The sequence below is a fragment of the Oryza brachyantha genome, chromosome 9, assembly GCF_000231095.2.
Source record: "Oryza brachyantha chromosome 9, ObraRS2, whole genome shotgun sequence".
Taxonomy (NCBI): domain Eukaryota; kingdom Viridiplantae; phylum Streptophyta; class Magnoliopsida; order Poales; family Poaceae; genus Oryza; species Oryza brachyantha.
Window position 1 is genome coordinate 4806932 of NC_023171.2, and position 65766 is coordinate 4872697.

The following is a 65766-nucleotide window of genomic DNA, read 5'->3' on the forward strand; positions in this document are numbered from 1 at the left end:
CATGATCTATTTTGTATTGATTTTTGGGCTTGGTTAGGTGGGTGTTAGCCTTGCTTGTCTGAGTGAGGTGTTCATGGCTTGCCCAAGTGAGGTGCATGAACAATTCGCCACTGTTGGGTGAGCTCACTTTACATGATTTAATTTAACCAGTGTGTTTTGTTGTATGTGTGCCGTCCTTCGTTTGACATGTTATTGGTCGACTGTACAAGGCGCCAGGCATAGCACTGCCATAGAAATTTTACATGCGCTCGATCCTTGTGGGCTGCGCTTGTTGGGTGGGGTCGCACGGCTCAATTGGTAGACCCACCATGCACCCTTCCTCCCTCATAATAGCTTCTTCTGCTTTCTATCGTAGCACACAAGGAGAAAACAAACAGTTGTATAAGTTGTATAAGGAGAACAAACAACCCTCATCTTGCACTGATTTTTCTCATTCTTAGTAGATCCAGCTACAACCCACATCGTTTCACACCTCAAGATCCCTACTGCTATCAATAATTTAAAAACTTGTGATGATCTTAGTAGTTTGACCTTAAAAATAATTAAAACATACGCATATTTTTCCATACACATTCTTATAAAATTAGCCATGCTTCTATCGTTAACAATGATATATGTTAAAAGAGACTTCTCAGCTAAGACATAATAAAAATCGATTTGTGCAGTAGGATGAACAATGAATGACTCGATTTCATATTGTCCTAAATCAAGAAAAGATTTTTAAGGACTCGATTTTGACGAAGATAAGAAGAGGTTTCATGCCATGTGCTCAAAGAATAAATTTGCTCAGACCAACATCCTTCTTCTATATAATTTGGACATGCTTAGTGATTTATGTCTTCTCATATACTAATCTAAATTGTTAAAGATCGTGATTAGTTAACTATTACTCATGTTTCGTAAGTTAACTATTTTTTTAAATCTATAGGTTTACTATTATGTTTTTATGTCTAAAGAATTACATCTTGTGCAAAAATTGTTGCTTCATTTCCAAATGAGATTTATCATCGCGGATATATTTTTTTGACTCTATATATATAGTTGTGTTGTATTTAGTTGTATTCATATGATATCTTCGCCTTATCTTTATTTTAAAGCTGGGTCCGGCAGGCGGGCGGTTGGCAGTGGCGGGCGGCGATGCGTTGGGGGCAGGCGACGGGCGGGCCACATGCGGGGGCGAAGGAGCGACAGGCTGGGGGCGCAGCGACCAAGCGCGGTGGGGCGGTGGACACAGGCGGGAGCACGGCGAGCCGGTGGACGCAGGCGGGGGCGCGACGAGCTGGCCATGGTGCGGTGGCGAGCCGGCCATGGTGCGACGGCGAAGGAGCGGCTGGTAGTGGGCGCGGCGAGCAGGGATAGCGGGTTGACGGCCGCAAGCTGCCTGGCTCGAAGCGGGTCCCTGGTGGGGTCGGGGCTGAAGCAGGATTTAACCCCCGGAAGAGCTATCGGGGCTGGGTTCAGGTTTTGGAATCAGGGTCAGGGCCATTCTAGGCAAACCCGTACCCGCCCCGCCCTGTTGCCACCCCTAGCAGCCTTGCAGGTACCACACTCATACACTCCCTCTCTAAAGAAAACTTACGCTCACCCAAGTTTAATAATTTTTATTGTTTTGGATAGGATAGAATCCAACTTATATTAATAATTTCTAAATACTTAATTTAAAACATTAGGGTAGTATAGATGAGTTATAAGAAATATTATAATAAAAAATTATTCTCTATATATTTAAATAAAAATTATAATTATGATAGATTTAAGAAAACAATAGGGATTACTCCCCCGATTCATTTTATAAATTGTTTTGACTTTGGTCTAAATCAAACTACTCCAAGTTTGACCAAATTTATAAAAAAAAAATAGTAATATTTAGAACTCAAGACATTGTTAACGCCAGATTTTGGCAAATTACCGTTATGGATTCAAACACAGCTAAAGACTGAATCGAACAAGAAAGGAAGAATCGTCTGGAGACGAAAGATTGAAAACGGTACAAATGCAGTCGATAGAGTCCAAATCGGACAGAGAGGGGAGTCTGATTAGGCCAAAGTTTAGAGATAGATTTGGTTTTAGTCATGAGTCTGTGTAATTTAATTAGGCTTTATCTTAGAGTTTGTTTAGGATTTTCGTATTTAATTAAAGTCTAGGTACAACAAGTTAGTTAGTAACGGATTCTTATCCGGTTAGGTTAGTTAGATCTGGGGTATAAATATATGTGCCCGAGGTCATTATAAATCATCTTCAGATCAATCAACTTTCGTGCATCGCTAAAAACCTTCGACTTGCTTGGGCTTTTGGCGCGGGGTTTGTCAGCTTCGCAATGTAAGTTCATGTTTGTTAAAACCCGTTGGTCAACTAGAACAGGACTGTCTCGGTTAAGTCCGATCTCCTGCTTGGTTGATCGGCGGGCTGAGTTCTACTATCGCTTTAATCTATTTTGGTTTGAAGCAGTAGTTCTCGATCAAATCTTCTGCAGGTTCCTCTATTTGATCTGCTAGCATGATTCCAGTCAACTTGTCCATCAATCTGGTTGATCAGGTTCATGTTATCAGATTAGATTGAATGCTCGTGAGTGTTTATTGCTGGAGTCTTAGCCAGCATTATCCTAAGTAATGTGTTGATTCAATTGTTAGATCCATCGATCTTCATATTTCTATGATTATATCGTACTAGATCGCATACTGTCTTGATTAGGTCCGATCTATATGGGTTTAGTGTGATCTGCTTGTAGAGATCTGTTCGTTCGGCTAGGTTTAATGAATAAGTTGATATATTACGCTGGTTTGCTATCCTGCTATTTGTATGTTGTGATGCTTTCCTGATTTCATACATGGTTATATCTAGATCTGTATTGTCTCGATTAGGTTCGATCTTCTAGGCCTGGTATGAGTATGTATGTGGTTGCTTATCATTGTTTGATGCTAGTAATTGGTATAGCGTTCTAGTTTATATTAAATTCCATATTTAGTTTTCTATCGGCTGTCGATTTTACGTGCGATAAGTGCTAAATCTGTCCGATCGACTGATTAATCTTAAGACTGTCTCGGTTGAGTCCGATCTTTTAAGATTAATCGGTTGGTTCGTCTGTTTGGCATTATTTTGCTTCTGACTCAGCTGATTGAGCATATTTACTGTTTGGTCGATAACGATTTCGAGGTTAACTGTTTTCCATATCATATCTTGTCAGTTACAAGATCAAACTGACTGACATTCTAAGCAACTTTAAGAATTAGGTCCTACACTAGAGTGTTCTAAGATTAACTCATAGGCCTACGTGTGTGACCGTTGTTACTATTTTTAGCGTCAACAGACATATATATTATAAAAATATATTTAATTATAGATTTAACAAAACTAATTTTGTTTGCATATGTTACTATATTTATCTATAAATTGGTGAAACTTAGAATAATTTAATTTTGACCAAAATCAAAATAAATTATAAGAAACGGAACTAAAAGGAGTACGGAGTAAATCACTGTCATATGACTTTATCAAATTTAGTAACTTGTAATATCTACTCGTTTACGTCTAACCCTGTGAGTCGAAGTTTGTTAGCGTCTCTCCTGCACACGCACACCCACATGAGCACAGAACATTCATCTCGCACACACTTACTCCGTCACCTCCGCGAGCCGCCGCTCCGTTGCCCCAAGTCGCTGCGCCTACCCGCCGCGCGCCGTCGCTTTGTCGGCGTGCGCTAGCGCTCCTTGCCGGGCACCGTCGACCGGCGCCGCCTCGCCGAGCTGGAAGCTGTTCACAACGAGCTGCATTGTCTTTTCTAAGTAAAATATCCTAAATTATTAAAATTGAGTAGAATTTTGTTGGCCAAGACTGGACAAAACATAAGATTTGAGAAATAAAAATTACAAAACTCTTATAGATGCTCCGTGGATGCTTCTCGACTCATACGACGATGTACGGAATATATGCCAACGCCGACACTTTCTCCCTATCGACACACGTGCCTCTCGTCGCGTGACGCCACGTGCCCTGCCTGGGACACGTGCGTATCCACGTAGGCAAACCACGCGATCTCTCGCGCCCAAAGCACTTCACTCTCTGGCCGGGTGCTAATTAATTAACCGCCATAAATACTAGAGCTGCAGTGCAAATCGCTCTGCAAAGAAAAAAAAATCACTTTTACTCCAGCACACAGCACACGACCAAATCAATCGATCGATCGAAGATGCAGGGCGGGAGGAGCGCGAGCGCGGTGGAGGCGGCGAAGGAGGCGGCGGCGAACGTCGGCGCGTCGGCGTGGGCGGGCAAGGAGAAAGCCAAGGCCGTCGTGGAGGGTGCGGTGGACAAGGCCAGGGCGCCCGGCCCGGCGGCGAAGGAGGCCGCCGAGGCGCGCAAGCTGGGGCGGATCCGCGAGGTGGAGGCCACCAAGCGCGACGCCATGCGCGCCAACGCCGCCGCCAAGGAGCGCGCCACCGCCGCCACCTACCACGCCTCCCCGCCGGCCCAGCCCGACGGCTTCGGTGGACGCGCCGTGGGGGCTAACAACAGCATGGGCGTCGCGCCCGGCGGCGCACACGCCGGAGCGGGACTCGGCGCCTCGGACCGCCCGGTGGCAGCCAGCGACAGTGCCGTCGCGCCGCCGCCCGCCGCCCTAAACCGCCCGGCGGCCATGGGCAACGTGCCGGCCGCCACTAGCGATGACGCCGGCTATGCGGCGACGGCCGAGCCGACTGCCGTCGGGCACGGCGGGCCGCCCGCCGCTGGGGCCCAGGGCTTCCCGCCGGTGCGTGCCTGAGCGGAAAAGATGGAGCTTGTCCTGCCGGCGGCGCCATGGTCGATCGAGTGTGTTGTCCATGCATGCATGAAACCGACATCAATTTTGCGTCTGTGGTTTGGTGTGAAATTTTCAAATTAACATGGTTTTCATATGTACATGACGCACACATGCATAAAATTTGTGATATGTATGAATATGATATCGGTTTGTGAGTTTGAGCTATGAGGATTGAGGAGGTTGATGCTGTAAAGAAAATGCATGCTTGGTTTATAAACGGTTTCTTCTTTCTTTTTTCTTTTTTTGGTCTGACTGGGATGGTAAGAAATTAACTAGACGTTTGGCTTCAGTTTTCTACATGATTTTACCAAGATTACTTTATATTTAGGGTGTCGTATACTCGTATCTCTCACTTAAAAATATTTAAATTCGGTAAAATTTTCGTATTTTTAATTTTTTGAGAGGAGAAATTTTTTTATGCATCCAAATGGATGTATGTTTTACCGTCTCGTATGTATTTTTTTCTAATGGTAACCTACTCTCTGAAATTCGTTTATACGGAGATATGGAAATTTGAAGCACCGTCCAGCGGTGAATCCGTGATAAAATTAAATTATAGGCTAAAAATTATAGGGTAGGCTCAATGTACAAAGTTAATTAAATTGGATTGATACATTCTTACGTAAGTTATTTAACCCATCACAAGAAATGAGAAATAAAAATAAGACGCACCTTGCCACTACAAACTGCATTATATTAGATTATTAGATAATAGTTAAAACTAAAAATCATTATATTAGTCTTTGTCCCTTTGGTATCACTAAGCGAGCGAGCGACCACCTGTACATAAAAAAAAATACCAAATTTAGTGATGGATGAAATGATGAATGGTAAAAAAAAAAAGAAACAGTAGAGCACTAAATACCTGCATTTTTATCCTGAGACAAGGATATCCTATTGCGTAAATCCGTATTGATAATGTTCATGCCTGAAAAATAGTTTAACAATGTGATTTTTTTCTTGATTGGAAATCTATAAATAAATAAAAACTATGAAACATGAGGCTCAATTTCTGATAAATCCTATCTCAGTAGAGATTACAGTTGAAGAATAGCAAGATAACGAGATTGCAAGACTCACATTCACAACTTAGAGCTCGGCACTTTGGCTGGCTCGGCTCATCGAGCTATCGCTGCCATCATATGTACTGCTCCTGGCCTTTGTTGCCTTTGCAGATATCTAGTTAAATTATTTTTGCATAAATTGGAGGGTAGGCTAAACCTGATGGAGCCTACCTGCTAGATTCGTCGCTGCCCCCATCACTACGTGTCCTTTGTATTAAATATTTAATTTGGTTGAATTTGTCCTCTCCCATCAGATTTTACGATGTACGGTAAGGACGTGTTTAGTTTAAGGACATGAGTGGATGAGATATGACCATCGGATTTTTAGTGTTTGGTTCATGAATAAGGATGGTTCATGGATAAGGACTGAATATGGTGGCCACCTAAGAAATATTTCTTAAATATGCTGGTTGGATAAATTCGGTCAATTTGGTTGGAGGGACTATCCACCGTTACTAACCAGAATCATTTGTAAATAATTACTGATAATTAGTCTATTTGTTGTTAATTACTTATTATCATTGTAGGATTAGTGTTAATTATGGATAGTTAATACATTTTGTTGTTAATTAGTATTAATTATTGATCATAACTATATTTTGTTTTGGATTAATAATTTATTAATTTTATTCCATCCATTCTTATACATCCAACCAAACAAAAAACTGGCTCATCTCATCCATTCAACCAAACAGTCAACTTGGATTATCATATCCAACAAAATATGGATGGTCATATCCTATCTAACTTTACCCATGAACCAAAGGCAAACACACCCTAAGTTTTCCACGTGTTTCACTGGTATTTAAGCCCACTTTTGTGTAGCTTATATTTATAAGCTAAATTTTATTCTAAACTAAAGTTGATTTTACTTTTTTTAAGTATTTACTTTTGGATCTTTAGAAATTGGTCCATAAAATGTTTATTTTTAATTATTTTTGTTGTTAATAAAATGTTCGTTTGTATAAAAGAAAACGTCATAAGACGAATCGGAAGGAAAAGAATATATATAGATTGAACCTTTCAGCATGTATTTACAATGTTTCACCTTAAATATATAGATTGAACTTTTCAGCATGTATTTACAGTGTTTCACCTTAATTTTTTAATGAACAAATTTACTGGATAGGTAATAAGGGGTATCAAAATTTATATAGAAAAATATGGTACCTCGCGATAAAATTGCTCTTTTTTTAATACCCTCTAAATCGGACGGTGCTTTTTCCTGCCAACTTGTAACATTATACGTGTATTCTATTTAACTTCATCATATATATAGGAGCACATTTTCCACTTCTAAATTTTTGTCTTTACTTTACTCTCTATGCAACCGCGTCTCTTCTTCCAAACAAGCTCGAGTGAGGTGGAACAAGAAAAAAAAATCCGAGTCCGAAGAGTAATGCTAAAATGCTAAATTAATGGAGTCTTAATTAACTATTTTTAAAATTTATACGATAATTTTAGTCCTAACTATTTATAAATTTATATTTATAATTTATACGGTAATATATATAATTTTAAAGAGACCGGATTTAACAACCCTAAGCCAAGGTGTTAACGCCAGAATTTGGATAATTGTCGTTACAGAGTAAACTGCGGTTAAAGACCAAATCAAACAGGAGGAAACAGAGCAATTGGATATAAGGGCAGGAGGAATATGACTCGGATTTAGTCGATAGAGTCCCGATCAGATAAAAGATAGAGTCCGATTAGACCTCGAATGTTACAGATAGATTTAAGAATAATAAGAGTCCATGTAATTTAATTTTAAGATTTTTTTCTTTATCTCTAAGGTTGTTAGAGTCCGATCGGGACTTGTGTGTTAGAGATAGAATCTAAATAGGAGTTTGTTATTTCTTCTACTAGGAGTTGTATGTCGTGTCTAACACGGCCTAGCGTCTACCCGAGAGTATAAATATGTATGTCCAGGGTTATTGTAAATCTACACATAATTTAGATCAACTTCTTTTGGTGCATCGCCACCCTCCTAACCGAGGTTTCAACTCCGGCGGAACTTGGCACCTGACGCGGGGCTGCATCACTTCGATCTCCAGCGGAGGGGTAAATCCATCGTCCGCCGGGCCACGGTAATCGTTCGGCTAGATTAGAACTGTCTCGGTTCGGTCTGATCTTCTAATCTAGTTGTTGATCTTCTAATCTAGCTGTGCGATTGCTAGTTATCGTATTAGTTTCAATTTAGATTACTTTCGTGTTTTGAGTTGATCTGGTCGACCACTTTGTGTGATCTATGTGGGTTTGATATTTGTTGTTCGACATATTCAATCTAGTACTATCTCGGTTAGGTCAGATCTAGTAGATTGCGTTTATCAGATGATTTATATCAGATCGATGTATTTTGTTTATTGTTTTATCGGAGTACCAGCCGATAAGTTATCAGTCATCGATTCATTGGCTTGATGGCAATCTTGATTTCTTTAGTATCTATCCTGACATTGCTAGGCGTAATCTTGAACTGTCTCGGTTGGTCCGATCTTCTATGATTATTTTTAGCAATCTGGGCTAGATATTTTATAGATCTTGGTCGTTTGTTAGTCGTTTATAGCCGATGATCTTTGCCGATCTACATGTTCATTTTATTTACATCAATAGAGTAGCCGATTGCTTTACTGCATTATTTCTATACCAATCGGCTTGATTTAGTTAGATCGGCAGTTATTTATGTTGCATCGGTTTATGAATTACAAGCAAATTGGTTTTTGCCGATCGGAACACATGATTCATTTTTTATTCCAAGTAATTTGTCGGTTTATTTATTAGTCTTATCGATCTTCATGTTTCCTATAATCATATCGTCCTCGACTGCATATTGTCTTGGTTAAGTCCAATCTCTGCACGTTTCATTTGATCTGGTTATAGGGGATCGTCCGATAAACTAAGATTAATAAGTAACTTAACGTATTACGTTGGTCTAGTATTGAATTTAACTCTATTTCGATCAAGTTTCTAGCCGATCTAACCATTGCAGCATCAGCATTCGATCGGCTGGACTCTTAGTTACCTATCGGCTCAATAGCCGATCAGCTTGTTTTTATTGCTTATCTTGTCAGTTGCAGGATCAAACTGACTGGCACGCCCGCGCATCTTTTCTAAGATTTATGTCCTGCACTGGAGATTGACTCCCAAGCCTTCATGTGTGACGCGCCAACGTTCACATTTTGACATCAACACTAGGGCAGTCAAGCCCTAAGCCTAGTGACGAACCTACATGGAGTTAGCCAGGGTCCTCGGACTCCGGGTAAATTATCCAATTCTTACTAAATTATATCATATTAATTAGAGTACAAGTACATAAATTAATTATTAATTATTAGTACGTATTGGATTTCCGATAATTTCTGTTCTGGGTTCGCCACTGTCTAACCTAGGGCAATCCTGGGCAATCCTTGACTGCCCTGGGCCGGGTTCCGCCACTTTGATCAGTCAAAATCCAGATGCATGCAAACAGAACAACAGAAATGAAAGTGAAAAACAGACATTAGATTGACTACGGAAATTCTCCCAGTTGACTGGACTTGCCGTGTTCTCTGTTTTTCGCATTGCTCCGTCTTCGCCTGTTCCTTTCTTCTGATATACGGTAATGTGAAAATCCTGAGAAGTTGAAGGCGAATCTCGGCATAGCAATTTGCTCTATGTTCATAGCTGCTTTTCTCCAAAGCCAGGGTCTTGTTTAGTTTCCAAAAAGTTTTCTCAAAAATATCAGAATTTTTGAATATTTAATAGAGCATTAAATATAAATGAAACAAAAAACTAATTGCATAGTTATGAGAGAAATCTTGAGACGAATCTTTTAAGTCTAATTAGTCCATAATTAGCCATATGTGCTACGGTAACCAACATGTGCTGATGATGGCTTAATTAGACTTAAAAAAATTCGTCTCGTAGTTTCCAACCGAGCTGTGAAATTCTTTTTCTTATTCGTGTCCGAAAACTCTTTCCAAGTCAAATGTTCGATATGACCCTCCCTGATTTTTTCATCTGAACATGGCCTAGGTGTTCGTCTACTGGGTTCGTGTGTAAACCAAGTGTTAAAACCTCCATAGTAATCGTGAGTGTGCTAACAATTGCCATCAAAGCAAGTGACATCGTCTCGGCTTCGATTGGCTCTAACCTTATCTTTTCTCGTATGCTTATAAGTGAAAATTTATTTTTTTAACCTTAAATTTTAAGGTTTTAATTATAGTTTATTTTTTATGTGGATTTAAGCAAAACTAGAAAACCTTATGATACGAAACAGAGAGTTGGGGTAACATATTTTTAGTGAAATTTTGATATCTGTAGAGTATCAAGTTTTTACGTTAACAATATGTTACCTTAGGAAAACCTTGAGGACGGTGAGAAAACTCCTTTTATATATATCTTTTTTTTTGCTTTTGCTCTTATAAACAAAAATTAAAATTTTTAACCTTAAATTTGAAGTTGATTTTAGGTTTTCTTCATCAAAGTTTATTTTTCAGTCTCGACTTTTAAATCGCTAAGAATACATATATAAAATTTTAATTTATAAATTATTTTTCATTTACAAATATGTTGTTTGACAATCACCTGATGCCATATATTTACCAGCTTGCAGAAGCCCCAGTCTCCAAGTGGACCATTTTTTTAAAAAAAATTTTCTATCTCTTCTGTTACATAAAACATTAGTGCTTTTAAAGTCAACAAATAAAACAAATTGTGTCCATATTCGTTTGGGACAATTTCGGATTCTAATACTGATTTTATCCCTTCTTTTTAAGGTTTTCGTTTTTGCCCTTAGTTTTTTGAATTGAACGAAATGTTTGCCCTCCGAAGGACTAACGGTATTAAATAAAAGGTTAAAGGACTATTTTACCTTTTCACGACAATATTATTTTTATCCTTGTTTTTTTAGTCATTTGTGTTGTTGCCCTCCATAGCAATACAGAAAAGCAATATATTGTTAATTCCAATCACATGTTTAAAAACTTCCGAAGCAATGTGTAGCTCTAGTTTATCACACCATCAAACATCCACGTATGTTTGATCAGAAAAGATCACAAGAAATCTATCAAGTACACGAGCAAGCAGAACGGCAGAAATCAACATGAAAGTTTCCATAAAGAAGTTTGATGGCACGAACCATTTGCAGCTATCTGGTTTGCAAGCTTGCATTTTGCATGGATCTACACTGAAAAGTATTAACCAATAATTCTTACAAGCACACTGAAATTTAACCAGTTGGATCCCACGTACTTCGCCGGCGGTTGCTGCATGGCGCCACCGTATTCCACGGCGCCACCTCCTGAGACGTTGAAACTTGAACTGAACCTGAACTCCGGTGGCACCGCGGCGACGTCGCCTCCGAACGACGCGTCGTCGCGGATGAGGAAATTAGCCTGCTGCTGCTGTTGCATCGCGTTGATGGCAGGGGTCGCAGAGGTCGGTCCAGCCGCCGTCGAGGAGGAACCAGAAGCCATCGAGGCATCGACGGCAAGGAGGTAGCACAGGGGCTCCTCACCGTATGCCGCACTCAACGGAGTGACCTGCACCGACGTCCCCATCCGAACCCCTTCGCCACCGGCGGTGGCGGTGGCAGGTGGAGTTCCGCTCGAGCGGAAGCGCACTGGTCGAGTTGAAGTATGCAGTTGGGCCGCCGCTCCTCGCCGCACACGCACACGCCGAAGCCGCGCCGCCCCTCCCCGTCGCCGTCGCGCGCCCTCCTCCCCACCGCCGACGCCGCGCCCACCTCCCAGCCGACAGTGCCGACGCCGCACCCCCTTCCCGCCACCGACGCCGCGCCCACCTCCCAGCTGACGGCGCCGACGCTGTGCCCCTCCTCCCCGCCGCCGCAAGCCCCGCCACCGATGCCCAACAGCCGCCCGATCCGCCGCCTCTCTCAGCTCTCTATCTCTGATTCAGTATTTGCCACTCCCAGCTCTATCTCCTCTCTATTCAGCTCTCGCGGGTAACTTGGCCATTTTTTATTTCGGGAATGAAACCTTTTATTTTTGAAACTTAATATATTTGACAACTAACACTCAACATAACTTTCATCTAAAATAGGGACATTCAGTTCATTCGGTTAAAAAAACACGAGAAAAACAAAAACCCTAAAAAGAAGGGATAAAATCAACATTAGGCTTCAAAACCAGGGCAAGAACAAGAAATAATTGTCCCTATTCATTTATATGATATTTCTAGTAAAGTTGGCATATTCCTTCCGTTGGCGTTGTGAGAACTCGTTCCATTATGTTTCTTGCTAAACTACGACAACGATTTAACGGCAGATGTCTATCAACAAAACTCGACGATCCCGAAGGAAATATTTTTGGTATCCTATCTAGTATCCACCATGAATAATATGTATGAAGGCTTATGATCCGCCGATAATTGTATATGACACAGTATCTGCCAAATATGCCGGTAAATTATCTGCCAGCAAATGTCTCAACCTGTTTCTTCCACGGCCAAGATTTATTTACTGCATAGTACGTCACGTGTTGTAGTGTCAAATTCTTTAAATGTGCAACAAATGACAAATAATTAAGAGGTCGATTCCGATGCATTTTACTGGTAGTAGAATTTAATTATGCCGTTAATCTATTTTATACGACTGGGATTAAATTATACTATTAATAATATTAGGTGTAGTAGAAATTTGAAGGGGTAATATCGTTCTTTTTATTGTGATTTTTATTAAAAACAAAATTACAAAATACTGTTAACCAAGTAATTAACAAAGTAAAAAATATTTTTTTACTGATAATATAATACTTCAAATAAAATGCACCGGAGAGCTGTCTCACAACTAAATGCAATGCCTCGTACATGAAAGCAAAGCACACGGAGAAGAAAAAAGGAGGGAAGAATGGAGGCGAGAATTGAAGCAAAGTAAGGTTTCAAAACCAGCCAAGGATGCAAAGCAAACATTGACAGGAAGCAATTCAAGAGGTGCTTTTTTGGAAGGCAAGGGAGATACCAAACCAAACCAAAAGGGCCAAGCTACTTGGCTCTGCGCAGAAGCTAGCTGATGATATGATCCATGTACACTATTAGCTGTTTGTGTACATGGATCATGATATGATCCAAGTACGTTAGCTGCTGCTTCGACCGGCCAGAGAGGCTGATCGAGCTGCTTTTGCTGTGTTTAGCTAAAATTGTTTGGAGTTTTTCTTCTGTTCGGCCAGAGCGTGACGCAATTCACTCACTTTCACCTGCCTCTAAAATTGTTTGGAGTTTTTCTTCTGTTCGGCCAGAGCGTGACGCAATTCACTCACTTTCACCTGCCTCTGCTGTATACACTGGTACGTACTGTAATTAATACTCCCTCCATCACTAAATGTTTAAATGTTTAACGCCGTTGACTTTTTTATATTCGTTTAACCATTGGTCTTATTCAAAAAATTACTTAATTATTGATTATTTTATATCATTTTATGTATTGTTAAATATATTTTTATGTATATATATAACTTTACATATTTGATCAATTTTTAAATAAGATGAATAGTCAAACGCGTATAAAAAAATCAACGGCGTCAAATATTTAGGGACGAAGATAGTAATAACTAATTGCTGCTGGTAATAATTCAGGCTTACTTTACTTGTGTTCATCGACCCTTGAGAAATTGATTACATATGACATCAATTGTGAAGTAAAGTCGCATAATTTAGCAAGTTTTTATATGGTTGACGTTGTTGTGTATATTTATGTGTTGTAGGTGGCGAGTGGACTTGATCGATCGGGTTAATTATATATGATGGGTTTGATTAATTATTTTGCTGGCGATTTTCCTACCTTGGTCACCATGAGAACAAAGGTAAATACGCCTCCTACTTGCGCGTCCACATTCTCGAGGTAATATAAGCACTAGTTTTTTTTTCATGGATTTTACTTTTTGATTTTATTCGAGACTTTGATGGCTATACAGAGGTACGTAGCATCAATATTACTCGTCCATATCACTGTACAAGAATATAATTTTTAATTTTTTTTAAAAATTAAAATTAAAACTAAACCCTCCTAAAACTCCTAAATCTTTTGACCACGTTACTTCTCGCGTGATAAGGTTATTTAGCCATGACAGCGAGAGTGACTTGGTACCATTATTTGGTCATGCTAACAAGAATATTGTCATGCTAATAACTCCTTATGGCTTGACAGTGTTATTTGATGATGCTAGTGGAAGTGGTGTGATCGAAAGATCTAATCTAGAAATAACTTTTGGGAGGTTTTTTTTCAAACTTAAAAGAATAAAAATGCATATGTAAAGTTTGAGGAGGATTTAGTTTTAAACTTAAAAATTAAAAAGGTTCAAAAGAATTAAAAATCGTATAAGTATATATATATATATATATATATATATATATATATATGTACAATGTAGTTTTGATTTGACAAGAAACTTTCGCTTGCTCACGGAATTTTCTGGTGCTAAATTCTTGGTGTCTGATCACATCATCGAGCAAATAGAATTAGATGAAAATAGCATCAATGACGAAAATAGTATCAATATTACTCAGTCCATATATATGATATAGGTATATATATGTCCTGCAATATACTCTCTCCATCCCAAAATATTTAACGCCATTAACCTTTTTTATATAAATTTAACCATTCGTCTTATTAAAAAAATTTAAAATAGGTAAAGCTATATATATGCATCAAAGTATACTTAATAATAAATGAAACGATATAAAAATAATTAATAGTTATGTAAATTTTTTGATAAGATAAATGATCAAACGTGAAAAAAAGTCAATTAGGAAGAACGGAGGTAGTATAAATTATGTGGGGATTAGATAATTAAGGCGCGAAATGGTTTCGCTAGCATAAAGGAATATTTATATGTCTAAATTTTTTTTCGGTGGCCCAGAGTAAAGGAACTGGTTATGCATCGATGTTTACCATTTTTTATCTCTAGTAAAAAAGGCAAAGTAGCGCACTTCTTACACAGCCTTTTGCATCAATATCTTCAATGCTCTAAATATGACAACTCAAAAAGAGCCACCATATTTACTTTGGAGGCTAGAAATTACTCGTTCACTTTGGATGTCCATCTCCATCTTCCGACGGTGAGTAGTGACTAGTGCTGGAACAGTCCTACGTTGAAAATTAAAAGGAAGTTACACCAACTTAGAAGTGGAGGAAGTCCATGAATTTTTTTAATTTTTTAAATATTTTTAATAAATAATTTTATTACTAAACTTTGGGTGAAAATATTTCCACCGTATGAACATTTTGTCCACACCACCAATATTGGTGTGAAAGAAAAACGTTGCCACGTAGAGTTTTTAGTGTGATAGGCTTACCACGCCTAGGCTTGGGTGTTCAGTCTTCGGTTCGCTCTCGGTCTCGGTTTTCGGTCTCCAGAGAAAATTCGGTCTTTTAAAACTTGGGTCCGATCGGTCTCGAAAAAAACGCAAGACCGAGAAATTTGGTCTCGGTCCTGACCGAAGTGCCCAAAATTTCAGTGAAGTTAAAAAATCACAGGAAATTTTCACAGTGAAAATGACACATTTCATAAAATAAATGACACATTTCATAAAATAAAGAGATATCATACACTACAAATAAGAGGAGCATAGTTTCACATTCCATAACACAATTCATAGTTCGGTCTCGGTCTCGTGGGGGCACGCACTATTAGTTCTAGGCCTGGGCGTTCGGTCTCGGTCTTCGGTCTCTAGAGAAAATTCGGTCAATCAAAACTCGGGCCCGATTGGTCTTGAAAAAAAATGCAAGACCGAGAAATTTGGTCTCGGTCTTGATCGAAGTGCCCAAAATTTCAGTGAAGTTCAAAAATCACAGAAAATTTGGGCAGTACCTCCCAAGTTTTGGAGACATATTTTCACAGTGAAAATGACACATTTCATAAGATAAAGAAATATCATGCACTACAAATAAGAGGAACTAAGCATAGACTGCATAAGTGCATAGTTCCACATTCCACAACATAATTCATAGTTCGGTCTTGGTCTTGCGGGGGCACGCACCATTAGTTCGGTCTGTTTGGGCATTTCGGTTACCTGAGCCCTGTACTCGAAGACCGGACGGAATTTTCGGTCTTTCACATCCTCCACCCGAGACCGGGACCGAATTTCTCGGTCTGGGTGTCTCGGTCTATTCGGTTCGGTCTCTTGGTCTCAGTCTTTTTTGCCCAGGCCTAGCTACGCTATTGTCGGTGGCGTAGCAGCATTGTCTTACCACGCCATTGACACTGACATGACAAGACTGTCATGCTAACCAGGTTGCGTGGCAGCTTTGTGTTGCCACGCCACCCACACTAGCGTGGCCAAAAGGTATATACAGTGAAAATATTTTTCTCCAAGGTTTACTAATAAAATTATTTATTAAAAATATTTAAAAAATAAAAAAATTCTCCCTGAATTTTTTTATTTAAGTTAACTTGTCGGGTGTAATAAGTACTTCTTCTGTCTCGATTGTTCCCGCCTTGGGCCAACAACTAGAGAATATATCAAGCTTAGTGGTGAGCTACGGGCAGTAGTACGGCGGAACAAGTCCCACCAACGATAACCCCTAATAAGTCATCAACATTTCTATTTTTTCTCTCTTTTTTATTCCTTTTTCAAGATTCACTGATTTGTGATTATGATATAAAAATATGGTGTATATGTCTTAGTATTTTATTAACCTATTATTTTTACCTTTTTAATGATATACTGGTTATGCATATGATGAATTTTAGTATTAAAATATAGTGTCCATTTGGTAGGACTTCTGAAGCAGAGCTACGTAGACTTTGTACCGTTTGACACAACTCCGACTCTAGATAAGTTAGAGTTGAGAGCTGAAGCCATGTCAAACGGGCCCTTAGATACTCAGCTCCACCTCTCTGGTTCAATATTCCAAATCATTTTGACCTACTCCACTCTCTTTTTACGCGGAGCTACAAATCGTTTTAGTTAAAGTTAGAGTTAGAGTCGTACCAATCATGCACTTATTAGACTAAATCTCACTCTTGAAGTTTATGTCTACTAAGAAAAGTGTTCTTGTACTATTATAAACTATAATTTTTTAAAGTTATGTATAACTGTACAAAGGGAAACACATCCTAAAGACAAAAATAAGTATATAGTTTGTTCTTTGAACACTGAAAGAAGTAGCTGGATACATGTACCAACACAGCTAAGCTCTTATTTGAACTGGCTCTTTACCGCTGATAGAGTTGGCAGACAAAATTAGGCTGGCATAATTCAGAGGTGGCATTACCGTTGAAACAAAACATCTAGATACAGTTCCAACACAGCTAAGCAATTATCCAAACTAGCTTGTTACCACATATATCCAGATGGCTAGGGAAAATTAGATGCCATAAAACAGGGGCGAAACCAGAGTTCTGTAGACCTAGGGCTCAAATAATAAAATATAAATTGTTTGGATAAATCTTAGTTAAAATTTAGTGCACTGATAATGTAATTTTTAGCCAGGCTTAAAGCCTAAACCGCCCCATGCATATCATTTCTACAGTGGCACCGAAATTACACAACGAATGAGCCAAATATATATACGCTGGACTGCTGATGCCCATCATGCTTACCTTACCTATAGCATCAATTAGTGCAAAACATCAGTATAAACATAGCATCACTAAGTAATGCAATGATATTGTATAGTGCTTGATATACATTCAAATAACATAACTTTGTTTTCTTTTGAAAAATTAGTCAAAAATCAATCTTTAACGCTAAACGATTCCTGCTCCTAATTTTAATTTGCTACTAATATTAATAAAAAATAAGTCCAATTTACAATTTTTTTGATGTTCTTCCTCGTTCCAATCGGTTAAAATGTTGAGACTTATCCCCTCCGTAGCTTCGTCTATATTTATATAAATACTAATAAGTTTATATATATATAAATTATATATATTTATTAATTGATAAATTTAGACGAGAATAAAAAAATCTTATTTTTTCCTCTATATCTTGTACTCCCTCCGTCAAAAAAATAAATTCTCCGGTTTCCGTGTCCAACGTTTGACCATTCGTTTTATTTGAAAATTTTTTAGTAAATTAGAAAAAAATTAGTCACACGTAAAGTACTATTTATAATTTATCATTTAATAAAAACAAAAATATCAATCATAAATTTTTTTTTAATAAGACGAAGAGTTAAAAATTAAAGATAAAAAGTAAAAAATTGGTTTATTTCATTTCCGGTTTCAGACAATACGCGTCATGCTGAGCCCACCACGCGACGAAAACATTGGTCTCGCTCTCGCGCCCACCTGCCTCCTGCCACGTCATCAGACCACTTACATCGAACACGCCGCGGATACAGCTCATCCACCATCCTCATTTCCTCCGCGATTTCTCCATCTGATTCAAAAATAAAAAAAAAATTGTCTCCTCCAGATTGATCGATCCAACCTCCCCCAAAATCCACGAGATTTGGGAGATTTTGCGCCGCGTTGCGCGGTCGGTTCATCTCATCCCTCCCGTCGTCGTCAGCGGCGGCGGCAGCGGCAGCGGCGGCCTCCCTCTCTCTCTCTCTCGCCGCCATCTGGGAGGAGGAGGAGGACGCGTGGTTCCGAGGTCGTCGGGTTGACGGATTCCTGCGGTGGTTTTGAATTTTTGTTTTTGGAACGTTGGCTTCTCCAACTCCGCAAGTAAGCTTCGATGCTTTGCCCTCTCGCGAATCACTCGGCTGATTCGTTTTTTTTAAAACAAAATTTCGTGGTGCTCGGTTTGATGGCGACCTGAAGAGTTTCGTCGAGGTTGAGAGGAGCCACGCCGGCGAGGGCGAGGCGATTGCGAGCGAGCCATTTGGGTTGTTTGGTTTCCGCCGCCGCCGTGCCTTGCTGCCGCTGCCGCATTCGATTTCGTCCCCGGGTGCGCCGCCGCTGCGTTGTTGTGGGCGTGCCTTGCTGCAGCTGCAGCTGCTTGCGTAGTTCTGTGTCGTCGTGCGGCTTGCCACTGCGCTTCGCGTGCCCTCCGGCTGGAATTGAGTTGCCAGAACACATTGCGCCGGCGTGGGCGCCTCTCCATTCCCACGCCACCGCCGCGCGACGCCTGCGACTCTCCCTCAGCCCACGCCTACGCCCCACCGCCACCATCCGTCCACGACTTCTCCGCTGAGAGGCACCATCGATCTGCTCCGCGACCTTTTCAGGCATCCTCGATCTGAGCCAGCACCACCAGTGGTGTCCTCGATCTGCACGAGGGAGGGACATGCTCAACAAGAACAATTCATTATTCTTGTTATCCTATCCTCTAACTTTGCAACAAATGTACTGCTTTGACAAATATTTAATAATTGCAAGTAGGTTGTTAAGTGTTGGGTTTAGCAGAGATGATAATTTGAGAGTATTTGTTTGCAGGTGGTCAAATGTGTGACTCAATAATCTAGAAAATTTGTATTATGAATAAAATGTGTCATGCACATGAATCAGAAGACGCAACAATGGATGGGGTAGATGACAACTTTATCTGTAGTACTTCTTGTTATAAGATGTGTGGCAATGGTGAAAAATCATCAATTATTGATGGTGACATGGGTTGGCTGAGCATGGAAATAAGCCCTTGTAGCACTCCTTATGGCACCCCTCCTTTTAGCCGAGAAAGTTCTTGTTCGAGTTTTGCCAGTTGCTTTTCAAGCCTCGGTGAGTGTTGTTACACTATTCTCTTGTAGGTGAAATGCTTTCATTTGCAACTTTTTTACTAGCATAAACTAATTTTATGTTATTTATCAATCCCAGATGAATACCTAGTTGAAACTGACTATGACGAGGAAATTGAGCTCCTAGATACTGGCCAACTTCATCCTGGTATCCTATTCTTTGATGAATCGATAGAGCAGAGAAAGGGCGGTCCCATACAAGTGGAAGAATGTCAACCCAGCCATGCTGCGAGTGTTGATGATGGTTCTAGTTTTTCCATTCCAACAAACCAAAACATTTCATCTGGTGAACTGCAGTTGGAGATACATATAGAATCCACCGATGACAATTCTGCTCCATCCAATGTTATTTTGGATGCAAATCTATCTACTGATCCTCATCAAGCTATCATGTCCATTGATGAACTTACAGAAACATTTTGCGGTGTACCATTGGAAGATATTAATCTCAAACAATCTAATATTGTAAATGTTGAAGAGGGAACTAGCCTTCCTATGGCAAATGATGAAATTAATGAACAAGTTATGGACCAAATTGACAATGCGAAGGAAAATAGTATAGTTTACAACAATATAACAAGTGCTGAGCAGAACATGAATTTGGGCTTGGAGTCAAGTGATTACCTTTACCCTCAAGTAACTCCCAGTTTTGATACAGATCCTCACATTTGGTTACCACCAGAACCAGTGAATAAGGAAGATGACACTTATATTGTTGCTAACAATGATGATGATAGTGACAATAATGACAGTTGGGTTCGGTCAAATTTCAATATTAGCTTTGATGCGCATCAAAATAAGAATAGTCGTGAAAACCAATTGCAGAGAGCAATGTCAGAAGTTATGAATGGGCAATTCAAGATTCTTGTTAGTCGTTTTTTAGCTGCTGAAGGGCTATCTTCTTCTGATCGAGAAGGTGAGAAGAACTGGCTTGATATCGTTGCTTCATTATCATGGCAAGCTGCATTACATGTCAAGCCTGATGCCAATATTGGAAATGAAATGGATCCTTGTATGTATGTTAAGGTGAAATGCATAGCTTCAGGATCTTGGGAGCAGAGGTAACATGACAACATTATTCCTCATACTACTCTTTTCTTTGCTTAGTAATGTATCCATGCCTAAATTAGGTCCCTGTTCTTTCTTTGACAGTGAAGTCATCAAGGGTCTTGTTTTTAAGAAGTGTGCTGCTCAAAAGCAGATGCGTGCCGACATAAAGCATCCTAAACTGTTACTTCTGCAGGGCATCCTTGGCCATTCTTCTGCAGGGTTATTGTCAATGGATTCAATGAAACAGGTGTGCATGCATGCTCTTAGTAGTCAAGCATATTTACATTATGTAGAGATTTGTAGTGTTATACCATATGACAAACGATATAAAATTTCTTTTCACTGTTTGATCAGGAAAATGAGCACTTGGAGAAAACTCTCGATGACGTGATTAGCAAATGCCGACCTGATCTTATATTGGTGGAGAAAGCAGTCTCACGAAATGTAAATGAATTTATTCACAAAAAAGGAGTTACTGTAGTTAGTGACATGAATATCCATCGGCTGGAACGAATTGCTCGTTGCACTAGCTCTCCAATTCTCTTGTTGCAGAATGTTCTCGCAAAACCCGATCTTATGAAACAGTGTGAGTCTGCGCATTTTGAAAAGTTTATTGAGGAGCATAATATAACTGGAGAAGGTGGAAAGAGATCAGCCAAAACTTTGTTATTTCTAGAAGGCTTTCCAAAGCCTTTGGGGTGCACGGTATTTGTTTTCCCATCTTCCTTTTAGTTTTTAGGTTATCTGTCTTTCTTTAGGATTATGATATAAACTTATCTCACGAATGGGCTAGACCTATTCTTTATCAGTTACCTTGAGCTGATCTAGTATATTTTTAGTTTTCTTACATTACATTGGTTAAACTTCTTTTTAAAATGTTGTTTTCTGCCTTTTCTTTAACAAACTGGTATGTATATCTGTTTAATAACATCATTCCCATTTGGAATCAACAAAAATAGTTCAACTACTTTTGAATGTAATGAATTTACTTATTGCAGTCTTCCCATCATGATTTAGGCTGAAATGAATTGAACCAGGTAATGTATTCTACATTGTTGGGGTTCTGAATCAGATTCACGTTAGATTTGTAGATAATACAATCTGGGGATTCTGTATCTTATTCTCAAACTGTATTTGTTAGTGTTAGTCAAATTACATGGACTGAACAAACAGTTTGCTGTCTGTATATACCTTCCTCCCGTGGCACACAGGAGTTTCACACCTTGTTTGCTACTTAACATTGAGTTATATCCTCAAGATGTATTGAGATTTGAGAAGTTGGGACAACGTTTCACAGTTAGGATTGAGTTGACGTGCTGCTATTGATTATATTCTTTTTTTTCTTAAGAAACAACTCAGTATTGACTTGGGCGACTAATTTAGCCATACCAAACATTCTACAAATTGCTTTTATTGAGCTTTGTATGTTATGCAAGATATACGTCATATTAATTGTTGCAACTTGGATGCACTATGCTGTTTTTGATATGGATTATAATATTTAGCATGCATTTGAGCACTATTCCTAAGTCCTGAATCCTGATTAGCTTGAAATTATTTTTGTAGATTTTGCTTAAAGGATCAACGAGTGAAGAACTGAAGAAAGTTAAGCGTGTCCTGCATTTCACTGTTTTTGCAGCTTATCATTTGATCCTCGAAACTTCATTCTTTGCTGATCAAAGATTATTCGCAATGGGAAAGAATGCCACGGAGAACGACAATTGTGTGAAAACTGATCCCCAGCTGCTTGTTCCTTGTACTGTTGCTCCGCAGTCCAAATTCTGTTCTGATATTGCACAAAATGATGACACCAAAAAACATGCTTTGAACATTCTTGCTTCTGATGGAGAGTATGTTAATCAGGATAAATTTGTTAATTCAGAAAAGTCCATGTGCATACATGATTCCAGAATGGAAACATCTAGAGGTCATGCGGATACAAGACTTAATGACAACGACAACATTCTGTCATATTCCTCATTGCCAGTTCAGGGTCTCTCAAGAAATCTTATCGGCGAGATATCACCTGATTTTCCCAAGTTAACATCATGTAATGACTTTGTTTGTTCCACCTCTGGTGCTACTTCGAACGATGTCATTTTGCAGAAGAATGGAGTCGACGGCAAAAATTGTCTAGAAACTGTTAGTGACGGAACGTCTCCAAAGACTAAGACTTCTTTAGATTCTCAGAGCATACTGATTTCGATGTCTAGCCAACATATCAGAAACAAAGCAATCTGTGAACAGAATCATCTTTCCCGCATTACTTATTACGGGTATTTTGATACATCACTTGGTCGTTATTTGCAAGATAGTTTATTTAATGAGGTCATACATCTTAACTGGTTGTTGATTGGCAGATTCTTTATTTTGTCTTATGATGTTTGAATTGACAAGTACATTATTTACAGAAACACTGCTGCTTATCTTGTGGTGAACCTCCAGAAGCTCACATGTACTCTTACACCCACCACAATGGCACTCTAACTGTTCTTGTGAAAAGCCTCCCCTTGGACGGAACTCTTTCTGGTGAGCATCAAGGAAGAATTTGGATGTGGACTAGGTGTTTGAGATGCAATGGTAAACCCTCTCAGAGATTTATTATCTCTTCCTCTGCCCGCAATCTGTCATTTGGGAAATTCTTGGAACTCAGTTTCTCAACACATTCTGCTGCTAAGAAGCTATCAACATGTGGGCATTTGCTGCATAGGGACTGCCTACGCTTCTTTGGGTAAATGCTTTCCAGGATGCTCATTGTTAAAGGATAAGTTCATTTCTAAAATGAGTTCACTAAATTACTTGTTACATGACTTGCAGAATGGGAACCAAAGTTGCTATGTTCAGATACTTCTCTGTTGAAATATATTCTGCGTTCAAGCCACCGTTAACTTTGGAGTTCTATAATCCAAACAGAAAAGAGTGCCTTGGAGTTGAATTTAATAATGTAAGTCTCTCAGAAATATTTTGCTGAAGCTGCACATCATCCTTTGGCTGATTACATAGTTTAATTCTAATGTGCTTCATAATTCAAGGTCCTTCTAAAATGGAGGCTACTCATTTCTGAAGCCGAAAATAAAGTACAAATCTTGAAATCAGGAGACAGTCAAGCCGCAGGAGAAAGAACCAAAATTTCAGTACATGAGGAATTACTTTTGGAAGTCACTAGGATGCTTACACAAGAAAAAAATGAATTTGAGGTAAACCTGATGCTTTTTTTGTTCCCTTAGTGTTTTTTACCCCTTGATTTTCCTGCCAAAAAGATTTGGATCTATTTTTAATATGCTAACATATCCTGCCAACACAAGGTTTATCTGAAGGCATTTGACCATCTTGTGAAATCTGGGACTTGTGTTCACGAGATCCTTGGCTTGAACTGGCTATACCAGCTACTTCTTCTTGGATGTTATATTTGGGACGTCCGGTTGCAACATATTCTTCAGTACAGTAAAGTTAATGCTGCATCTTCAGACAGTCCTATCCAGAAAAGAACACCAGAGGATGAACCAAAGAATTCTGAAATTACTTCTGTCCATGGGGAGGCACTATATCGTACCAACCTTGAAATGGAAAGGCAGGAGGAAAGTACCGATACTTGTCATTCTTTTGACAGTTCCTGTGGCTATATAATTTCAGAGAAGGAGCAGCTTACAGAGAGACCAGTAATCCAAGAACCTGGGTCGCATGTTAGTCCAGATCATGATGTATGGTTATCTCTGTCTTCTTCAGGTGAAGATGGTGGATCTCATGAACATACTGAGAACTTTTGTTTAGAAAAACCAATTGGCTTACCTGTTAAGAATAATGTACTACCTGAAACAGCCAATGGTAATGGAATGTATTCTGTTGCCATGTCAAGCAAGTGTTTTGCTGTATTCCCAAACCTATTAGATTTCTTCAGTAATGATGCCAGAAAATGGGTCTGGGGTAGTTTTAGTCACCTGGAAAATGAGTACAAGAAAGAGCTTCAAGGTGGTTCTTTGGACAAGTTTTATCTCATCAACAAATACACCCCCTCCTTTTCATCATTGGCTCATCTTAAATCTCAGTTGGATATGGTACAATTTATTGTTGGTCCTGGTGGCAGTACCTTGTCCATTGTTGAGGAAGAGGTATCTAGTATGATTGCTTATGCACTATCTATATCTGAGCAAAAAGGAACTTATTCTGAAGCTGTAATTGTGAAGGATAAAGTTATAGCTAGCAGAAATTTCGATAAAGTAGCACCAAGCAACTTGATTGGAGATACTACTATGTCATCTTTAATTTTATCTCCAAATGAATCTTTAGAAAAAGATCATAGCCTATCAAGAAATGTTTCATCATTATCATCTGAGGAATCAACATCTGGATTTTATGATTCTTTTCTGTCTGCCTTAAAAGATTTGCATCCTGAGATTTGTTTGAATAATGAAACACTAGCTTTGAAAAGCAAATACAGTGTGGTGTGTATATATGCAAAACAATTCCACGATCTTCGGAAGGTTTGTTGCCCATCGGAGATTGCCTATATTGCTTCTATAAGCCGTTGCAAAGAATGGAATGCACAAGGGGGAAAGAGCAAGGCTTTTTTTGCGAAATCAATGGATGACAGATTTGTCATCAAACAAATTAAGAAGACCGAGTTTGACTCATTCTTGAAGTTTGGCCTTGAGTATTTCAAGCACTTTGGTGTATCTCAGGCCTCAGTTAACACTACATGCCTTGCGAAAATTCTCGGAATATATCAGGTCTTCAATTTCTCTTGAAAATAATAAATATAATTGTTAACTACTTGTATCTAATGTTGTAATTCTCTCTAACAACTAATTCAGGTTAAGGAAATCAAGAATGGCAAGGAGACAAGGACCAATTTCATGGTTATGGAGAATCTTTTGTTTGGACGTGATATAGTACGAAGATATGATCTGAAGGGTGCTCTTTTCTCACGATATGTTCTGGACTCAAAAAATCCTGAGAAGGTACTTTTAGATCAAAACTTCATTGAAGATATGCGTACTATGCCTATCTACATTGAAGGCAAAACCAAGAACCTCATGGAGCGTGCTATTTGGAATGACACGGCATTTCTAAGTGTATGTGCCTGTTGCCAGAAAACGGATTTCCACTAGTGTTTGTGCATTTATTTTCTTCATAAGAGTATATTCATGATGCTACTTTTTCCCCTTTTGTGGGGAAATGATGCTAGCTCTGAAGTTTACAGTTTGCATTTTTTTTTATTTACAGAGGATGAATGTGATGGATTACTCGTTGTTGGTTGGAGTCGACAAACAGAAGAAAGAACTTGTATTTGGAATTATAGATTACTTGAGGCAATATACCTGGGACAAACAACTGGAGTCTTGGGTGAAGACATCACTTGTTGTTCCCAAGAATCTATCTCCAACTGTAATTTCCCCAAAGGAGTACAAGATAAGATTCAGGGCATTCATGTCTCAGTATTTCCTTACAGTTCCAGATGTTTGAGTTAATGAGTTCTGATGCATTGAACATAATGTGGGCTGTGGCTTTTGGTAGCTGAGCTGATGTTGAGTATGGTTAGTTAAATACCTGTTCAGCATCAGTTAATCATCTCGTGTTCAGCTTTAAGCTTTATTTTATTCATTTTTTGTGGTGTGGATGTCACCATCCATAATGCCTCTTAGCTGCTGTACATAGCATTTAGGATATAGGTTGCCTGGGGGGCCACAAATTTTAAGCAAGGGAGTGGTGACTGAACCTACATATAACCAACATGTTGGTTTTTTTAAGCATTAATGTGGAGTCCATCTTGTGGACAACCAGCTTGGAGTGTTGTAGAGAATAGGCATTCATGTACTCAGTTGTGCTATTAGGAGTAGGGAGTAGACTTTTGGAATCAAATACATACCATGAAATTTTTGAGGTTCAATATGTATCTCAGTGTGCGTTGAAGTATTATCACTTGTTTGTTAAGCATCTATGGTGGTATAAAATATGTTATTGTCATCCTAATTCTATTTAATAAATTAGTACAAGAATGTAACAGGTGATTAATTATCAAAATTATATGCATGATCTGCTAGGATTTAGAAAAAATGGTTGGCGATTAATCTGCCTATATATAGACAATTGTATTTTGTTGATTGACAATAAGTGTTTATAGCACATACTTTGTAGCAACTGTAGCTATGTGATTTATCTTGATTTGTAATTTAAAGAAAAAAGAAAGAAAAAAGAAAAGAAAAGAAAAGATATGATAATTGCAAGGATGCCATTATAATTTTGTAAAATTAGAGATATGCCGTTATAATCCACATGTCATTGATTCATGCGGGTCCTATATGTCATTGAGATACCAATGATATATCTCTAACTTTGTAAAATTATAATAGTATGTTTGCAAACTTTTCTTTAGAATGTTATTATAAGAACAAATAATTTACCAAACATTTCTAAATGTGTTGTTTGTATCAATATTGTAATTAGGTTTATAATTCATAATGCCAACTTGTTTGGCTTAATAAAATGGTGAGTGCAATGGCTAGGACTATTAATTTTCAACGTTATTCCCCTCCATATCAGCACGACTTAAACCGTTGCTCAAGCCACCACCTTTAGGGATGGTAATTTGGCTACGGGTATCCGTACCTGACTCGAATCAACATGGGGATGGGCATGTGTATTGTTCTCCACCCACGGGTAACCCGTCGGGCATCCAAACGTAGTCCATATTGAATTTTGGCTAAAACCTTATTATGTTAGTCATGTAATAATATTTGTGATATATTCCTTTTTAGCTAAAAATTTTGATGTGACATACGTCTTGAACTTTTGATGTGTGATGCAATATTGAATGGTTGAATCTAAACATCAGATAATGTGCTATGTGCTATTATTATTGTTATGATTAGTTTGTTGTATTTGTTGAACTTTTATGTGTGATGTAATATTGTGTTATGAGCAGTATGTTTAGTTTGTTGTATATGTTAAAATGGTTGTTTTGATGTGCTTTTGACATGTGAAATGATAGAACTGTCCGATACCCGGTACCCGATGGGCACGGGTACGGGTATCATATTTTACCCGTGGTAAAGGGTAAGGGTAGAAAATTCTTCCCGCAACCTTTGAGTTGGCAGGCGGGTAATTGCTCTACCCACACCAAACCTGACCCGTTGCCATCCCTAACCTCCTTGGTGTCATCTTCACTGTCGCATGACCCATCCTCATCCTATATACCTCATTTATCCTTCGTTTTTATTACATATTTGAATAGGTTTCTAGAGAGGTATTTGGCCTGAAATCTAGGTACGCACAAAGAGGTTTTATTTTGATATGAACCACGACAATAAATTATTTACTCGGATTATTTGAACTTGTGAAATTATCATACGTAACTATGTTGCCCTATAAAATTTCCTATATTATGCATGTTGTAGTTGGAAAAAGTTATTGCATTTTTTTACCTATGTCATTGGAAATTCCGGTTGTATGAGTTTATTTTTAAATAGTTGTGTAAGATATTTATATACAAATTTAACAAAAGCATTTATAGGAAATTGTTCTAAAGGTGCTAGTTGTAAACTTATATCTCTTGCATATGCCTCATCAATTGATAAAAATTAAATTAGTCACATGGATATACATTTTGTACGGATATCATGGTCTAGAATACTCATTAACTAAGCTCATAGAATTTATCATGATTACAAAATAACCTTGTAATTATCTTGTTGGGGAAGTGGGCCCGGGGGTGTCCATTGAGCTCGGGTGGACTCCTAGAACAAGGGGGAGTCGGGCCCTGGAGAGCCGTCCCCAAAAGATAGCTTTGCGAGCGAGCGCGGGGTGGGGGGGGGGGGGTCGGGCCGCTCCCTATCCCCTCAACACTCGGACCGCCTATCATGAGCCTACCCCGTATCGGACACGGGATCGGTGTCCAACCACCGCATTAGTTATGATGGGAGGGCGTCTGGCACGCCTCACTGCCCTCATGATGGACGCAGGCGCAAGTCCCTCGGCTGCACTCCCGGGAAAAAAGGGAAGGGACAGACCACTCTGATAGCACTGTGACATCCCTATCATAGCAGGGATGGCTTGTCTTCCTCACATCATCGTTGCATTAAATACGACAGATGACCGCAGAAGAGTAGTGGCGGCCTCTCGTTCGGACTGCTGGGTCCCACTGATAGACGGGATCGGAGGAGAGCGGCATGACGTTGGGTTGACCAACGGTAAGCCTTCGTAGCAGTTCCTAGGAAGATGATTACCTGCTCGTCGTAGGTAAAGAAAATGGTTGTCGTTGTTATGACCCCTTGCAGTATAAAAGGAGGTCCTGACTAATGAACGAAGAGGACAAGGAGAACATTTCCACAGAAGCTTGTAACACATTTACTCCGGTAGTGCACAAGCAACAATAGTAGGGTATTACGTCTTGCGGTGGCCTGAACCTGTATAACTCCCCTGTGTCTACCCAGGGGCTCGACCCCCCGAGATCTCACCGCTTTTGCTCTTTTTTCCTTGGACAAGGCTTTCGGGCCCTGCCCTCGCACCCCTGGACCGAACTCACAAGGGGGTCCCATGGACTCCTGCTCGAGTAGCTCACGCTCCGACATATGTGAATTGTGATCATCTAAATTCAAAGACTTATTTACAAATATAGGCTATGGGTCAGTTTATAATTTAAAATTTATTGTAGGACTAAAGCGCTAACTATGTTTTTCAACTCTTTACTCTCTCCCTTATGACTTGACCAATGGAAGAATCTGGAGAGAGAGAAGTTGCAGTGGAATCGTCCAGGAATCCCTTGATTTGATGGGTACATTTTCTTGAGGGCTGTTTTTTGCAAGCGACCCCCTACACGCCTCCAAAATGCTCTATATTTGGGCGGCAAGGGGCCACCAGCAAAAATGCCCCTGGTCCCTTGCCCCCAACGGCTGTCTCCTCGGCTTGGTTGTCATTGGCCACGTCAACAATTGTGTCCACTGGTTGGGCAATTTTTATGAGACCGCTACCCTACGGGATCCCGTTTTGAAATGGGAAGATTCCCTTGTCAGTATCAGATATAATGGCAACGAGATGATTTTGATAAGGTATCAAACACAATATCTCATTGGTATTAGATCTGATACTGGAAACATGATGATTCCAACGAGATATCAAACACGATACCTCATCGGTATCAGATCTGATATGGAAAACGAGATGATTCGGACGATGTATCAAACATGATACATCATCGGTACTAGATCTGATACTAGAACGGAGTGATTCCGACAAGATATCAGATCTGATACCTCATCAGTATCAGATCTGATACCGCACCAGTACCAGGTGATACCAGTGCGGTAACATCTGATACTCAGTTAGTACCACCCAAAAGCTACTAAATCCTTGTTGTCGTTGTTGCCGCCGTCGTCTTGTCGCCATCGCCACCGCCGACGCCGCAGTTGTTGTCGATCGTCGCTAGCTACTTCCAGCCACCGTCGTCGTTGCCGCCGCTGCCGCCGCCACCATCGTCATTGTCCCTGAGTAAGTCCTCCGTCGATTGACCTATGCGAGCTCTCTCCCTCTGATTCGTGGGCCAAACCACCACCCCACATGTAATCCATGCATGCATACATACATGAATGATACTATACATCGAGGAGTGGTTACGTGATATTTCTTCTCTATCGGAGCCGCAACTATCCGGACGGGTCACGGCCGCGCCGCCGGCTTCGACTACTAGAAGGCCACTAGCGCTGCACAAGCCGCCGCCTTCTGAGTAGTCGCCGTCGTCGACTGCCGCAGAGGGCGCCACCGTGTCATATCCCATCGAAACGGTAGATTTTGCTATAGTATTTCTGTTTTTTATATTGCGTCCACTGGCTAGACGCGGAGAGGTTAGTTTCACAAACTTTTTGAAAAAAAATATTTATGTAAATATTAAAAAATTAATAATAAAAATTGAACGCTTTGAGCCCTGGGCTGTATGGCCAACCAAAACCCGCCTCCACTTAATCCGCACCAGAGGCGCACTCACGTCCACGTGTCACCTCCCCCCAAAACCTCCGCCTCCTCTCGCTCGTCGCCGGCCATGCCCCTCTGACGAGCTCTGCTCGGCCACGGACCCATGAAGGCCTCGCTCAAGCTCCGCGAGGACGGGGCGGCGCCGCTGCTCCGTGCGAAGCTCCCCGTGGCGCTCTTCTCGGTCCCCGCCGTGGCCTCCCTCACCGCCGGCGACCCCGCCGACCTCCGCCTCTCCCTCGCCACCGCCGTCCCGGCGCTCCCCTCCCTCCGCATCTCCTACGCGCCCAACCGCCCGTCCTCGCCGCTCTCCCTCGCCCTCGTTCTTGGCTCCGGCCCCGGCGGCTGCCCCTCCCCCGCCGCCGCCTCAGCCATCACCATGGCCGCCGAGGTCAGCGCCGCCGGCGCCGTCTCCTTCTCGCTCGTCCTCAAGCCTTCGCTGGGGGACTTCGCCGTGCGCAAGCGGTTCGACTCCGCCGGCTCCGCGCCGACGTCGGCTGCGGCCGCCGCGTCGGGGTCGGAGGTGACGATGAGGAGTTCCATCCCGGTGCGCGGCGGCGCCGCGGCGGTGAGCGTCCGGTGGGGGGTGAGGATTCCCGCCGAGGTGACCGCCGGCGGGGAGGACGGCGCGGCCGCGCTGGCGCTGCGGAGGCTGCCGTTCTTGGTTCTTGGCAAGATAGCCGTGGAGAGGCAGCCGCCGCCGCCGCCGGCGAGCAGAGCCATGGCGCAGGAGGAGACGTCGGTGGAGAAGACGAGGAGGGAGAACGAGAGGCTGAGAAAGGATCTGGACGAGCAACGAGCAGCCGCAACGGACAAGATGACATCGGCGAGCACGGTGGCGGCCGCCGCAGGCCGCCGGAGCAGCGGCTGGAGGTCGCCGGAGATGGCTGGCGACCGCAAGGCCGTTGATGCGGGCCGGTGATTCTTAGCCATTCGATTCACTGACGAATGTATCAGTGAGGTGAACTACTCATAAATCTGAAGAAACTGTACAAATGTAAAATGGACATGATGGTTCAGAGGAATTCGATCATGTTCAGATGTCTAATTTTGTTTGTGCAATGGTGCATGACGAAATCGAGTCTCGAGTCCAAGATGTTACAAAAGGAGAGAAAAAAATGTGTCAAATGGTATACGCAAGCAATGTAACTTTGAATTTTTGGAATATAAAAACGGGCCAGGTATCATGCATTTTTCACTGAAATTTAAGTTTGAGACGTGCAGTGAATTCATTCAAACACATATTCACAAATCAGATACAGTTATTTCACGCAGACTGGAAAATGGTAGCAAGCAGCAACTACTTGGGCCTGATTTATTGGTGTCCTCGGTGATATTGAAGAGAGAAAAAAAAAACATGCAGCTAAGTTAATTAATCACGTGTTTTTCTTGTTTGGTTGGAGTCCTGCGTCCAAGGAAAACAGACCGAGCAAAGGTGTTGTGATTAACATTTTATTAATCATTATGTTATCGTTAATCCACTTATATTAGCTCCATTATATGCAGCAATGCATACTGATGCATAAGTACATCACTTGCCGGCACTATATAGCATGACTTTCTTTTCCGCATGTTATTGAAAGCTCTGACCACATGCATGCAAAGGCTATGTACTCCCTCCATCTAAAAACAAACCAATTTTTTATTTTTATCTATATATTTTATTAAAAAAATTTACGATTAATATTTTTATTTTTATTAGATGATAAATAATGAATAGTACTTAACGTATGACTAATTTTTTTCAATTTCTTAAAAGAATTTTAAATAAAACGAATGATCTAACACACGGGAACTAAAGAGTTGTTTACTGTGGAAGGGGGGAGTAAACTGTCAACATGTTCGCTAATCGCAGCCTGAAGGTATGCCAAGGTTACAGATGGCTCAGGTCAAGCAGCTGATAAATATTCCAGGGCACCAACCAAGACCGTGAGTGTTTGGTTTTTTACGGAAAAAAATAGTAAATAACATATTTACAAACGAAAAATAATTATATAATTAAAACTTTTATATGTATGTTCTTAACAATCTAAAATCAAAGTTAAAAAACAAAGTACAATGGCAAAACCCAAAAATCAAATATATGGTTGAAAAATATAAATTTTGACTTATAAGCATAAGCAGTAGCAAAACATGAGGGCACAAACAACCCACAATTCTTCTCCACCATGTGTCAAGCTAGGCCAATACTCCTCAGGGCAGCAAGCAAACAAATCCTAATATGGTGTCAATTCAGTTGATACATGCATAGGAGAAGTTCGCTTTTGGTCTCCTATGGCTAGCAAATCAGTGAAGTGGGACTCTGGGGGTAGGGGTAGACAAAAAGCTTGGGCTCGTGAGCTCGGCTCGGGCTTGGTTCGAGCTTGCAAAGCTCGGCTCGGTGTGAAAACTAAACAAGCCAAACCCAAGCCACCTCCATAGCTTGTTTGAAAATCAAGCCGAGCCCAAGCTGGCTCGCAAGCCGCTTGGTAGGCTTGTTGAGCCATGGAAAAACTGACCTAACCCATTAACAAGTTGTCTAGCCCATGAGAAATAGAGAAATCCTAACCTATTATGTGCTCGCACAACCGAAACTTTCCTCCCCTTGCTAGCTTCTCACGCGACCATGCCGCCCTCACACCGAGACCAAGACAGCGAGCACGACTGGGCGGCGGGAGAAGTTGTCCGCCGTCGCGGCGTTGCCTCCCTCCCTTGTATGGCTGCGCCGGCTCTGGCCTTCCTCCCAAGTGTCGCTCAATCTCGATGCCCCGTGTCGCCAGCATCCCTGACCAAGCCGGCTTGAGCTGGCTCGAGCTTTAAAACAAGCCAAGCCAAGCTGCCTTTTTTGCTCATTTTCTTTATCAAGCCGAGCCAAGCCAATTCTATATTTGACCAAGCTTTCACAAGCCGAGCCAAGCTCGTTTCTACCCTTATCCAGGGGTCCCCTTTTCCCTGATGAGGTGTGTTCTAGCCCACCCTGTCAGCTCGAGGGGTTTAGGGTTTGGGCGAGCCAGGACCCTAGGCCCCAGCACCCTTTGTTTCCCCGAGCTTCTCCAAAGGAGAAGAGTGTGGAGACCTATAAGATCTATATCTTCAAGTTACCTAAACACAAAATGTTAGGTATTTCTTGATGTTGATATCTCCTCCAAGGCCATGTCCATTATAAACACAAGATCCACATCTTCAAGGTGACTTGGTAAATCCTTTCCCCTTGTGGCTTACAGCAAGGACAAGGGATCGAGGGCCTGACCTGCATGGGTCCGTAGGGTTTAGGCTCCGCCCGGTTCCTTACGCTTCTCCATAGGTGGAGAGCATGGAGACCTACAAAATCTACATCTTCAAGGTGCTAAAATAGATGTATCTTGACATTAGCATTTCCTCTACGTTCCTTAGGGGATAAGTCGGTGCCAAAGGTCCAACGCACTTGCATGCATCTAGGAGATGGCAACCACTGCAGGAGCTTGCATGGCCACATCCGTCCTAGGATGAGGGCTTTGTCAGTTATCCAACACTTGTCACCTCGCCAAGGCGGTGGACAAGACCCGGTGAGAGGACATGGGTTCACCGGGATAGGAGTCGTTTGTTCCCGTGCTTACCTATCCCAAGGCCCTGCGCCACCGCAGGTGACCGTGAACAGGCAAGGCCTTTACCAAGTTACAAGACAATGGACAAGAACTCGTGACAAGACATGGGCTCATGGGGATAGGTGCTGACTATTCCCATGCTCACCTATCCCGTGACACTGCGCCACCGTGCTAGGTACCATGAGCTAGCGAAGTGGAGGTAGGTGTCGATGTTATTTCCCCTTAATAAGGGGGCAAGAACAAAAATTAGACATAGCTTTCCCCGATGGGATAGCCGACACTGTAGGCTCTCCTTGGGGTATAAAAGTGGATGCAATTGCCATGAAAAAGGAGGGTGATAAAAAGCCAACCTTAGCATGGAAATACAAAAACATATACTCATCGCAGTCCCATAATAAAAAAACATAGGAGCAGGATGTTACACCTTCAGGTGGCCTGAACCTATATACTTCCCAAAGCACCATTTTTGTTAGACTGAATACATCGAAGTTCAGTCTTTCGATAGTATCGAGATCCATTGCTAAGTCTTCCTTGAGAAAATTCTTAAAAAACTTCCTACCATCTCTTTAGGATACATATGGATGCATGTGCACTCACCAGCTCCCTGGTTGAACCTCAAAAGAGGGGCGGCACAGCTTCCCTACTGCGGGAGTCTAAATCCTCCACACCTTTGTTATGAAATAAATTCAAATTTCCCTCCATCTCAAAATAAATTTATCTATAAAAGACGAATTTATTTCGAAACCAAGGGAGCAAGATAAATTAATTTAGGACGAAGAAAGTACATGCCAAAGGAAAAGTCTTGAGCTTGGATACGAGTAACTAGTTTTGCTTTAATTTTCCTTCTATTCCCCTTATGATTGTGTCTTTTTTTCATGTTTTTTTAGTACATATATAATAGACGTGGAATTTCAAGAATAATGCTCCAATATTGCTTGTGTATTGTAATAGAATTTTGAAAAGAACTTCCTTTTTCTTCATTTTCTTTCCATCACCTTGTTCATAACTCATCTTTTAATTTGAAATATAACTCTCAACTGACACATGAGCACTTTACTTTATCCCACATCATTTTACCTTAAAAAATAGTGAGTTGGTGGTGGGTTAATGACATATTATGACTTATCTATTAGTGATGTGCACTATAGTTACTATGTTTATGTATATTTTGAATAAAATTTACATACTTGTTGATTAATTAGTATGTGACTCACTCTTTATATGTTATGTTACTATTTCTAAATGACCCTTAATCTTATCATAAATGGCACAAATATGATTCTAAGATTAACACATATATTGATGGATGGTCATGTCTCATGAATCATGGTACAAATATAGAAAATCAATAATGTGGACACATGTTGGAGAACCTGTTATTATACAGACCCATATGAGACACCGCAAGCATTACTATGTGTCATCAGTTTGTCTCAAGTAGTGATGATGCTAATTTCTCAGACATGAGATTGTCATGGTTCTCAACATGTGTAGTGGCCTACCTTTTGAACTGTCAAATGTTGCACCGTGAATGAGTAGTTATAAATGTAGCATTCAGGTCTGCTATGAAATATGTAGTGAAATGTGGATGATCAACATGAGATTTTCCCCTCCTAGTTTATGGGAGAGATATCTCATGGCCCTTTGATGTAATAGATTAGAGAAGTTCATGGCCATGCGAAGTGATTGAGAGTCAATCACAAGAAAAGTAATCTGCTACAGGATCCAGCGAATGAGTAAGCTATTAAAATGATGACACGTGTCACACCTTGTACTTAATTGATATTGTGTGGTAAAGGGACTTGAACATTAACACACTACAGGTTCAGTCCATATGATCTTTATGTATACTCAACATATTAATATGCCTGGCTAGAAACCGCTATTACCACATGGACCAAAAAGTTGTTTTTTGGTTGCAACCGAGTATGCATGAACATACATAGTCACATACTTAATCGGTTGGAATAGATAGTTGGATGAAGATTTGACATGTGCTTAGTTTGGATAGGGATCCCAGTAGTATTCCCTATGAGCCTAGTTAGCAACTCTATCTATATGTGGGGCGAGGGGCTAAGGGAGATACAACATCCAAAAAACCAAAACCCTAGCCACGCCACGCCCCATGAGCAAAACCCTAGCCACATGCGGGAGCTAGCATGACCATGAACGACGTTCCATGCCTAGATGTGTGGATACCAACAGCTACGTTGCTACATTACGGCATTGATTGGCTTGGGAACACAAGAAAAATCTCGTGCAAGGAGGAGATGGTTACACGTGGAGGAGATGATCAGATCGACCAATTCATCTATGTCGCTGTGCACTTCATCGGGCTCATCTTTCCCAACTCTACTTCCGTTGCTCTGTACATCAAAAATGCTAACCATTTATAATATATTTACTCACAAGGTATCATGGTTGACACGGTAGAAATTTATTAATATCTATCGTAGCTTACCCGTCACCCAACATACATTTATCTTATCCTAAAATATTCCAAATTTTTAAACTTAAGTTTGTAATAACCATGTTAGTACAATTAATAGGTTTTGATAACTTGGGAGCAATTATTAAACCATTACTATTGAGTCAAAATTCCAATATTTGGTTGTAGCTCGATGTTACTGTGTAATTGTTGTTTTATTGATCTTCTACTTAATTTGCTTGTAGACTTGTTTTAGTTAGTGAACGTGAATTTTGTCAAATTTATGTTGCTTGAATCAAGTATGCAAGTATATGTGAAAATACTTGAATTTGTCAACACATATTGGTTTCTTGTGTTTTCTCTTGTCTAGTGTGGGCAACTCTTTTCCTGAGGCTCGGTCTCACGAACGTGACACATCAGCCTTCAACATATTGGTGTATAAGGTGGTGGAGTCAGGATACTAATTATCGTCCAAAGTAAGTGCTGAAAGGGCTAGACTCGTTTGTTCTAATGGCTTGGGAATTTGGAAGCATCGCAATGATTGTGTCTTCAGTGGCATCACTCCTAGCATTGCATCTATCTTGCAGGTGATTGAGAATGGGTGTAGTTTTTGGGGCTTGGATGGTGCTTCTTAGGCTTTTGTAAACCTAGGAAACAGGTGCTAGCTGTGTTGGTTGTGTGTTGACTAGCGTGTGTGTGTTGACTAGCGTGTGTGTGGGACCTCTAGGTCTTCTGCTTTGTATTTTCTTTTACTTCCCCTTAATAAAATGAAGCGCATACCTCTTGTGTTTTCAAGAAAAAATATGTATGTGAAAATGTAGCGAGTGGATAACAAACATGGCCGAGGTTTTATGCTAAACGTGGTCACGTATGTTTTCAAGAAACGAATATGTATTGAATATAATATTGTATTAGATTATAATTGGATTTAGAGCTGCAATAGGTGCTATGGTGGAGTCCACATCAAACTATGTAACCAGACAACCCTTTAAACAGAGAGACTTACCAATGTAATTATGTCAATGATAATTTAATGCAAATGTGTAACAAGAAGATGACAGTGAGGCAATAGACTCGTAGCGATTAAGTGCGCTATGTTAGTTAGGGAAACGCCTATGAATCGGAACCGCGGGATCGTAGAACATATTTGAAACTAAGTCATTTGGAGTACTTTAGGTAGAGTATTGAATGTGGTCATTGGATATATCTGGAGTTCATCTGGCTCGTGTGATTTCCATCACTAAAATACTAGGGACATATTGATTATAGTCCAACATGGCTTTGAATTTTGGATTTTGAAATTCATTTTAAATTTATTTTGGGGTAATCTTTTAGTACTTTTGTTGCACAAATCTGTTTTCATAATTGCTAAGAAAGGTTAGATAAAATCTAGCTATAATTATTTCAAAAAACAAGCCTAGAACTTCAAAACTACTCAATCCAAAATACAAAGAATTGTTTAAAGTAAATTGCACTTCGGGCCTAATTTTATTGCCCATGTTTAACTTTTGACCACTCTTATACGTTTTTATTTTAGATAAAGTAAATTTGTAACTATTACGGTTTGAACTAACTTGAACAATTTTTTCAGCACGCATGAACAAACTGAAACACATTGGTTGTAATACACCGATGAACTCCCATCTACAGGTAGTCCATAAATTAGCCAAAGGAGAAGTTAAACATGGTTAGAAAAGTTGTTGGGCGTGATCCAAACTAAAACAATGACAAATTTAACTGGCTCAAATTGAAAATATAGGTTGAATGGTAGTTCAAATTGAAACGTGTGGAATAAAAGATAATCCAAGGTGCAATTTCCTCTCCTTTTTAATTTTTGAGCACTTTTACTTTTTATTTTTAAAATATACTATCTTAAAAACTTAATTAATCTAAACATTTTAACTACATCAATCTAACCAACCTACCCAATGACACAGGTTGTGCCACCCTAGTCGAGGTGCCGTGGTAAAAAAAATGTTTATATTCGAAAACAAATTTTAAGATGTTTAGTTTTAATATTTTAAGAAAAAAATCAAAGAAAAGTAATAATAATTCAAGTGCAACCAAGGGTGCAAAGTTCCTTTTCCAAAATTAAAAAGAAAGAAAGAAAAAACTCAAATGGAAGCGAACGGAAGAAATGAGGTAGGAAGAAGGAAGTATAAGCCGTAGTAAGCAGTAACCACCCGCATTGGTGTACACGTCTCCATCCGTCTCTTTCCCCTCCTCCCTTCCCTTGCCAGCCCAAACTCCACCCAATCTGCAGCTAATCATCCATAAACTACTCTATCTCCCAATTAGAAAAAGGAAAGAAATCATCGAGAAATCGCCCATGGCGAAAGAAGAAGAAAAAAAAATCTTACAGAAAAAAAAATTAGGGGAAAAGCAGAGAGGTATCTGACCTGTGACCTCCCTTCCCCTGTGTGCTGGATCTTGTCTTTTGAGTCATGCTAGATGCTACTATCGTTCATTACTCTTTTCCAGCGATTTCTTGGTTGCCAACTGGTGTGGGCATCCGGCGTCGTCCCTAGATGTTCGCTCTTGTTGCGGATTTTTTTTTTTTTGATACCTTCTTGGCGGCTGTTCTTGGCATCTTTGCTGAATTTTTTTTTTTTTTTTTGCGCTTTGTGGAGCGCTCCATCCATCTGGGTTTTGGACGGCACATCACCGGATTTTGATGGCATCCTTGTATGAATCTTTGGGTCGATTTTCTTTATCTTGGCCTGTTTTTGAATTTTCGATATTTAGCATTTTTGCTTATTTTAGCAGAGAACTAGATTTTATTTTTTTCATCCACTTGATGGTGGGGGGTGCAATTTGGATAGGGATGGATCGGGAACTCCTAATCTCCTGTTGTTAAAGAGACAATCCTTTGGCCGATGACGTTGCGATGGATTGTTTCGCACCTCAACAACGAAAAATCTTGGGCATATTGGGTTGGATTTGGGAATACACGATTTATTGTTCATAGATCTCTTTGGTTTTGCAAAATCATGCGATCTCTTTTAGCCTTTTCTAGATTGGAGATTTTTTTTTTCATTTCTTGGTTTGATTTTTTTCTTTCTTTTGGGGTTTTCTTCATCGATCTCGTGGATTACATTCCCTTTCCGTCCCAGCATCTGCTTCCAAAAGTTGTACTAGTTAGTTAGTTACTCAAATTTGATCTGACTTCTCTTTTTCCTTATCAGCAACTTGGGTTGATTTCAGATGAGGACTACAAGTTGGATGTACCAATTTGATGGTATTGCAAATCTTTCTTGAGATGGGGAACGGCCTGTTTATTGATTTCGAGATTGTATACACCAAAGGTCAGGAATATTGCGCAATACAGTCACCCTTAAGAATGAAGTATGAAATCTGAGCCAGTGAACCTGTTTACTGTTTATTCCTTTCTAGTTCCACTTCCATTGTTTATTTAGAACCATAGGATTATGGGGTATAAAACAGAAAAGCTTCTTATTTAGTTTGATCGTGGTCATTGGTTCCTTCCTTCTATGAAGTACTAATGTTCGATGTTCTTGTGCCAATGTAAACTTCCATATATCTTCACCCATTCTTGTGTGCAAAAGGTACTCCATAGATCTGCAGCCACTGCTTTGTGTGAAGGCACATGCTTTGGTGGTAGTCAAGACTCAAGAAGCCCTATAGAATCTTTATCATCAATTGTTTATTTTCTTGCGCATATTCTAACACCCTTGTCTTTTCGCTTCTAATTATGCTTATAAGCCAAATTTTGATTTTTCAATCATAAATTTAGAGTTGATTTTGGGGGTTTGTCATCGTAATTTAGTTTTCATCCTTTGCTTTTAGATTGCCAAGAACACATATATAATTTTTTTTATTCATAAATTATTTTTTATTTGTAAATATGCCGTTACAGTGACCCCTAAGTATTTTGAGAGATGAGATGGCTTCACTTTTTTAAGTTAGTTTTTATTATTCATACTTTGTCTTGCTCAAGTCACATAAGATAGTTCAGGTGGATAAGGTTTGGCTTCAATTATCCAGTATTGCTTAACGTGCTCTATTCTTTTCCTACAAGGTGATGCTTGTTTTTTATTTCAGTTCTCACCGCAATCACCACCCTTTGTTTTCATGGGGAGTGGAGTGGACCTTTTTATCATTTATCTTTAATACTTGGAAAGAAACTTCATTGCCAAATTATTTAGTGTCTTCTGTGAAGAATGTAGTTGAATTATTGCTTTGTTGTCTATTATACAACCTGTATGTTCTTATTTGGCTCATGACACCTATTGGGATGCAGCGATCATTCAGTTTAAGAGTGGTAAAGAACACAATAGTGTTTATGTATTATTTTTTTTGCTCGGCCTGTAGCATGATGATGTATACTAGTATCAATTTGGGTGCTTTGGAACAGTGGTGTTTCTTTGTATAGATCTTGACATTTTAACGCTGCCTTGCACCAAACTTTATTGGCTCTACCAAAAGTTGGTTTATTTGGGAGATTCATGGCAAGCGTTTTGTTTCCTCTTTGGTATTTGCACTCAGGTAATTGTTACTTTTCATGTTTAGTCCTATACTTCTCTGTAGGTAGTACTTTCTTATGAAGTTCTTTGCGTAGTTATGATTGTCGATTTTTCTGTCTTAAATTAGATTTGATTGTACTCCCTTCATTACAAAAGTATAATCATACGAAAGTACTTTCCAATACAAAGCAAATAACACCAATTTTAAGTCACAAGTGTTATATACCAATGGACTAATTGTTGATTAAACTTTTATCCTAATGAAACAAAATATGCCCTATATTTTGAAATATAGTATTTTTCTTTGTTGTCCCTTAATACATTTCCTTATACTGTGTCCGTCCCGCTGGCCCTATATAGTGCTATTTTCTTTCTTGTCTTTCTGAGAGAATAATGAATTTGTTAGAAGTTGAAACATGGACCCAAGAAGTTTGGGAGATTAAAAATTTATTGTATGTGCATGTTATCACTATCAACTGGCATTATGTGGACTGTTATGACCTTAAAATTTTTTGTTCACCTAAAGTTTTCTCGTACGCTGGATATTTTGCTGTGGTATACACAATGCTCTGTGATTGTGCTAACTTGCATTTTCATATATCGTTATAAACCATAGTTCATCCCAGTATAGTGCAGTATTAACAGTGGATCACAAATTTGACACCAACCATGTCGCTTAGAGTACAGCTAGATTTACAAACTAGCTGCGGTAAAATGCCATCTGAAACTTACTACATTTTGCTTATTGCACACAGTTGAACCTTGTCTACAATTTACTGGTTTAAAAATTGTCTATTTAATAATCTCGGTTTATAGACACTTAATGGTAATTTAATGGCAATTTCATATCTATTTCCCTTGCATCTGGACAAAACCAAGACAAGTTTTGTAGAAGTTGATCCAAAACTAGTTTCACCAAAAGGACTAGCAGTTATCTGAAATGACCTATTGCTGTATGCCATTACTTGCATCTTATAAAGTAGCAATCTATAAATTCGTCTGAGATTTCTGCAGGGTTTTTTATGACGAAAACACCAGGAGAGATTCATGTGGATAGAAATCAGACTGCAGGCTTCATATCGCTTGCTTTCATCATGTGTGCCCTTCTGTAAGGTACTATGCCCGGCTTCTCTACTGTTATTTTGGGCGAGAGTCCTACACCATACATTGACCTTTTTTTTTATTAGCAGCATTGAGCTGCTGATGGATTATCTGCATTCATTTACAAGTTCTTGCTTGTTTCTGGTAGACGAACTTCACTATAATTCAGTACCAAGTAATTGCACAAGCAAAAGGGACTTTGTTCTCTAGTGTATCTTTTTATGTTAAAATGAAGTCGCATGTTTATAGGGAATTGAATTGTTTTAGTTCTTTGTTTGGATTATTTTCTAGGTCGGAGATTTTCCGTTTCGAGTATATTAACTTCCAAGTTCGCATGATTATGAATGGGGACGCAATGACGTTGTTATTTTGCGAATCCTGGAGCATATTTCTGTTGGCCAATATGCATGCACAAAATGATATTATCCATTAACTTGGCAAGAGAAGACAAAAGCATCACGAAAGTTAGCACCACATGTGGATATTTTACATGGTCAGGATGTTAAATTTTCTACAAAACAGCATTCGCATTCTCCAAGATAAATATAAAATAGGCCTAGAGCTAATTTCAGAACAGGTTTCAGTGGTATGATTTTACAACAGGCAGTGCTCTGATCTGATCAAATTCTGTATGCATGTTCCAGCAAATGTTTACACGGCATCAGCGCCTCCAACCATGTGACCACCATCAACAGCCATAGCGTCTGCATGGTTTGCTTGATGCTGGTTCCCAGCATATGGCGCGTTCCTTCGCACGCGATTGTGCTCATCTGCTTTCAACAAAAGAAAAGAGCATGTCACAATACATGGCAGAATGCCCAGGGATACCAAGCTAAAAGATATATTTGTAATATTTCATTTCATGGACAGCTATATATGCTTTTTACACATGTACAAGGCACCACAATTTGCAACCACTTGGTCATCAAAGAAACCAACGAGCATAGATATTAAGGGCGACTGCAAAGCATATTACTATTGTGGCTGCCGGTAATTCTGACGAACTGTTCATTAAATTACAAGAATCCTAACGCCCGAGAAGAAATAAATAAATACAACAAAATATACAAGATATGAAGCAACCGATGTACAACCATGGCAGTTGAACTGCTACCACTTTAGGCGCAACCCTTCTAAGCCAGAAACAGAAATAAATGTTTTCTGCAACATCAGAACGTTCATATCCTTATGGTCAAGGAACGAATAGATTAGTTAGTATTTACCACTTTCACCATCAGATGCCTCAGCAAGCCTTGCTATGGCTTCAATCAAAGATTGCTCTTGCTCCTGCAAATAATGATTGTTACTCAAAATGTAATGCACAAATAATATGCATAAACATTGTCTTACCTTGAGCGCTTTCTTTGCTTTCTCTACCTCCAGTGGATCAGGATTGTTAACACTAAAAACCCTCTCCACCTATATGAGAGAATAATCACAATAGTTCACATGGTTTGTGGTTATCAATAACCAAAAAATGTTACCACACTAACCTCTTTTATAAGGCTCTCGGTATGAAGTATATCAATATCATCAGAACTTCTCTTGCCAACTCCATTTTGTGAAGGTGGAAAATCCTTCCGGGACCCATGCTTTGGGACTCCCCTCCCCCTTCCTATACCTGGTGTTGGTCCACCTCGGCTAGATGTTTTCTTACCTCCACTACCTGGAGCACCTCGGCCACCCTGATATATCCCAGGGTCATCACCTTGCCATCTTATGTCTTCAGGTCCCATCTACATTTAGAGGCCCAAGCAATAAGAAAAATTCCAAACAGATTTTTTTTATGTACATTAGTACTTAATAAAGCCCTGAGCACAAAAAAGGGAGATATTTATAGCATGGACAAAATAGAAACAGGAATGATGATGAAATTGGACACAGTTTACTAAATTCCCCAGCAATAATGAAAAATAAAACAAATGCTTAGGCAAGTAAGTCAACAAGAAGCATATCATCCTCAGGGATGCATTGTTACCCAGACAATGACATACCTTGGATTCACACAATCAGTACCCAGACAATGGGATGTAACAGATTTTGAAGATTCACGCATGTAATTCAGCTTCCAAAGAATTGGACAAGCAAAATAATACACAACATTCTATCTAGGGCTGGGATGATTTAGTAAAAAAATGGACAGAGACAACACAGGTGACTGCGAACTTTCTAAATACTAACATTTACATAATACCAATCTATCATCGTAAAAATTCCAACCTAAATCTGTTACTATACACAGAGAGAAAAAAGATACAAAATAAGCTGAAAAGAAATTACAAAGGAAAGAACGGAAGGATAAAGCAACACTTCCCTTAAATCTCTTTTATAATCACAATAATGGGTTTTCAGCTGAATTTTTGCTGGATGCTCGATTAGATGATTACATCATGATCCAATACACTGGCCAAATTTGTTGCAATGAAAATGGACCCATAATTCAACAATGGAAGATTATATTGGAAATGCAATAGCTAATTTGTCTTTTCCTTTTAGTCCATGTTTTATTCCTAAACTATACGGTTGCAAAGTTGTAGGACATTTCAGTGAAAATGTAACTCTACAAATTGGAAGAGAAAATATAAAATTACCAAAAAAAAGATAAAGTAAACCAAAGTTTTAATACTAAAGCCTGCCAGCTTTGAGGCTATCACAACCACAGCCCACCTTTGAATTCCTGGCAAACTAAATCTTTCCTTTTAGAGCTTCAGAAACTAACTCTAAACTTGCTTAACATGGAGATATTTGGTAGAAGGATTTAAACTTGCATTGCTGGAGAATGTTGCCTATAAATGCTGAAGAAATGTTTCCCAAAGTGGAGAGATAAATTGGTTCTCTTGTCAGCAAGCAAGCGGTTTGTACTTTGTAATCAGTCTGAACTGAGCATCTTGATTATCCATCCTATCGAGTCTAGAATCCTGTCTAAGGCTATGTATCATCCTTTTTTTTTTCCATGAGACCTTATTGGCCAAATAACCATGCACTCACACTCCTCTCTGTGTTACTCTTACTCCTACAGGAGGTATTTGACTAACTGGGCTAACTATCCTCACTGGGCTAAGGAAACTAGGAAAAGATCCAATTGCACACCCAAGTATCCGGCATCGCATTGCTACAGATAACTCAAGAGGCCTCATCATCAATCCAGAAAGTTTGCAAGATTTTCACTGGAACTGGTTCAATTTCTAGTGGAATCCTCTAAAATTTCTACAACGTTGCAAAGGAGGCCTGAAAAATTTGACAGATTCTACATATTCACTTAGGTGGTGTTTAGATTGAGAAAATTTTTGGGAGAAGTGTCACGTCAAATGTTTGATCGGATGTCGAAAGGGGTTTTCGGATACGAATAAAAAAACGAATTTCACGGCTAGCCTGAAAACCGCGAGATGAATCTTTTGAGCCTAATTAATCCGTCATTAGCACATGTTGGTTACTGTATCACTTATGGCTAATCATGGGCTAATTAGGCTCAAAAAATTCGTCTAAAGATTTCTTTCATAACTGTGCAATTAGTTTTTTGGTTCATCTATGTTTAATGATTTATTTAGGTGTCTAAAAATTCGACGTGATGTTTTTGGAGAAAAATTTTGGAAACTAAACAAGGCCTTAGATTATCAGTGCAAAAATGTTCATGTGACAACTTTCAAAACAAAATGATGGACTGCAATTTGGCCAGAAAATGAAATGAAACAATGATGTGAATGTACTCTTCACAATTCATCGGTTGCAAGTAGAACACCTAATATATTGAATGGGCAAAATTAATAAAAATGTAGGTAGCGATCTTTGCTATAGACCAAACAAAATAAACCCAAAACAAACTGGTAGCATAAAGACATGAGCACAGTATATGCATTGGTCTGAAAAATTACTCAAAATTTACTCAAGAATGAGGGAGACTCCAGAACGGTGTGCTGTTTCAGTATGGTATAGGCCTGATACAGGTCTGATATCCAGTATCAGCCTATTCCATTCCAACGGTATACTGTTTTGTAGCATTTGGCATATTTAAGGATTTGTCACTCTTAGAGCGGCACTTAATCTATATGCCTATGACATCATAGACACAAAGAATGACAAATCATTAAATGTGCTACTGTACCAAGTGGCAAATAATCAAATGCCTCGTAGCATTTCTCCACAAGATAAAAAGAATGCAATAGATGTACATGGTATGGTCAAGTTGACAATTTCTCTGAACATTCAAAAAAAAAGTTTTTGACTGTTGGTTTAATTTAAAAGGCAAAAGAAAATCAACTGTTTGAAAAGCTAATCCTGAAGTATTGACAACTATGAAATCTTAATCTACATCAATTTCATCTGCAAGCATTTCAACATTTCAAAAGATTTTTCAATGCTATGCCCCCTACTACCCCCATGCCAAGGAACAAATAAAAACAGAGAGAGAACCTGAAGTGGAGAATTTTCAAATTCTCACAGGAAAAAGGTTGCAAACCTGTTTAAGATCAACCCACTCCCACGATTCATTAGCTGTATTAATGTCATAAGCCAACGCATAAAGATCCTGCAATGGAATCCCTTAGAAAAGCCCAAAAGCCTCAATCGACAAAACTGTAGCCATAATGAGATAAGAACAAACCGTTGCTGGATTATAATCAGTTATAGTTGCTTCATAGAAACTGTTATCTTCAGGCCACCGACTCATGACTTTACGGTTAATTAATGGATTAATACGCAGGGCTTCAGAAGGTTCAAAAGAAGCAATGCCAACAGGAAAGTTTCTATTCATATGTGGTCCCCTTCCACTAGGACCTGCTGAAGATGTCATGGCCTTGACTGAAGGGCCCCCTGGCACCTTCTGACCCTGGAAGCACATGAAACTCCATCAAAGAAGCAGGATTTCCTTTTTAAGAAGAAGCCATCAGAACTTATGTGCTTACAGGTTTTGCCTTTTTGCCTTTAGTTCCTGATGAAGCTCCTTTTTTAGCTGTTGAAGATGACGGTGGTGCTTGTAAAGCCAGCTGCTGTGAATGCATAACGGGAGGCGGTGCAGGCAGGACCGGAAAGGATTGAGATGTCTTTTGCCTCTTACGGCTAGAGGTGGTAGGGCTAGGCACCAGATCATGTATAGGCTGAGGATTACTGGGTAGCATTGCTTGAGGCCCTCCTGCGGATCTCCATTCCCTTCATTACAAGGAAGTAGAAATTCAGAAAGTTGAAAATAGAACACAGATGAATATCCCTTTGTATATTCTACCTTATGCTACGGATAATATCATCACTGTTAACCCGGTTTAGTAGCTCCCTGTGGTCTTCGTCAGATACCCTCAGCTCTTTCCGAAGTTCTGTTATGAGACCTTCTTTCTCCTGAAAATGAAAAGAAGCTTTGAGAAATAATGTTATGGAGCAGAAGAAAGACCCAAAAAAAGAATAAAACCATAGTTTAATGGTCAATAACCCATGTAATGGCGTCAGACTGGGCTTTAAATGCACGAAGAACTGAGCAATATGCTTCTTGTTCAAGGTGATGGATTTGCGTTGCCATATCAGTATGGACTCTAGTGTATGAACCGGCAGTAACAATAGCTCTTCCATTACCACTGACACGTCCACTGCCTCTAATACCCCTACTGTTTGGATATGGTGGTGGAAGATCATCAGCAGTTCCTGCAGCCAACATGTAAAAAACACCATTTAGTAAAGGGTATATAACAGTGACAGCAGCTTTGAAACAAGCTTTCCTACATTGCTAGAGGACTAGAAGAAAATAGCTCATATTGTTAAATGAAAATATGTTTCAAGAAATAACATGAAATACAACTCAAAATGACAAGCATATTCATCAAAATCCTATAGGTTGGTAGACATACTAACTACTATTAGGAGAAAATTGTGAAGCATTAATTCCAAAAAGGTGAAAACATGTGGCTATTGTGTAACAAATCATACTTTTTTTATAATTTAGCACCAAATACTATCACAATTCCCATTATCAAGGAACACATGTAAATCATAATGTGGTTCAGCATAATTTAAATAATCCTCGATTGGTACAATATTGGCTTGCTGCATAGAGAAGTTATAAATTTCTTAAGTCACTAAAGGGAGCACATTTTTTTGCAATGCTAGGACCTACCAAAAGAATTAAAATAACTTCTTTATTATTTTTATAGTGTCATAGTTGACCTCATTGTTACTTCGTTATGAGTCCACGCAAAAGAATTCCTTTTGTTTATCAAGAAAGACTATTCAATATGCCTAGAAAATTGCTTACTAAAGTCACGTTAAGACTAAAGTGGAAACCATTTCATATCAAAAGCTCCAGAACATTAAAAAAAATCACATCAGTATATCAGCTACGGAAAGAAAAGGTAAAACTTCCCAGCTGAGTAAGAGAAGGATGCACCAGGTATGGTATATCCCCTATACCACAGAAGGAACTTTTCAAGTCAACTCCCATAGCAAGCTGCTTGAACGCTATGACAGAAGGTCCAAAAGGGCAGGTGCCCAACTGAATCATTATGTCCAACCCAGGGGAAACCAACTGACAACAGGCCAATCAAATTCGCACATGAAAGAGTGATGTTCTCCAAACAATTTAACGAAACCTAACTCCCAAGTCCCGATAAAAGACTATACCCTATATCATATTCTCCAAATCATATTGAATTGAAATGAACTTTCACTATGTACACTAGGATCCCACTATGCACCTGCACGAACAAACACATACAAGTAGGTTAACAAATTCAACGAGAATCCGTTCGTTAAGCCACACTCACCACAACCTATCGTTCTTTCCCAAGTTAATTTCACGAGACCTCGTAACCCAAAACCCCCTACAGGCAAGCTCAAACCCTAGCTCCCTCCACCGTCGACGCTCGCAATAATGGCGCCCAACAAAACCCTAGCAACCACGCGGAATGCGAGACCTCGCAACGCACCTCAACAAGGACACCACGGGCCGTAGCCACAGCCGCGCGCAAGAACAAGAAAACCCTAGAATCGCAAAACCGGGAGGAGGGGGGGGGGGGGGGCTGAGAGAGACCCTCCCCCTCTCTCCCCTCGATTACTCACCGCTGCTGTCGGAGGGCTCCCCGCCGTAGTCCACGGACTGCGGCGGGCCCCCGCCGGGGAGCCGCGCGCGTGCCCCGGCCAGAGCTGCACCTGAAACAGACTTCCACTGGGGGAAGAGGAGGAGAGCACGGGGGGTCAGCGGCAGCGCGCGCGTGACGAAAGAAAGAGGGAGAGATATAGATGATCCGAACCGGATCCGCCTGCGGCTCACCTGCGGGGCGAGGGGTGGAGGGGGGGGGGGTCGCGGCGGCGGAATCCGGCGAGATTTGGGAGGTGGCGAGGCGGTGGAAGCTGGTCGACGAGGAGAGAGAAGGCGGAGGAGGAGAAGATGGGTCAAAGGGTGATTGGACCACGCCCGGTATCCTCACCGCCAATCGGAACGCCCAGCAAACTCGTTTTTTTTTTTCCTTTTCAAATTAGTGATCTTATTTTAATATTATCTTTGTTTCGTACTCCCTCCGCCCTCTAAATGGATATCATATAAGGTCTAGGTGTAAAGACTAAAAATTTCTTTAATTAGTATTGAAAAACTAGAGTTACAAATCCCAAACTGTATGTATACATGCATAATCGAAATTTGCAAATCACATCAAAACTGATTGAGTAGACACATGTATAAGCATTTAATGTGCGTGTTAACTAAAAAGTTTTTCATACTGCAATTAATGTATAATAGGCTCTCTTCTCTTATATGATGATCAATTTGGGATTTTCAGTTTTCTCTTATATAATGATCAATTTGGGATGGAGGGAGTATTAGTATAAAACTTTTAGTTATACTTAGATTTATCTATTGAATAATATATATTAGTTATTTATGTCTTAAATTCATTATTATTTATATGAATCTAAATGTTGTAAAGTTTTATACTTGAGGTAGTATATAATGTCATTGATTTTTGGCGCTATTTATCTATCAAATTTTTTATGTAGATATAATAAATATAAGGTATAATGAAATACATCCGATAATAAACTCAATGCTAACAAAATAATGATAATTACATAAGATAATTACTAAAATTTACAAAATAATGGTCAAATGTGTGATGAAAAGTCAATATCGTAAAAATATGAACGGAGTATTTCTTTTATATATTTCCTTTTTATAAATTCCCAAGATACAAAGAAATTCTAACATTGAAAATTTGTTCTAAAATATCAATTTTTTCTATATCTAAGTTGTTTTCCGACCAATCACAAGCTTGCAACATGAAAGTTTTCACATATTTTCTCCTCTCAACTAATCACAATATCCTCATTTAATTTCCTGAATTTTGTTAAGAGTCCTTATTCTCGTACAAAAGGAGTAATGCATCTTTGCTACACAGAGATTTTAAAAAAAAAAGTTTTCTAGGATATTTTTACGATTGTAAATTATTAAGTCCATAGTGCATGAACTTATATAATGGATGTAAATAGGTAAAAGAATTGATTTGTTCATTTAGTCTAAGATCAAAGTAGCTATACACTATACAATACAAGGAAATTGTGGTTTGCTTGACTTTTAGGTTTATGTGAGGATTTTAAATGTAGTTTACCTATCCTCAATCTCGAACAAATGGAAAACTTAATTAGCCTGTTACTGAAAAATAAATTAGCATGAGATAGTGTAGGAGAGAGAAACAGTAAGACAGGTGTTTTGGGTAAAAGGTTGTTGATTTACTACGGAGTACATGGCATTCTCATCAATGTAGAGCATAGTCGATTTACTTGTTTGCCCTTTCTAGCCCTAGTTTACACTAAGTAAAGTTATTGCATTGGTAGAAATTTTTAGGGGCTCTTTAATTTATAAGAAAGACATAAGAATCTTGTAGGATTTAAATCCTACGGAAAATTTTATATTTTATCCTTTTGAATAGGGAATTGAGACTTAATAATCTTATGAAATTCCTATGGAATAGCTGCACGCAATGGGATTTTAGAGGAAAGTTTGCATGATGCCTAACCTTATGGACTTTTTTCTCTAGTTCCCTCTCTTCTCAATTTCACGTGTTTTTCTACGGTCCATTCAAACAGTATGTTTTATGTTTTTAATCATTTTCTTTTACACTTGCTTTTTTTTGAAAATCTTATATTTTTTCTAGTTCAGCGCTTTTCAATCGTACGTTTCAAAGAGCCTTTATAAAATGTCATGTTTCATGCGCTTGCAATTTACTTGCACACAGCTCCATCATGGTCAAGAGACGAAGGCAACGAGATGACATATATAAATCCATATGTGTATATCAGATTTGATCTCCGTTGAATGAAGTTATGCACCCACAAACTCCACCAAGAATTTCATGGAGTAGTCTAGAAAACTAGGGACTAAAAACCGACATGTTTCATGCAAATAAATCAAAAAACTATACACTGTTAATATTTTAAATATTGCCTAAAAGAAACAAATTGTATATGTATTGTTGTTCTCTAAAAGTGGCATTTGGTATTTTTGCAGACTACAAGGCGCACACGTATACTCCCTCTGATTATAAATGTTTGTCGTTTAAGAGAAATTTTACTAAACTTTTAAAACTAACCCAACAATGACTTCTCAAATGTTCAGTTCTAGAATTAAAAAAATGGTACATACTTATTCTCTTTGAAAAGTACTACCATGTACCCTAAACATATTTTAATATAAAATTGTATGGCCACCGTTTCAAAACTTTGACTAGATATTAGTCTAAATATCAAAATATCAAACTAGTGCAATATTAATGAAATGAAATGAGATTTAGTAAAGATCTAGTATGGGGACAATTAATTAGAGAGGCAGTACAGTCACACCATCATCTTCTTTTAAAAGAGTTTATAAATTCAGGTCATAATATGCAGCAATCAAGCAAGTGTCCTTCCATTTTGTGGACGGAGGTAACAACTTTGCATCAGCTTAAGTAGTAGCTAATTGCCGGCCTCCGGGCCGGTGGGATCTTAAGCTCATGAACAGGCTGTACGTCTTGTCATATCAGCTGGCCAAGAAAGTTGGATATACATTTTTTTTCAAATACGGAGATATAAATATGCGCTAAATTTGTTCATGGCAAAAATAGAGGCAGCTTTTGCCTTCCTCGCTTTCATCTTCCTATTCCCACCACGGCGAGCTTGGCGCCGGCAGTGCAAATGGAGGTGATGCACTTGCTACCTTTATCAGTCGGTATCTGATTTTTTTAATTGCCAGGTAGAGCAGGAGTGGCAGCCAGGGTTTACGTAACCATGGAGACCTTTAAAGCCGTCTTCCGGTGGAGCACGACTATAGTGATTTTTTTTAGTTTTGTATAATTTTGTGCCGCACGAATCGCAATCCACGATTTTGCGTAATTTTGTGTCATGATAATCGCGATAACTGTGGTGGCTTCAGAGGTGGTTCGGTGAACCCTGGGGGCAGGTGCCTTGGTCATATCCATGTCTGAATTCTAACATCTCAACCTTTTTTTTTATTGTGTTGTTCTATTTCATTGAAGATCATCAGTTTCAGAAGGAGCAAAGCTGAAAGTGACCAGATTGTGATAAGGATTGCTGAACTCACAGACCTCTTTGGAGTAGGTCATCCACTAGTCCAAATTAGTACATCATGGTTTTCCTCGAAAATATCATTTAAGAAAATCAGTTGTCCAACTCATTGAGTGATTCTTCCTTTAGTTTCCGCTGCAAGATAAATTAGGACATGATTTGACAAACCAGTAAGGCCAGAACTCCTTGTTGCCCTTTTTAAAGCTAACTCATTGCTTTGGACAAAATCACAAAGTATCTGATTAATATCTGGTTTAATTTGGAATTACGAATTTAAAGTTAACTAAGATCTAGCGGCCTTTCAATTTTGCTCAAACAGGGCAATGGATTCCAGCAGATTAGTATCTGATTCTGTAAAACAAGCTATCGACTACAGGGAGGGAAAAAGAGCTGATTATGTATTTCTTGACCCATGTTTCAGTAAATATGTGCAAGTTACAACTTACACGTGCCCTAAGTTACAGATCGATGCTTTTGCAATGCAAATCCAGCACCAAAAAAATTATACAGAACCATCACCGAACATACCTACATAGTTACATCATTTCTGGCATACCTGGGATGCGCACTTCATCGTGCTTTTTGTCAATACCACCATATATGTACCAACTCATCTTGATCCTAGTCCCTCACTAACATATATGACCATATTTCCTAACATTTCTGGCATATGTATCACTGTATCTTCATTGACAACAGTACATTAAAATCCAGTCCATCCAGCCGGTTGGTAGGGTGAATCTTGCCTTGCTTCGGCCTTCAGAGCATTCAGAGAAGGAGAGCCATTACCCAGATTTGACATCTTGGAAGACTGAGAACCATTCCCTAAATTTGACATCTTGGAAGGTGCGGCTTGAGAAGGCGCTGCCTTAAAGCTATCTTGACCGAAGGCAAACGGGTCAGCACTAGAGCTTGTGTTAGACTGTCCAAGGGAGCTGGCTTTGTTGCTGTTTGATGCCCGCAGAGTGCGAACTGACCTTGGGTGGGCACTTTTCACGGTCACAGCCGCTTGAGCTTTTGGCTCTTCAGGAAAAGCTGACCATGGCTTTGGATCAGGGCTCGGTGTCCCTGGGCTTGACGTAAATAGACCTTGACGCAGTTCTGGAGGAGTACCTTCAATCTTCTCTCTTGGCTGTGATAATACAGTTCTATATTAATAAAGCAGCTTCCTGACATATATAAAACTGATAGTGCTAATGTGCTATTAAGTGTACATGACTCTAGCAGTAAAGAGTAACAAACAATGTCAAATAAGAAAACTGGTATTTCTGAGGACTTCTCATGCGTTAGCAAGTTAACCAGGAGAAATCAAAGGTAGAAGTGCAGAACCATTGATGCGGACTACAGTGAAAGCATAATTTATGCATGTAGGAGTAACCATACCGGAGTATCAAGGCTTGTAATGGGTGGGGAGAGTTCAGCCTTCGGATTTTCTTTGAATTCTTTCGCAGACTGCGTAGCAGAAGCTGTAGCTAGGGCTTGTTTAAGTTCTTGAATCTCTCTCCTCTGAGAAGAGCAAATGGCTGACAGTTTATCAAATTTCAATGAAATTTCTTCCTTCTCTAAGTTTGCTATCTTCAATTGTTCCTTAAGTAAATTTACTTCAGCCTCCAGCTTCTGCTCTTTCAGTCTACGAGTTGCATTCAAGCTACTTACATTGTTTTGCAATTTCACTTTAACATTATCAAAGTCTGCCACAAAAGAGTTAAAATTGGTAGCCTGTACAGTGGTTTTATTTTCTATTTTTGCTTCTTTGGTCTTCTCTAGCCCATATTCCGAGCCATTAGGAGAAAACCTAATTTCGAAATCCCCGGGCGAGCTATCAACTGAGGCAGAAAGAGATTGTCGATATGTATTATGCGTTGGAGTGTTATGGTTCTTTGCTTGTGATTGCATTGAGCTGATTTGATGTGTGGGCTCTTGATCAAAATCTGATCCCTTCTCATCTACAAAAGCCAGTTCTTGGGCATGCTGAGTTGACCAAAACGCACCCATAGAACCCTTGCTCTCAGCAGGTTTTGAAGGACCATGAGACCTCAAATCGGAAGAATACTCGGGGGATTGGCTCCTCATATTGTCCCTTGATGGTGAAATGGTCGGTTTCCTCAGTGCTGAAAAACACAGTTTTTTATTATTAAACAAAAATAGATGGTTTTTTCTTTGCGCAGAAAATGAAATGTTTCATATGCAAAGTCGAGATGAAAGAGCTAAGCAACTACTGGAAATAAGTTTCTTTTGCATTGCACTATCAAAGTAGATTAAATTTCACAACACATCACCCCCTATATATGCTAATCCCTCTATATGGGTCAAACAGGAACACAATAAATCAGTAGTTCCAATAATCTGAAAAATAAAAACATAAAAATTATGGAAATAACCTTCATCCTCAGTAGTATGTGACTCAAACGCTGATCCAGATGGAGATCCATCGGGTAAATCCTTTTGAAGCTCCAGCGGAAGTAACTCATTGACACGAAACCACACCTAATGGTACATGAAATAAAATTAGAGAAACAGAAGACCTTTTATATTCCACTTTTATGGAGCATGAACTAATTAAGACCAACCTAAATTCATGGAAGTGAATGGCCAATCAAGCAAAGCCCTTGCCTGTGTAATGTCTGGTCTGGCATCTGGAGAAGATTGAAGCATGTCTTTGATCAGACTTGTAATGGGGGAACTGTACTTTGGTAACTCCGGGATACGATAGTTCCCATTAAGTATCTGGAGCTTTGATTCTCCATCAAATGCTGATTTTAAGTAGCAGATTCTATACAGGAGACATCCAAGAGCCTGCAAAGAATAGCACATTAATCCATGGTATCACTATTTAGTAATCAGATACAACTACATACAGTTACAAAACATCAAGAAAAGGGAAATTTTAAACTTTAGTACCATCCAATGAACTTTCAGTTAGAAACATAACATTGAAGTGCAATTAGTACAAAGATGATTTACCCATATATCTACTTTTTCGCTGATAACCTCTCTCCGGTACAAGTCCCACATCTGCAATCAGCAAACATTTTACCAATAGGTAAATAAGAAGAAATTCCTGAGAGCTCAAAAGGTGGTATGTACAATCTAAACCTCAGGAGCTCTATATGCAGGAGTTGTGTGCTTTCGAATATTATCCTCTTCAATGCCCATCTCCTCAGGTTTATCAAAGCACTTATGGTTGGTTGAAACACTACCAAAGTCACATAGTTTCCAGGCCCCATCACCACCAAGAAGAACATTTTCAGCCTTCAGGTCCCTGCGCAGGGATTATGTTAGCTGTGACGTCTATCAAACGAAAATCAACACAGCAAATTTATTATTATAATTCTTGGGTTTCTGTGTGTGCTTTCTCTTCTTCTTCTTTTCTTCTTCTTCTTCTTCTTTTTTTTTTTTGAGAGAGAGCAGAGGGGTTCGAATTGATAGGAACAGTAAAATAAGGACATGAAACAGATAAGTCCAATGGGTTTTCCATTTGCAATCTACAAGTAACTAGAACTTGTGCTGCCAGAGATGAAGCTAAGAAAATGGAAAAGCCAAATGTAACAGCATGAATAATTTGTAAGATTAAGCGTGAAACTATGGATGTAAGTAACAGGCACCAAGCTGTATTCAGTTTGCAAGGCTGTGCAAGTGTGGTAATATGATACAATGGTACAAATGCAATGCCATAATTAAGATATGATAGAGCAACAGGCATAATTTTTCGGTTGTTTCATTGCTTGTTAGTGGACTATCTTTGCATCTAACTGAACAAGCATTAATCACAATGAAAAGTTAGTTGAAATGCACTAAAATAGAAACTCAAGAAATCGAATTGCTCGACGCAAACTATTCACATAGAAACACATAGGCCATACAAGGTCAGAACATGGCGGCACACCTGTGGGCAATAGGCGGCGTTTGGCAGTGCATCGCAAAGACAGCATTGCAAACATCCCGGAAGATGACAGCCACCTCCTGTTCATCAAAATGGGCAGCGCCTCTACTCTCCAAGGCAGCGACCAACGACTTATCGCAGAACTCCATGACCAGCAGCGCCTCCCTCGCGCGGCCGCCGGCATCCAGCACGGCGTGCGCGACGAGCGCGACCACGTTGGGGTGGCCCCTGAGCGACCTCATTGCCGTGATCTCCCTGCGGACGAGGCCGAGCGAGTCCTCGTCCTGCACCACCACGTGCTTGAGAGCGTACTGCCTCGCCGGGCTGGCCGCGTCCCTGGCGAGGTACACGCAGGAGAAGCCGCCCTCGGCGATGGGCTCGCGGACGTGCACCCTAACGTTCCCGACATCGACGGTGCGGCCCTCGAGCCCGGAGGGCTGCTCCCTGGGCATCAACTGCTTGAGCCTCCACATGATGATGGTTGATGGTTGCACACTGACTGAATGAATCCCCACACCCCCACACAATCGTGAAGCGATCGAACGAATCGAATAGCTTGAACTAGCAAAAGCTAATACAAATACATCAAACTAGTAGGATCAAACAAGAAGCAACCCTACTACTTCTTGGATTGGTCAAGCTGGTCGGCGACGCAGGATTAGGAGCCGAGCTTAACCTGTTCCTCCTCCACCCCCACTTCACTCAGATCCAGCAGCCAACCTAGGAAGCTAGTGCTAGCTCTTGGCAACCAGACGTGCGATGGGAATGGATCTTGGTCGGGCCAAGAAAGCAAAGCAAACCCCCGCCGATGAGCAGTCCGTCGGGGTCGGGGGAGGAGAGGGCAGCCTCACCGTGGGATCCAGCCGGCGGGGAGGGGAGGGGAGGGGAAGGGAAGGGGAACGGGTCGTCCACCCCGGTCCTCCGGCTCGAACTCCGCGTGGCGTGGGGAGACTGTTTCCCTCCCAGCGCTAGCTTCGTTTGGTTGCCTGCCACGCCACCGAGCTACGGCCGCCGTCAGCTGCTGGATTGGGACGGGGATGGAAGTGGTTAGGTTACCTTTTTGCGCTTTACTGGATTTGTGTTGTTATACTGCGATCGTTTTTGACGATAGTTTTATTGTCATTCACTTTATAAAATAAGCTTTTGATTTTTATGCGTGAGTATTTACATGGTTAAAGAACAACTAAGAGATTAAAAATAATTAAATTTTACATCGTTGGAACGAGATGGTTTTGATTTTTTTTATGGTTAACAAATAGAGCAGCCGAGGGGAGATTTGTGCAATAGTGCCCACTGCCGTCTCCATCACATATAATAGTCAACGGCGGCTAATTTGGCGGTTGTCGTTCGGACAAAAAGAGATCCCATCGATACAGGCATATAGCGTCTCTGCATGTGGATGAATGGATGGAAACTACAGTAAACCTACCCAATAGATCGACCCGTCCTTTTTTTTTGTTTGTAAAGCATATAGGTAGAGATAGAATATCCCGAAGAATGTAAAGGAAGGGATGCCATGTCTTACGAAGGACCATCGTAGCTAGCTCAGACTAGGAAAGATCTATTGTGCCTAAAAATGAACGCATGCCTTCGAGCACATAAAACCGGGCTGGGGTACAGGGATATAACGACATGCAACGTTGGACTTCATGTTCATGTTCAACCAGCGAAAATTTATGTAGAGTTTAATTCTTTTGACGATAATGTATAAACGACAAAGTCGACATAAACATCGGGTGATATTTTACTGCTCATGCTCTACAAATAAAATAAAAATCTTAAAAATACTTGCAAAAAGATATTATACCAAGGTTTCACGTTATTCGGGAATAAAATGTAAATCTTATAATAATTAAGCAAATATTGAGTGTGATATTTTTAACTAATAATGTCCTTAGTACCAAAATATAAATCTAATAAAACACACAAATCTTCTTAATTTACCATGTAATACAAATAACAATGAGGTTAGTACCTGCTACTAATATTAAAAACAAGTATGCTCTTTCCATCTACTAGAAAAATTATGCATTTACCCCTCCTACCTAAGTACCTCTATCAATACTTAAATATGTTTTACGGGCCCAGTTTTATCGTGGAGTGTTAGATTTTTCCTATTTTTGGAATGCAAACACCTTGAAAGTTCTCAAAATTATGTTAAGCTGCTGAGCTATGTTAAGGTAAGCTAACCCCGTTCTTGTAACCCAAGCCATAAACAACCTCGCTATTTATTGGAGTTTGAATGTTTTAGCCGTTAATGATCACTGTGATTCTCCTAAGATGGATTTTGTAGGCAACATGGATTTTATGATGATCATCCCTGCTTTTAGTCGATTTTAGCTTGTTTCTAGCTACTAATGTTCAGGTCCGCATTTGTGGTCTGTAGTCTCAACAACTTTGATCTGTTGTTGCAGGCTTTGCAAGAGATGATTTGTCACTCGAGATGTTGGGAATTTGTAATGTGCCACGCACATCACTGACTTAAGAGGTGATTGTTTGGCTTATTAAGGGAAAGAACTAAACAATATATTTACAAATAAAAAATATTTTGTGAACAAAAATCTGATATATATGTTGTTAACGATTTAATTGACAAGACTGAAAAATAAATTACGATGAAAAAACTTTAAAATCTACTCCCAGTTTAAGATTGAAAATTAAAATTTTATCTTATAAGCATAAGCAGAAGTGAAAATGACGGGATGTTAATCAAATTTGCACCATGGATGCTCATTGTTCTTTGGCTTAATAAAAATTTGGCATGTAATCTTCCTGGACCCCGCAACATAAGAAAGATAAGATATTTTAACAGCTTGAACTTAGGTCATTGTCAGCGCAATCTTTCATTTCACAGTTTTCAAGTATGATATGTTAGCATTCTAGTTTTGTTTTGTGAAATAAAAAGGCATCTCTCAGCGATCTCTTTTATTTCACAGTTTCATAGACTTTCTTAGGCAACAGTTTCATATACTTAATAAATCATTAACTTTTTGCATAAGAGTAATTGCTACATAAGAGGAAAATAGGAGGTGGATCCCAGATCTAGATGAGAGAAAGATTTGGCCTCAATAAACTTTCATTCAGACAACGCCATAGGTCTTTCACTGGGATAAAAGGGTTCTTTTCTTTTTTTTCTAATTAAATTCTTATCTAATCATAAAAAAGTCTGATGTGACACCTAATTAATAAGTCACTTAGAATGATCTAATAGTCGAATGCTCCTATTAATTACATCTAGCATTTCTGTCCTTTTTTCCCCTTAAAAATCCAACCACATAACTGAACGTTTGATAGATACATCATACATATGCCCCCTTACTCGTTATATACTATGGCCATATTCTGTCAAAATTCACATATGCACATCGGAATTGTCTTGTGGAGGATTTAACTACTGAAATCGTGTCACCATAAGTTCAGTTTGCTAAAGGTAAGTTAACTTATCCTGGTGCGGAAAATGTAGTATTAGATTAATATATGATTAATTTATTATTAATTATTAAAAATATAAAATAGATTAATATGATTTTTTAAAACAACTTTCTTATAGAAAATTTTTGCAAAAAATACACCATTTAGCAGTTCGGGAAGCATGCGCGCGGAAAACGAGAGTGATAAGTTAACTTAGGGCAGTCCCAATGTGTATTAATGGTGATTTCTATCCTCATTAAATAGCTTGTCACGTAAGCAAAATGGGGACATGGCAATGTAATTAATGAAGAATGATAGAAAAAAGCTTAGAAATGATTTCCTCATGAAGAAACTAAGTCTTCTCTTCACCCAATGCACTAAGAAACCATAAATTTATCGTTGGGGAGAAACCACTAGTTTCTAGGGGACATGTGTCATGCTCACAATATATAGAGTTAGGAGAGAGAAAGAAAAAACCATTATTACTAAAGACACCTTCATCGTAGAAAATAGTTTTTATAAATAATTTTTTATACTATGGCAACCGTGTTAGTTTCGAGACTGCCATTACAGCCACGAACGAACGCGGCCACCGGCAGCTGACAACTTGCCAAGACCGGCAGCTGACAACTTGCTTGACCGACATTTTGCTCAGGATCTTGCTGATTTGGCTACTAGGTTTCTGTGTATGTCTCAGACCTTTATGGTGAAGCTGACAGGGAATAATAATGCAATGATTAGTGAACTTCCAAAGCTCTGTTCCAAGATTTCCTCAAAAGATGCAAAAGCAAAGTTGCAGAATGTCTAGGAAGAGGATCAACAGACAAGAGGGTCTCCAAGAAAAGTTGTAGAAGAAAACCTTACTGAGTGGCTGTTTGAATCCAGATATTTCTTTTAGTCCCTTGTCATATCGGATGTTTGAATATTAATTAGAAATATTAAATATAAACTGATAACAAAACTATTGCATAAATAAATGCTATTTGTAACATACCCAAGCCCGTAAACCCGAGAACTAAATTTAACTTAAATGCATCATGTGGTTGGGAGTGATTTTAATTGTTTTTAGATCTTAATCATCTCATCATCACTAGACCTAGAGTCACAAAAAACAATTAATTTGGTATTTATGTGCCTCCAAAAAATTCTGAAAAATACCTTGATATGTCAGAAACCAACCCACAAATTTTCATAATTTTTAATTAAGGTTTGATAACTCTTTGATTTATTTTAATCTCTTCAAAAACCTGAAAAACTGTTAGTAGATTCAAACTTGCTCTCTTCGAAAAATTTATTTAAAAACCTCTTTTAAAAGTTTTGTTTCAGCCAAAGTCTTCTACTAACTTTCTTCTAACACCAAGAGGAGTGGCACACGCTGGATCACTATCTAACCATTTCTTCTCACCCTCCAAAAATCCTTTGCAGCTAACTCTACTTGACTTAGCCTTCAAGCCAGATTTCAAATTTCTTTGAATGACAAGTGGGCTCCACACCCCTAGGACCCATATGGCAGCCTCCCACTCTCTCCTCACAGCCTTCACCGCCCCCCATGGCCAATGGAAGCCCAAGAAACCCCATCATAGCACCAGCCACCTTCTCTCTGTCTTTGTAAGCATTTCGTCGAACACCTGGCGGGCATCTTCCTTGGAGTGGAGAAAACAGCACCCCTAGCTTCCCACCATGCCATGCCGAGCCTTCTCCACGAAGCTAAGATGTTAGCCGACGCTGCTGGTGGGTCTAGACACCGTGTCTCCATACCCATCGTCCACCTCGCGCCATTCTCCCTAATCACCACCCGGGTACCACTCCATTGAAGGTAGACGAGGCCGTTCCGACCAAATCTCCGCGCCCAAACCAAATCTCCTCCTCCACTACTCTTCCACGGCACGCTGCACACGTCCTGACGCGCCCAGCCGCCCTGTTTCATCGTCGCACGGCTTGAGAACGCTGGGACAGAGCTTAGGCCATGGACCGAGCTCATGGGCACCGCGTCCAAACTCCACCTTTAAACCAGCCCTCGCGCCAGCAGGCTCTCCTACCTCGCCTCTTCATGTTCCAAGCGAACTCCGGGAAGAAAACCCCTTGGGATGGGCGGAATGCGAGCGCCCATGTCGGCGCCGGCGAGCCCACGTCGCCATTAATCTCTCCCTGGTGAGTCTCACGAGAAACCGTCTGCGTCATCCTTCTTAGCATCCCTCAGTAAACCAATTTTACCCTTGTGCTCAGACGAAACACCACCGAGCAACGCCGCCTCTCCGACGTCCTTTGCGTCGAGCACAACACCGTCGCCGCTACCCTCACCATTGTCGACGCTTTTCCTCCCAGCCGGCCGTGTTGTAAGCTCCCTGGAACCTCTAGGTACTCATTTCATGCCTCATTCTAACCGGATCAATCTAGAATAGCAACATGCACCGTCGCCCAACCGAAGGTCGCCGCTCGCCGTCGTCGTCGGTGCTGCACAGGCCATCGTCGTCGTCGCCACGACCACCATTAGATTCGCCTTGACCTCCTCTCCATTTTCTCTGTTGATCACGACCCCATCCAAGCTTCGGTTCGCCGCCAGCGACCCCTAGATCGAGCCAGGCATGGCTGCCCCTCCTGTGAGCCCGACCAGGGACCTCCTTCGGAGAATTCGACTAAAGCTAGGGTCCTATCCGAAAACTGCCTAGACACATATTACTGTAGCAAAGAAATGCGGGTTGATTTTCTATCTTCCGAGGGCCTTTCTGCAAAACGCCCCTCACTTCAGAAAACGCCATTCACTGACATGTGGGCCCAGCTGAAATTAAATTTTGAAAACTGATTTCTATTTTTTTTAGCTGAGAATGAGCAGAACTTCAAAATTTTGTAGAAAATTCATTTTAACTCCGAAAATTGTGAAACCAGTTTTGTTAGATCCGTGGAACTGTGAACTATTTTAGAAAAATATAAAACTTGGTACTTTTTGTACAAACTTTTCCTTTATTTTTGTTTTACCCTAAATGTCTCCCATAGTTTGTTAAATCCATAACAAATTGGATATAGCTCTAAAAATTATGAAACCACTTCTGTTAATTTTATAAAATCATGCTCTGTAATTTTGTAAAAGTAATTTTCTTCACTTCTGTACAAAAGTATTGCTTAATAAAACTTAGCTCTTTTTAAAACTTTTTAATTATTAAATGCATATCTCTATAAAACAAAGTGATAAAATAAAAATTCCTTCACTAGAGGCCACCTGAGACCAGCACACACTCATTGCATAAGTCTCATGCATTTTCATGCATTTTTGGTTTTTATGCATTTTTGTATTTATCGTATACGCGTATTTTGAATAGAGTAAGAATACGTCGAAGAAGAAGAGGGTGAGTTTGTTGAAGACCATGTTCAGGTGTTTACGGACGAAGGCAAGTTAGCCCCTCCTTTGACCACTTTGATCCTATGTTTTATTGGGCTAAATGATTCTATTGCAAACATGCATACGTTAGCTAGTATTAATTTTAGTAAAAGAAATTATATAAATGTAGGAATGGTAGATATGACCTAATTGCTACATAACCCACCTTGAAATATTGAATCCTTGCTGGTTGTAACCATAGGGTGCTCTTGGATACAATTATTGTGTTATTTGGGATTATGCTATGGTTATATTGCCGCTATATGCTTATATATTCGGTTACCGCCTTACAAATTACGCGTTTTGATAAATGTTATATGTGAAAAGTTTTGATGCTGCTGGATAGAATTTTAAATGTGTGAGTATTGTGAACTGAAAATGGAGATAACTTGTTTTTAGACTTGGGCGGCGAGTGATGTACATATTGTGGTACATGTGCACCGATAGGGGGAGCGTTCGCCGGGTCGATTAAGGACCTCACTCTATGTCACCAACTAATGAAAACGGTACAAACCACATGTGCTAAGTATGGGCTGGCCTTAACCTATTAAGTTGTTTATAGTTTAGCCTTGCATCTTGGTAGGCCGAAGAGTATGAGTTACCGGGTTTTGGTAACTTATCAGAACTTCCTATGGATTGTGATTTGTTGAAATTAATTAATGACATGTGGTATGTGATGATTTGAGCGGGCAGTCTGTCCAATACAACGGTGCCGTGTCTCGTGAGGGATTCCGGGTAGGGTTCCTTACGGCGCTAGGTTAAAACGTGGGCCCGCTACCTAGTGGCGCTACTTTGCTAGTAGCGTGGGTAAAACACACATCGTGCTGGTGCAAGGCTAGATAATAAACAATGTAACGGTTTTGTTATGACCTCTAGGTCACACTCAATGTGTAGAGTGTGGTGATACCGACTGGTATCGGATAAACTAGAGCGATCCATATCATGTGGGCTTAAAAGTTGGAGAAACTCTGCAGAGTCTAAAACTAATCGATTAGCCGTGCTCACGGTCATGAGCGGCATGGTGAAGTGTCATGAGTATAGTTTGTGATTTTGATAAACTCTTGTGAACTTGGAAAATGGTTGGAATGTTTTGTTGGTGAACTGGGGTAAAGTTCGGTGAATGGTGATGATATGATGGTAAGTGGTGATGATCTACCTTGAGGGGTAGACCTGTGTTATTTATTCATTTACATTACAAGTTTTACTTACTCTATACTATTGTTAAAAAAAATTCCGTTGAGAAAATGTTGTGGACTAAAACTGGCATTTATGCAAATTAACCTATACACAGCTTATCCTTGAATATGGCCAACATGTAGCATGCTAGAGTTGTCACCGACTTATCAGTACATTAATTTGATTAATGTACTGATTTCTTGCTTTCTTTTACTTTTTTGGCTCAGACCCTGCTACAAGTAATGACTGTTTGGATGAGGAGTTTGATGTAACTTGTGATTTCCAGGATGGTTCTAACTAGGGATTTACCCCAGCCGATTTGTCTATGGACTTTTGGGTAGCATGCTTATCGCATGAACCAATATGTATGGCTTGTCGCCAAGTACTGCTTAGAACTTATTAAGACTATTTATGCTTTATGCTTAGAACCACTTATGATTCGGATATCGTGCTTGAGATGAGTTATGTGAGACTATGTTGCATTCCTGGGCAACTAGTCCCACATGAGAATGGGTTTGAAATGGTTGAGATAACCGGGGAATATGCCTTTGTTGAGATCGGGTCTCTGGGGTACGCTTTTGGTTGCCACCATCGAGTGGTTGACGGGCGTATGACGTAGATGACTGGCGTGGCTATTCCAATGATTATGTCTTCTATTTCATATCCGATGGCTTAGAGCCTTTGTAGTGTCCTCTTCAAGACATGTCGGGGTCTGCGATGAGGTTGGATGGTTACCGTAATTATTTGAGTTTAATTTGAGGCCCCATCCATCCAGATATTTCACGCTGACATGTTTCGGAGCATTGCACCACTTAGGCTTTGGGACGTCCTCACACTATTTTATCAGACAAATTTTTTAAGCCTAATTAATCCATGATTAGTAAATGTTTATTGTAGCGTCGTATTCGCTAATCATGGACTAATTAGGCTCAATAGATTCGTCTCGCGAAATAGTCCAAAATATGGGATGAATTTTTATTAATAGTCTATATTTAATACTTCTAATTAGTGTCTAAATATTTGTTGTGATAGGTACTTAAAAAAATGTTAAGGGTAAACAAACAACACACATATCAGTATCAGACCACATAAACAGACTGTGCAGAAGCAGATATGGAAACATTGCAGGAAACGAACAAAATGGCAGCAACAGGCCTGTCTCATTCTCTCTTAAAACTAGTAGAAATGTAAATTAATTGATCTGGAATGATGATCGATTAACCTCAAATGCCAGCCAGCGGCGGATTAAAAAAAAATATTAGTGAAGACGGAATAAACTAGATAGATATTTAGCCATACTTTCCATTAATTTTTAACATAA

The 65766-nt window shown here is 39.8% G+C and overlaps 4 protein-coding genes and 1 long non-coding RNA gene across 9 annotated transcripts; 3 read left to right on the forward strand and 2 right to left on the reverse strand.

The window, feature by feature from the left end:
* The first annotated feature begins 18126 nt into the window (after positions 1 to 18126).
* Positions 18127 to 26928, forward strand: LOC102719611 (putative 1-phosphatidylinositol-3-phosphate 5-kinase FAB1D). Of its 2 annotated transcripts, XM_015841221.2 has the most exons (12): positions 18127 to 18470; positions 19182 to 19463; positions 19560 to 20541; positions 20633 to 20777; positions 20885 to 21235; positions 22097 to 22858; positions 22942 to 23261; positions 23348 to 23474; positions 23563 to 23727; positions 23836 to 25257; positions 25342 to 25602; positions 25754 to 26928. In XM_015841221.2, the coding sequence occupies exons 2-12, from the start codon at positions 19223 to 19225 to the stop codon at positions 25991 to 25993; spliced, it is 5016 nt and encodes a 1671-aa protein (XP_015696707.1). In that variant the 5' UTR covers positions 18127 to 18470; positions 19182 to 19222; the 3' UTR covers positions 25994 to 26928. The 2 variants fall into 2 exon arrangements, with proteins under 2 accessions (XP_015696707.1, XP_006660485.1); XM_006660422.3 differs by lacking the exon at positions 18127 to 18470 and having other exon boundaries at positions 18735 to 19463.
* Positions 26929 to 30505: 3577 nt separating this feature from the next.
* Positions 30506 to 31694, forward strand: LOC121055394. The gene has a single exon (XM_040527897.1). It carries the CDS (start codon positions 30597 to 30599, stop codon positions 31410 to 31412), a length of 816 nt encoding a protein of 271 aa, XP_040383831.1. The 5' UTR covers positions 30506 to 30596; the 3' UTR covers positions 31413 to 31694.
* Positions 31695 to 38621: 6927 nt separating this feature from the next.
* LOC102720174 lies at positions 38622 to 42866 on the forward strand. 4 transcript variants are annotated; one of them, XR_423780.3, is made up of 5 exons: positions 38623 to 38871; positions 39667 to 40987; positions 41980 to 42078; positions 42358 to 42559; positions 42711 to 42866. It is a non-coding gene; the product is annotated as an uncharacterized LOC102720174 (long non-coding RNA). The 4 variants fall into 4 exon arrangements; XR_005812470.1 differs by having other exon boundaries at positions 38622 to 38871; positions 42358 to 42866; XR_001551074.2 differs by lacking the exon at positions 42358 to 42559.
* On the reverse strand, positions 42475 to 49196 carry LOC102719892 (protein EMSY-LIKE 3-like). Its single transcript, XM_006660423.3, has 10 exons — positions 49105 to 49196; positions 47486 to 47694; positions 47285 to 47394; positions 46968 to 47211; positions 46667 to 46891; positions 46523 to 46591; positions 43560 to 43802; positions 43417 to 43485; positions 43290 to 43353; positions 42475 to 42836 (listed from the first exon to the last, which is right to left on the reverse strand). Exons 2-10 carry the CDS (start codon positions 47570 to 47572, stop codon positions 42718 to 42720), a joined length of 1230 nt encoding a protein of 409 aa, XP_006660486.1. The 5' UTR covers positions 47573 to 47694; positions 49105 to 49196; the 3' UTR covers positions 42475 to 42717.
* Positions 49197 to 52934: 3738 nt separating this feature from the next.
* On the reverse strand, positions 52935 to 57446 carry LOC102720353 (AP2-associated protein kinase 1-like). Its single transcript, XM_006660424.3, has 7 exons — positions 56486 to 57446; positions 55696 to 55861; positions 55564 to 55614; positions 55213 to 55395; positions 54981 to 55086; positions 53983 to 54710; positions 52935 to 53731 (listed from the first exon to the last, which is right to left on the reverse strand). Exons 1-7 carry the CDS (start codon positions 56953 to 56955, stop codon positions 53303 to 53305), a joined length of 2133 nt encoding a protein of 710 aa, XP_006660487.1. The 5' UTR covers positions 56956 to 57446; the 3' UTR covers positions 52935 to 53302.
* Positions 57447 to 65766: the final 8320 nt, after the last annotated feature.

Bases quoted from the DNA above. Each gene is read 5' to 3' on its own strand.
- LOC102719892 (XM_006660423.3), bottom strand. From the start codon at position 47,572: ATGGCAACGCAAATCCATCACCTTGAACAAGAAGCATATTGCTCAGTT. The intron at 47,395-47,485 runs GTTATTGACCAT...TTTCATTTTCAG, and splicing joins AGTCTGACGCCATTACATGG to GAGAAAGAAGGTCTCATAAC. The intron at 42,837-43,289 runs GTAAATACTAAC...TGTTGAAAGCAG, and splicing joins GGCATCTGATGGTGAAAGTG to ATGAGCACAATCGCGTGCGA.
- LOC121055394 (XM_040527897.1), top strand. From the start codon at position 30,597: ATGAAGGCCTCGCTCAAGCTCCGCGAGGACGGGGCGGCGCCGCTGCTC.
- LOC102720353 (XM_006660424.3), bottom strand. From the start codon at position 56,955: ATGTGGAGGCTCAAGCAGTTGATGCCCAGGGAGCAGCCCTCCGGGCTC. The intron at 55,862-56,485 runs GTGTGCCGCCAT...ATCCCTGCGCAG, and splicing joins ACGCCGCCTATTGCCCACAG to GGACCTGAAGGCTGAAAATG. The intron at 55,396-55,563 runs GTAAATCATCTT...TATTCTTTGCAG, and splicing joins GCGAAAAAGTAGATATATGG to GCTCTTGGATGTCTCCTGTA.
- LOC102719611 (XM_015841221.2), top strand. From the start codon at position 19,223: ATGAATAAAATGTGTCATGCACATGAATCAGAAGACGCAACAATGGAT. The intron at 23,262-23,347 runs GTAAATGCTTTC...CATGACTTGCAG, and splicing joins GACTGCCTACGCTTCTTTGG to AATGGGAACCAAAGTTGCTA. The intron at 25,258-25,341 runs GTCTTCAATTTC...CAACTAATTCAG, and splicing joins AAATTCTCGGAATATATCAG to GTTAAGGAAATCAAGAATGG.